The 72,089-nt window shown below is 31.4% G+C and overlaps 2 protein-coding genes across 2 annotated transcripts; one reads left to right on the top strand and one right to left on the bottom strand.

The window, feature by feature from the left end:
• Positions 1 to 20,253: 20,253 nt before the first annotated feature.
• LOC132924340 (homeobox protein six1-like) lies at positions 20,254 to 63,912 on the bottom strand. The gene is made up of 3 exons (XM_060988576.1): positions 62,687 to 63,912; positions 25,533 to 25,716; positions 20,254 to 20,943 (listed from the first exon to the last, which is right to left on the bottom strand). Exons 1-3 carry the CDS (start codon positions 63,436 to 63,438, stop codon positions 20,599 to 20,601), a joined length of 1,281 nt encoding a protein of 426 aa, XP_060844559.1. The 5' UTR covers positions 63,439 to 63,912; the 3' UTR covers positions 20,254 to 20,598.
• A 3,669-nt stretch (positions 63,913 to 67,581) lies between these two features.
• LOC132924163 (testis-specific serine/threonine-protein kinase 1-like) lies at positions 67,582 to 69,814 on the top strand. Its single transcript, XM_060988303.1, is given in 3 exon segments — positions 67,582 to 67,909; positions 69,584 to 69,666; positions 69,668 to 69,814. Coding segments are annotated over 3 exon segments (558 nt in total).
• The last annotated feature ends 2,275 nt before the right edge of the window (positions 69,815 to 72,089 follow it).

Below are 72,089 nucleotides of genomic sequence, written 5' to 3'. Positions count from 1 at the left end.
GATGTCAACGGTATCGCACTTCCGAAATTGTATGACAATAAATTGTTAAAATTGATTTTAGAGGACTTGAGTCTCACTTAAAATAATTATTCTTTCACACACTCATGAACACTTTGTTTTTTTTAGGGCATTATGCATATTGGTATTATACAATTATTTTTCGTATACATTATAATATTATATAGGTTAGATTTGTGTTCACTGATCACCCTTCATATTATACAAGTCTTATATGTGTACAGCCACTGCAGGACAATTTATTTTATTCGTAAATCGATACGTAGACGTTCTTATATACGTGTACTGTACAGTAGTACCTATCTATTATAAGTTATAACTTATAACGTCGTTTTATTTATCAAGAATATCTCATGACTTTATATTAATTATATAAATAATAGGTGCTCACACGTTGTAGTGGTTGTACGTAGACACATTTCATCACTGTGTACTTAATATTTAATCCATTACAGGAATACAACTTGTTTTGTACTAATCCTAGACATCTATAGCGATTATCTTTTTTATTTTTTAATTGTAAGTCATCGCCAGACGTTTCACCGTGCTACTTGCTTAAGTACCTACAACGTACAGCTAACTATAACATAGACGTATTTGAAATATTACATTACACATCACAATTAAAACATATAAAAGTTAATTTGTGATTTTTTTATTGATCACATCGTGATAATATAATAAAATATGTTAGCACTAGGTACATAATTATAGTCTGTAAATCGTTAAAGTGAATATTTATTAGAATATTTAGATTTTAGGTAAATTTTAAACCACCTGTTCATAAAAAAAAAAATAATTTTTTAAGAACTTAAAGTTATATTTTTTTATTTGCCAATGTATACATTTATACCTATTAACTATTATTATACTGTATGGTTGTGAATTGATATTTTAAGCTAATTAACAGCTTAAAGTTAACGTGGAATTACCTCTATTGTTATTTGCAACACACGATATATAATATATACTTAGTATTTAATTGTTTCCAATCGAATGAATAAAGTACAAACATTTCCGATCGTTTGAGTTAATTGTTGGAATTATAGCGATACTTGCAAAATTAACACGACTGAAACATTTCAATTGAACACGACGTGCGTGTAGGTACGTATAGCACATCTAATAATATTTCTTATCGAAATCGTTTTGAAAACGATTACAGTTATATCGTCTTCGTATAGTTGCGTTTCAAAGGCCGATATTATATGCTTATAATACTACCTATGTGTGACAATAAGGGAAATTAAAATTATTTCATTTGATACGGATAAATAACGACGATTTGTCGGAGATACGACGAATGGTACCTACCCGTGACGCTTGAGTTATGGGGTGTTTTTTGATCGAAACGATGGCATGGGAACAACAGACGACAAAGGTACGTACATTGTTGCGGTGGGGTGAGGATTCGGGTTGACGCGCGAGTTTGTAGCACTACTTTGCGCGTCTATTTTTTCGAGTGGAGGAGATTCGTCGCAGATTGTTTGTGGGCACCCTTTGAAATGTCGGTGCGCAGTAACGCGCCGTCGCATAATGATGCTTATCACCGCGGGTGCGCTGCACTCATACGGTGCACATCACTCAGTAGGATCGAATTGATATTTTGTGCGTTAGACCAAATGCCACGATCGTGAATATAGGTCGTGTGACCCTATATTATATCGAGATCGACACCTATTCGGGGCATTTGTGGCGTCAAGGAGGTCCCCGTTGTTGATTTTTTCCGTGCAGTTTCTAGAGTTCGATAAAGACTTCGATATTATTTAGCTACTCACAAGTTTTAAATATTTTTTATACTAGCAAGTCAGGTATTGAAATATTTTAAATAAGACAGTCGACGAAGAATTATTGAAGATGGTCCACACCATGTACTACAGTGTTGGCTATATTTCTGCGAATTTAAACATCGCAAACTATTTAGGTGATTTATCGAAATATCGAAGATGTACGCATATTATCTGTATTAATTGTATATTATGCATCAGGTCGATTTATCAGCAAACCGAGAAATTAGCGAAACAAAATTTATTTTATATAAGTATATACGCCACGATAGATACGCGTGCCATAAGACGCATTATTATTAAATTATTTGTATCGTCTTATATACCGCTGTATATTGAAACGAATTGGAGGTGTAAAGGCTTTCACCAAACCATCGTTTTTATTTCGACAGAGATGAAATAATTTCGTGTGGAAACCCTGTGAGAAGAATAATCATCATATTGCGTGACGAATCTTGTAATTTGTATGTATGTACAGGTACTATTAATAACTAGGTACGACAGCGACACATGCATTTTCCGTAAATTATTTAAAACGTTTCGAACCATAGCGTTTTAACATATAATTACATGTGACGATTTTCAAAGCGTGCTCAAACTGATTGATCCGGTTGGTGGTAAACATATATGAGTATATACAGCCTACAAATAGGTACCTATAATATAATATATAATATATTATGTATGAGTGTTTATATTATTATTTTAACTTCATGAATGGATATGCATGAGCTTCTAGTCAAGAGAGATAATACCGTAGTTAGGAGTGATCGGGGAGACAAGTTGTTCTCAACATTTCCAAAAAAATTGTCTCCAGCTACTATTTTGATATGAGGGAACTGTATTTGAAATTAATCCTCATACAAAAATCATGGTTATATTAAATCATATTTCGATCTATTTTTGGTTAGATTAAAGTTAGGTTAAATATCATTAAAAAAAAAAAACCACAGCGGTTTTCAACAAGTCCTTTCTAACAATAATAATATCTTTATAACACGTAATAGGTCAATAAAAGAATTCTGGTACTTATAAATTGCATTGTCAGATTTGAATATTTGACTGGTTTAAATCTTTGAGATTAAGAACTAAATAATAAACTCTATATACGGTATATTATAACAGAAAAAACCAGTATCTACAGCTATATCTGTCTTATCATCATTAGAAAAAGTATACCTGTTTAATAACATGATATTATTTAATTATTTTTTATTGTAAGTATATTGAATACGTTTAATGGAAAATCTCGGAAGTGAGCGAATAATTTTGCAGGTGGAGTGGTAAAAAAACAATTGTCTACAGGCAATTGTTTATTCTTCATAGTTATTTGTAAGATATTATGAATAATCTAGTTTCATTAGAATTATCCGAAACCGATAATATATTATATGATTCGGGTACAACGAGTAAGTACCTTGTAAATTTCTTTGTGAACAGTTTTATCTAATGCGAGTTAAAATTAACATATACATTAATCTGTAAAAACTACCTAGAACCTAACAATATAAATCGTACACAATCGAGTTATTTCAATAACTGTAAAAGAATTATTTTCTTATTTTAATATTTTCACTTCTAAACGATTTACAATAACCAATATAAATATTAAGTAGGTACATCATAATTAAATTATGTATATATGTGTTTAATAAAATTTTTGTTCTACCGCAGTTAAAAATTGTTTGAACGTAAACAAACTAATCTGATGTCTTAAAAATTATAATAACACGATTTAAATTCGAGAATATTAAGACCCATCATACAATGGATTAAACCAGACCACCTAGAATATAATTGATCACTATACTATATTAAATACGACGTGATTCACGATGAATCGAAAGCGTTAAAATAAGTATTAATAAATGCATCACGGGAAACGTAAATAAGCGTAATACTAATATTTTTGATCTATTGTCAAAAGTAGATCCACTAAAATATGAGCTTTTAAATAAAATATATTATCATAATAGATACACTGTATATGGTTATTTAGTAAATTACCTAAATTTATATTACAATAATATTATAGCTATTGTTTCAGCTATTAAAATGTACGTTTCATGTTCTAAAGTCGTTGTGACCTTCCAATTAAATTAAGATTGTTAAAGTTAATGATAAAAAGTGTGGGTATGAATTTTTTAGAAAATATCTACTTATCTAGTTTTTTATACGGGTAAATCCTTTATAACGAATATATATTTTTTACAAATAGTTCTATTTGTGCCCTTAAATTATCCCCACAGAAATTAGTATCTCTATAAATCAGTGCGCAGACTACATTATACTGATAACCTCTTCAAAGTACGTCCTCATGGTCGTAATAATTATATAATTTCAAACAAAATGCCGAAAAATCCTTAAAGTTATAGCAACGTGTTTTATATTATAATTAAAATTTATCGTACGTTTTCTCCCGGGATAAGTGTTGTGAAAAACATTTTTAATTTGTAATACGCTTGAAGTCTGCGCCGGTAACCAAATAGGTGTATAGGAAGTTAGTAAAAACGAAAACTCTCGCATTGGATACCGGAAATTAATTTTCATCACTAGTCCGTGTAATGCCTATTAATTTAGGTAGTTGCGTTGACTTGCTGAAAATATAAAGGTATAAGGTTAAATTTTATACAACATATACATACATATATATATATATATATATATATATTATGTTAATAATAATAAGAGTAATAATATAATATACAATAATGATAAAAAAAAACAACCGAATAGACCGTAATATGACCGTTGCTTAATGGGGGCGTATGTGGTTCCCCGCACCGGATTTCTACGCCTATTCTGTTCACAGTGTTGTTATTAATACGAGTACAACCGGAAGTTATTTAAAATACCATTACACGGTGTAGACTTTAATTTCTTTTTTAAATAGGTATATTAAAGAACACTTTTTTCATACACCTGAATTGTTATTATACGGTCTTCTAACACACCGTACTATATGTGTATCAAAATGTATATATATAGTAACAAACTTTTGTAATTAATAGCAACATAAAATAACATTAAGTATAATATAATAATATAATAAAATAATAATTGTATACCTATTTGTATGATACACGTAAAATACAATACAGAAAGTATAAATTATAAACTTAATGTACGCACATCAGAACAAAGGATACTTAAACTCTTAAAAGGTGTATGACCTGAATAGAAAAACTATCGATTGAAAGAAATAATATTTTCGTTATAAACGCATAACAGGTACACTGAAATCGAGAAATACGATGGTTTGATTCATCGTAAAATATGAATAAAACAACTATTTTATTTCTACATGAAAAAATATTCCATGTCAGTAGGCATCTGCCTAATGTAATATCGTGAAACATTTCTATAAGAGCGACGTCAAGTCTAAATTTTTAATAAAATATTAGTTATAGGTACCTGCTATAGTATAATGAAAAAATTGTAACATTTTAGTTAACTAATTTTCATTGTAATACCGTTGTTTTTTTTTAAATCGTAATCGTGAACTAATCGAGTCGGTGAATTCATTAAATATACTATTATAGAGGAATGCATAATAATATTATAAAGTCAGATTAAAAATAAAAAGTGTTGTAAAAACGAAATAATTTAATGGTTTTCCGTTGGTCAATTTTTAAAATAATATTTAAAACAAGTTTAAAATGGCTACAGTAAAGTTTGTATTTTGATGCATTTTAACTAAACCGGCAATAAGAAAAACTACAAAAAATATAATTATTTAAAACTGTTTAATGACATTAAATTTGAGAAATAATGTCATTGCGTCGAAACCTTAATAAGTAACATTGAAATACGCGTTCATTTCTAACGGTAGCTCGAAGTGTGCAGTAACTTTAATATTTCTAGTATAATGATGGTTATTGCTCTGTATCTTTATTGTCGTATAATTTTGACACAACGCGTTTATTAGGATTTGTTTAATTTCCACGCACATAGTCGATGTGCACATTCGCCGTCGTTCAAAATAGGGTTCGGCTACGACGAATTCGTTGCGTACAGGTACAATACAACATAATAATAATAATATATGATGGGTAATACTCACGCCAGTGCCATTTTGATTTCACATTCGTTCAGACCGACGTGATACGAAATGGTTGAGCGGCCGAGCCGCGCAATACCTATACCTGTGCATTTTTGTCGGTTTTCGGTTTGTGTTTCGACAATGGGTACCTCGGCATCATCATCATCGTCATCATATACATACAAACATACACACACCGCATTATAAAAGATCTCGATTCCCCCTATTGTTGCTAGTGCAAACGGTTATTTTAGTCTTATCGATTTATCGTCACGGTTTTGTCTCGTGTGCGCGTGTATATAAAACGAAAACTCTAAGAAAAAAAAACAATATATATATATAAACGTAAAAAAATAATATATATAATAAATAATAATAATAATAATAATAAAAAAAAAAAAATCGAAGAGACCAACAAAGTGAAGAGTCCACCTTGGGTGGATTTCCACTCGAACGAGCGGCAAGCGTTCATAGGGTTTGATGTTTGGCAGGCGGTTGCCCGAAAAAAAAATCAACCAGTAAGCACGGTCTGTTGCTCCTGTCTACTAAACCCACAAACAAGCTTATGGTACGCATATACTATATATACTATATATATATATATACGTATACGTATTATGCGTATAACACACGCCGTAGTATAGACTTGATTTCAAACTTGGAGAGTGTTCCTTTTTTTCTACTCATTTTATACTTGTATACACACACACACACACACGCGCGCGCGCGTAAACTCACATTTATATATAAACCTATTTGTGTGTGTGTGTGTGTATACAACAGAAGTAATACCGCTAGATGTAATGCTGTTCATAATTCCCGCAGTTACAATGAACGTTTTTTTCCTCTCTGTAATCCGACGGTACCCAATTCATAAAATAATAATATTTCTCATTAGCACACGCGTTATGCACTCACGTGACGGTCAACGCTACCTACGTCACTGGACATAATAATATACAAACCGCGCGCGTATTATAATAATATTATATAAAATATAATATATAACGTCATGTGGCTGCAGAGTGCAGGTAGTGCTGTTGCCCGTTTCGTACCAAATATTATTCACAGAACAATTCACCAACCATCACGTTCACCCTCATTTCATTCTCGAATTGTGTATTCATCCAAATTTCAAATTTTGGAATTTTTAATTATACACTTTGAGATTATTTATAGACAATTTTAGATTTATTGTGCCATTTAAAGAGCGTCTCGTGATGAATGAAAACAATTTTTTTTCATCAAATTTTAACCACTATTTTTGACTGTAAAAAGTTAAGCTGACAGTTTTTTTTAAAAATGTTTATGACATATTTAAACGATGAGTTGACGCTCGAGATAATTTGGAAGACATGAGGGCTATATTAAAAAACTATTTTAATTGATATTAATCCGAGTTTACAATGTTTACATTTTATAATTTGTATTTGTAAAAGTGTTCTGAATAGAAACCTCATAGTTATATAATTTCTTATCTATTTACCTTTAACGTAAAACCATTATTAAGAACTATTTTTCTTAGTACAGACATGTAAATATCTTACTAATAGTTTTAAATTTTGATTTAGATATACATTAAAATGTTTGAAGAAAGAAAAAATATGTTAATATTTGTTAATTAATAACTTAATTCAAATCGAGTAAATTGTTTTTCGTAAACTTTTCCACTTTTACCTATTGTAATGTATGTCAGTCATGTTCCTAAATATTGTGTTTACAAAATTATATTATATGATATATAATAATATGAAAAATATTGACCCTTAAAAAAAAATCCTAGATGTGCCACTGACGGGAACCTATACCTACCTAATCAAAATTGTATTATATCGTCGAACGGCTTTTCGATTCGACACAAAATATATAGCGTATTCCGTCCCTCGCCGAAAACAATAATAAAAGCGTACAGCATGCAACTATGATAATGCGTATAAATCTATTTTCCATTTCATATTTTTCCTTCTCTCCGGTAGGTACATTATAATAATATAATAAGCGTCATCGGGCCTGTACAATCGCGATGAAATTGATTACGGCGGCGGCAGCGACGACGACGGAGGGGAATGACACAATTAAATTATTATTACACATACATATATAATATATATATATATATATACACACACACACACGACAATGATGATATAATGAATTGAATATATATACATATATATATTGTACCCGAGGGACCGTTTATCCCGCGGGTCTGCCATAAAATGTTAAACAATAATGCGCGCGCTTCGTGCAGATCATTATATTATATCATACGAATCTACGAGCACACATTTATCGTGCTTAAAAAAGGGCGTCCTGAATCGCGATGTATATCACGGTCTCCCCCCCTCCCTCACTCCCTGACACCATTTGAACTACTATATTTTATCGTCATAATAATATTATATTGTGCACTGCTGCAGCAGGACCCGATCGACGAGCGCATAGTTGTCATCTACGGCGCGTCGCACAACTGCACGGCAGACTATACACTATTATACATATTACATATATATAATATTATAATGTATATTATTATTATTATTATATGGTGTATAGGGGTGTGCGCTCATTGTTGGGGCACGTCAAATTGACCGAATTGCCCACATCCTTTCCCTTTATTATTATTATTATTTGTTTTTTTTCGCCGCCGCTCTTCTGCTCGGGGGGGCGACACGCACCGCCGACACTGCGCGTCGTTGCCGCAGTGCCAGCAATAATGGCCGGCGAATCCTCCCCGTGGGTGTCAATTCGACCGAGTCTGTGTGTGCGTGTGGCTGCTACGAATCGAGTTCTAATACAACTTTTTAGAACGAATTGAAGTACGGTGTTGTTTTAGGTGTATATACCTACCCACTAATTGAATACCGTAATATGTAAAGCTCATAATACTAATCGAGCTTATGTTTGAATACTAATTAATGGTCCAGGCTATATTTAAAAACAAAAAATAATACATCTTCGTTCTCATTTTTTGCAAATATTCCTAAGACTGCAATAAAAATGTTACAGAGATGGTTAAAAATGTTTTTTTTTTGCAGGGGACAAAAAGTAGAAAAATTATTTTGAAAGATGCATAAATTATATACGTTACAACGTGAAAAAATTTAAAACAAATAAATTATTCGTTTAGACTTTATAAGGTATAATTATTATCATACACCCATACACATTTTTACCAGTATGTAATAACCACATTTTAATACTATGTTTAGTAATCGTAAAGTTGCAGTAAAACCAATATTAAAAATAAATACAATTATGTTTCCAGTCTCAAGTCTGGAAAATATTGATCTTTCAAAAATATCCTTCAGTATAATTTATGTAGGAATAAAAAATACTAAGGTTACAATTTACATAAATCGAACAATTAAAAATAGCGTGCGTTTTACAGCGATCCTGAATTTTATATATATATACAATTTTTATCCTATAAAAGTTATATACATAATTTAAATTTATATCCTAATGAAAGTAATATAAAAATGATACGAACGTAATCGCCTACATATTATACGTACATGGTATTGATATTAATATTTCACTTTTCTCAAACTCAATTAGATATAGATTTCCCATTTCATTGTGAACACAATTGGTATAATATATTTTTACAATTTCAGTAATGTATTCAGTTTGAGTATTAGGTAGTAGGTACATAATTCTTAGTGTAAAATATATTAAATAAATTATTAAAAAAACAAATAGGCAACTTTATCTCGCATAGAGTTAAAACAAAATTCGTTGCAACTTAACCTAGTCTTGCATATTATATTTTGTGTTATGTATATACGTAACAAAGTGCGACTGTGCGCAGCCAGAGAAATCGTTCGCCTTTACAATACAAAATAATTACACTTATATGTATTATAGACATTTATAATAATATATTGTTTGTAGACGGATACGCGCGATTCCGATGATGACGCACTAAATATACATAATATTTACCTATATATGCACGGGTATATTTGTTAGATCGATAAGGAGATTTTTGTTGGCGTAACTACGGTAAAAATGCGCGTAGGTATATACAATATATGTTCCCCAGAGAAATATTATTATTTTTTTAATCGTTTTGCATGGCTGTCGGTTATGTTTAATTCTAAATCAATACTGCATAAAATGTTATATTGTTGTAAGTAAACATAAGTTAGGTGATCCCTAACCCTTAACCTCGTCTCTATAATAAATTATGTTAATATATGTTTAAATTAATATTTTTAGCTTTTTCTCCTAGATTTTTAATCATACTTACGACTTTGCGTGTATTGTAATACTTGAATACAATCACGAAATCACGACCCCATAGTATACAGCATGTGCTAAACTTGACTACATTGAAAGTCTTAACCGATCAGATTCAAATTGTATATACGCATTAAATGTGTGTACCCATTCATACACATAGTACATATACATATTAAAATACTGTCGTAGAAAGTACGGTCGAAATAAATTTAACATTTAAAAATGAGAATAATGTACAAGTATATTATATTATTGATTTTATAAAAATATATAATATAGTTTAACGTCAAATTCAATTAATGGTAATTATACATTTTAGTTAAACCTACTAATTATTTGATGACTACGTATTTTTATAAATTTTTTTTATTTATTTATTAATATTAAAATGCTTTAGCATATTACATGCTATTACAGGTTTGATTACCTACTAATTGCAAGTTATGAATTACAGTTTTTAATTACAGTTAGTTATTGATCTTCGTCTTTGCTTGATTCTGAAAGAAGGAGATCTTGTGGTTTTAAACGCCGATTTTATGTTTTGCTTCCCAGGTTGAAGAACCATGCGCATTGGATGTACATAGATTTGCGTGAAAGTTTTTGAATTGGATTTTTATCCAGTCTCGAAGTGGGAGGATTCCTGTATAATTATGAATTTGTCTATTCCTCATGAACTACGGGGCTTTTAGACATATTCTCAAAAATTTGTGTTGAAGAATTTGAATTTTGATGATTTTAGTATAGGAGAAGCTGCTGCCCAAATTTGGCAGACATAAGTGATTAATGTCCGGATTATTGATGTGTAGAGTAGGATGGACGATTTAATTTGGAAGGTCGATCTTAAGTTAACTAACAGGTATATATAAATTCTTAGAGTTTTATAAAATATAATTTTGGAAACAAAATTTAAAATAGTAAAATATTGGTCACTGAAATACGACAGTAAAACGAAAATAATTATTTTGTATTCCAAAATAAATATACGAAGAAAAAGTATATTTTAAATATTGAAAATACATAATTTGTCATTATTTTAAAAGTATTTGAAATTGACCCAAAAATGTATTAAAATAGAAATATTCTATAAAGGTATAGATGGTAATACCATTATCATAACGTAGCTATACTATGTATATTTAATATTATACTACTATAATAATAATAATATATTGACTGTGTACTTGTGTCGAGGTTAATTAATTACTTAAACATACATTTATATTATATATATATTTATACGGTTTAAAATATATGTTTAAACGTAAATACATCGATATTGTTGTCGGTTGTCATTTATACCGCTTTCAGATAAGAATAATCTGTTTTGCTTTCAATTTTCATGTTTATCAGCTATTCTTGACAGAGTAGTGTTAAATACTTACTAAAAAGTTTTTGGTACGTTTTGTCGTTTATGAATAGTTATGAGAACGATACACCAGATTTACAGTCTATAATCTAATGTCCCTTTCAACATATCGCATGATTATCAGGTAAAATACTAATTATGAAAAATATAATATCGAACTTAATCTATATAAATTTGATTGTAACTTCGTAAGCCAGTTTTTTTAAATATATATTTTAACTCGTGATTCGCAGACATGATAATTGATATTGTGTAGGTGTACTTTATCAATATACTTAATGTTTATTATTTTATAGTACGTAATACATAACTGCCTACCTATAATACGGTTTGTGCGTTATTAAAAATACATTTTTTAAATTAATACATGTATGTACCTGTATAGATTATTGGTAATAAATTAGTCTGAATCGTGATGTGATGTGATTAGAAAAATAAACTGTACATAATATACCTATACGCATAAAGGTAGTATTCAATATTATGCTAATTTTAAATGCATATCTACATCATCAATTATTGTATAATGACTTAGAAAAAATTAACATGTCTGCGTTATTAAACTGATATCAACTTGTATGAAGTTTACTTGTACCAGGTCAATATTGAAAACATTATTATAAATAAAAAACGTATATACCTTCAGGCTACAATGACCTAACCAGAGTACCTATATGCTATATCTGCTTATGATAAATGTAAAAAATAAAACATAAATAATATTATGAACGCCTTTGAGTATATGCGCATATAAATCGTTTTTATCTTTTATTGAACGGCCATTGTAATTTTCAACTACAGGCGAGCGATTGGATTGTGAATTGTGATCATCCTTGGCGCAAGTTAAAATGCTGCATAACTGCAGTAGGTACCGATATGACAATATACGTGCGTTGTGATTATATAATAATATAATAGATGTATTATAGCGTGTTATAATATTCAACATCAGTGATAGAAAAGAGAGAGAGAGAGACAAAGAGAAGAGGGTCGATGACAGTGGCCCGCTTAAAGGGTGGGGGAAGCGAAAGGGGCCATCGTCCTAGGCGGAAACATTTTATGAGGGGTCGGCGTGTGGGGGGAAGGACGATTTTAAAAACAACAAACTTTTTGCCCCGAGACACGAAATGTGCCACTGGCCGGCAGCGTCGACGTGTAACGACGGTACAACCGTCTGCTGGCTATAGACCCATTCACTATGAACGGAGGACGTTCACTACATTATACTTACCTACGTATTAAGCGTATGGGAGGGAATGGTACTGCCGTCGTCTCATTGGCTGTGACCGTTCTAGTGGAAACTAATGAGGAAAAGAAAAGAACGATTATAACGGATATGTGGTTTATTACATTATGGCAATGCGCGGGTATATATATATTATCATATAGGTACCCAATGCAACTGGTATTGTATAACATTAAGACAAAGACCATGTACTCGACGACGTTATATATTTTATACTTAAACATACATAAATATATGTATATATTGTGGGTATATAGTTGTATATATTATGTAATAATATCTATAATCTGTAACAAGGAATAAAGTTATACATTAATATTATTATAAGTATAAAGTCGTAAGAGCCGCAGTTGATTGTGAAAATCGGAAATTATAAAATAAAACTATCTGCGATAGAAACAATTGTATTATGTAATAGGTATTAATTAGAAAATATATAATACTATTTGATATTACATATTATTATTTAGATGTTTATGTAAATTCGACTATAGTTATCATAGAAGATATTCGGGTATTTACACAAAGGATATTTTATGTAAAATACCTATAGAAAGATTTAATCCCTGCTGCAGGATTCTATAAATATTACGTTAGTCGCGCGACCGTAGTTATTTCGCTCGTTATGATATTATATGAATTAAGCGTTATAATATACCTCGTCTCCGTTCATATAACGTATATAAGGTTGTATAAAAACACTTTTAATATGCCTATACACGTTTTTATTTATCAATTGACAGAATATTCCATACATCAAATATCAATATTCAACTAACGGTATAATATAATATGCGTATTACCGTGTATATGGTGTAGAACTGTAGTTAACGCAGATATATTTCATAAAAAGTGATGAAACCTTGGTAGTAATTTTGTCGAATCTCCAATACTCAATTTCTTTAAATTAATACTTTTTCGCGTTATATCGTTCTATGCGTTAAAATACTTTATGCAACGTGCCTTAAAATGTTGGATTTCTTCAAAATTTCAAACTATTTAGTGTAGCAGTAAAAGCTGAAAATTGTATATTATGTGGTGCAAGAAAATGTTAACTGACAATTAAATGAATTTCAACCAAAATTATCATTGGCAAGTGATTACTTTATCGGGAATTAAAATGATATATTAGTAAATACTCAACAAACCGCTCATTCTCAAATATACTGGTGGTGCACTCACTGTAATATTGCCGAAAATTGTCTACTCGAACCGCTTCTGATGAAACGCATATATTTCATACTGATTGGTAAACTACCTACAGTTCTATCGGTTATTGAAATTTTTTTAATCGCTGAACACATACTAAACACAAATTTAATATTTTTCAATTAAAGCCACACTGCGTACGGTATATTTATATGTATAATATGCAAATAATATAAGGTTCATTAAAATACGTACGCTCCATTGCTCCAATTCCATATAGTTATAGGCTTATTAGTTTAAATGTTTTCTGCAGGGTGTTATATTTTTAATATACGATAGGTAGTATGTGTATAACGATTAATTTAAACGTCATTATAAACTGGATAGTAAACATTGTAAAATATATAACAACAATAATATTTCGAGTGGTTGGTTCGCATTGGTTTGTGTACCCTTCAGCCCTAAAAAAAATAAAATACTCGAACTTAGAAACGGTTCATAACGATTAAATTTGAACAATGAAACGTATATAAGTAGAATAGTAATAATAATACTGTAAGGGTGCGATAAGCCCTTGAATTATTTTAAATATGCAGATATTGCAAATGCGCCGCGTTGCATGTCGTTGCACCGACGCTTTCGTCAGTGCGACGAAGGTGCTATATTTTTTTTTTTTTTTAACAAAACTATAATATTAATAATAAATCGGCATATGATTTCAATCACGCGCATTACAAATACGTTGACGATACAATATAAATTACAATTGCCGATTTAGTGTATTATGTCGTTATGTTATTATGTACCTACTTATTAATAACGTTCAGCTTGTTGCGACTGCCGGACAATGACGAGTAACATACTGTAAAGTCATATATAATAAGCTCATAACTCATAAACTCAAATGTATGTGCAAATAACGAATCTAAAAACGTGTTACGTCCAACGACTTACATCATTGTCAGTAGAATTTCCGGTTGTAGTTTGTTCGCATAATTTTTGCGGTTCAGTTTAATAAAGTTATTTTTTTTCTTTTATCTATAATCTATAATAGTAGTAATAATAACAATATAATAACACGATGAAAAAAAAATGTAAAAAAAAGTGTATACTACTAGCACTAATAATAATAGTAATAATAATAAAGACCCTCTGGTGAGATACAATAAAACGGATTACATCATGTCGTCCGGAACTTCTCATGTTACCATATTCACACAAGGGATGCCAACGATCGCCCACGAAGCTCGTTTATCGTCGACTACATCGGAGCGGACGAAAACAAGTTAAGAGGCTTCTATTTAGAGGGGAAAAAACTAGTTTTTTCACCTCTACCGTAATGAATGGTCTTCGCTTATTAGACTTCGTCTGTTTTTACTTTATTAAATATATACATATCTTTTATTATTATTATTTTTTTTTTGACACAACTTGTCGCGCGACGTTATGGTCGCACTACAGAACAAAAGACCGAACACTATAATACAAGACGAGGACATCACTGGGATTAGTGTGTGTAAGTACATATATGATTATATTCGGTTGACGGATCGGTCGTGTTTCGTGTCGTCGATTATAATGTAGTTATATTATTAGGACTTCGTCTTTTCGACGGCCGTTGCGGGACCGCGCGCGTCACAACGATTAGGCATCTGTTTCTTGCTACAAATCTGCAACATGTGACTGCACGAGTAGGTGCACCTAAATGGCTGTACATAATATTTATACGGCCGAAAGTCTGCGCAGTGGCTTGTGTACGAGATATACGTACACGGCCGGTGGCAGAAAACCTGTACGAAAGACGAAACACACTACCATCGGGCGATTAATATATTATTATGTCTTGTGGTATACGCAGAGGAGAATATTATGACGATATTAATGAAAAGCCGTACAAACGTAATAAGTTTTTGTTTCTTTTATTTATTTTTTTATTTTTAAAATCAACATAATAAATATTAAAACACCATTTTATACATTTACAATCAAGAGATTACTGTCACAATAATAATAATAATAATAATATATATAGAAAACAGTGATGTTCTACCACATAACACTTTGGTTTTAGCTAATAATATTTACAAAGTATATGTACGATAAAATAATAATATAATGTAAAGATATAATTATATCATCTAAAATGTGGTACGTAATCAGCAACTATAATTTTTTATATTTATAATAATAATAATAATAATAATAATAATATACAGTTGAGTAATAACTAATAATAATATAATACAGATAGCGAACGTTTTAATAACTTAAAAAAATATATAGAATCACAGACGTATAGAAATAATATATATTTAATAATAGTACATACGCGTTATAAACGTATAAAATAATGATAATAATAATAATTTTCCGAAATTTATGTCGACAAAGAAAGTTATTACATAATTATACAAACGTGTAATACAAATTACGATATATTATACAAAGAGTAGAAGAAAACGTCAAAAGATTTTTGTGTGCGTTGAAATTATAATAATATTATATTATTCAGTTTGAGTGTAAAAATACGTTTTTTTTTTTGTTTTAAAATATTATATAATATATATATATATATATAAAAGACATAAAACATAATGTGTGAATATAATAATGTATACATATATATATATATATATAGGAACTGTAGAACTGTAGTAAATATATGTTTTCAAATGTCACGCCGTGGATTATCTATAATATTATACCTACGTCACTCGGATCGGCGCTGATCGTCGCTGTAGGTATACCTACACCACGAGTTTGTATTAGCCACATATTTGTGTATATACATATATGTTTATGTCATATTGGTGTTAAGTCTACAGTTGCGTTTCGGGTAGATCGAATAATACATTATAGCCTTATTCGTAAGCATATGGCGCAAAACCTACCACGGCGAATAATATGTAAAATTTCCGGACGCGTGATGACCAAAACGAGAGCGTAAATACATTGTGTTGCACTCTCGCTTGGGACATCGAGGGTTAGGTTTGACTAAATATTATTATTATTTATTGTATTGCTGTATTTAACTATTGGCTTTATAAGCTTTAAATTAATTTATCGCAGCAATAGATTTGTACTGAAATTGATACTTTATGATTTAAGACCAAACGAGCAATACAATAATAATTGTCGGTAAGTACATGAAAAGGTTATTGTGTGTCACTTAATTTATATTTCTCGGGACAGAAAATTTCATCGATTCGCCCCTCGTGACTTTTGATCCGTACAATAAAGCATTAATAAATACAACCGCAGAAACTATTACGAGTATGTGATAAATATTATAATTTATTAGGAATATTTATTTCGTTTGCGGCGAACGAACAACGAGAATAAAGAGAATCACGCCTCCCGTAATTGGCGTAATTGCATGTTATGTGCGTCACACAGTCGTATAATATAGTTAATTATTTTAGTTAATTTGACTACTGTATAAAAATGTTATTTTTTCAAATAATAATTTTAGATTATTTTAGTTTACAGCGATGAAAAACCCCGTTTCCTGTTTTAGGTTCATAGTCCGCGAGTCGTAAAAAATTGAACGTCGAGTGATTATAATAGTGTTTCAATAATAACATAGTAGTTGAAATAATTTAATAATGGAATTCGACGAATTGACAGGTTGTCGGTTTTACTTATTTTTCTTTATATAATGCTAGAACCACTAAACAGGCGCATTAAAGTAAAACTCTTGTATTTTGCTCGAGACGTCGGATAAAAATGAGGTGCTAACGTATTTAATAAAATACATTCGTTTTAGTTGAGATAAAAAAATAATATGATCGCGGAGGTATCGGAGGAGAGTGACAAGTCGATAAGTGATTAAAAATTATTAATTTTAATACGGTGTACCTACTATACACACCGATAATATATGTATTAATATTATTCAGTACATTGTTAAAGAAAACGTGTGGATGTCCTTGGGAGGTTGTGTTTCTGTAAACATGTTTGCCGTAATATATGACACCGAATATCCTGCGCGCTAATTGTCACCAAGGATTTTGCGCGGAATGGACGGAAAAAAAATGAAACGTAGAAACACAAATTATGACAGTTGCGCAGAACAATACTAAACGACGGTGAAAATGTGCCATTTATTTATGTATTATTAAATCTTTCGCTTGTAACGTTCCGGTACTGGTTTTTTTGATGCCATTTTCGAATAGTTTTAAATCTCATTGACAAAATTACAGTACGGAATAACCAGTTTGCCGCGCTCGATCTAGTCTAGACGGAACGGTCACGTCGATGACACCGTACACGAAAAGTCGAAAAGACGGTTTTTTTATATTTTGTATTATCATTTTAATACACCCGATTTGCTTTGGTAATTTTGGGCAAATCCCGATGAACGACTGCTGTGGCGGATTATAGCTTATATCACAGCGTATGCTTTTTGTTTTTAAACGCGACGAATAAATACCGTTTGATTTAATAACTTTCTGTTCTTGGTGTCTTGATCTCTAAAATTGGTTTAGGAAACGCAAAACGAAAAAAAAAAATGGTTTGGTAAACAAATAATTATTGTACATAATATGTACATATACAATGATTTGTATAAAGCAGTATTTCTCTTGTCGTCCCCTCAAAATATATAAAACCGTTTGAACAATTTTAATTCCTTATCGTATTTATTAAAGTTTAATGTGCACTTTATGATAATTAAAAAAAATATCTAATTAATACGGTTTGTTACAAAAATTTGCGTTCAGGATTAAGAATTTAGTTTCTGTTCTTATTTTTTTAGAATTAAAATATTAGGTGAAAATAACTAGAAGTTTATGTCCGAGGAATATATAGTATGATACAGACACTAAGATGCAATCTACTCGTGAATTATAATAGGGTTTATTAGAAATACACGATCAAAAATATCTGCAGAACATGATAGGCTATAAAGCTTGAATATAGGTTTATAAACCTAACTTTTGAAAAATGATGTATAAAACTAGAAAATGTATAATACATATTGGAAAATTGACTAAGTTTTTTCGATAGGCATAAAAATATAAATTACTTTTTATGCGTTCGTAGGTAATACACATAATATGTTGTAAGCCGAACAAGATAATGTGAGGACTATAATCGTACAATTATATTACTATATTAACAACGAATAGTGACTATATGAATACTATATGTATGTAATATGTACTACAAGGCGTAACAGAAATAACTGACAAATTTAATTTTAATCAACTGCGAAATAACATTTATTAATATTAATATAAACGTTTTTATATATAAATATATATATATATATCAGAATAAAAATTATTGCATTGTTAATAGTTAATACTGACATCTGTCGGGTATTTCTATTTCGCCCTGAATTTGATAATTAAGAACATGTGTAGTAAATACGTAATAATAATAATATTTACAAAACAAAGCGTAAATGGGTCGCGAATTAATTGAAATATTATATAATATATTTGCACGGCGCAGTAGGTACACCTCCGATCGGCGGGACAAGAGCGGACTTTCGGGAGCGGACAAATAGTATTTGTATACACACAGTGAAGACCGATAAAGGTGCATATTTTATTGACAACGCCGAGTCGCAAGGAAAACCGACTGAATATTAATGGGTTGGATTAAATGTGAACGATCACTAGACTGTTTATTCAATCACTGGGGAGCTAATATACAATATTATAGTCCCTCAAACACGATTTAACGTCCCGCGATTGGTTTATTAGATTAATCAATTTTTCGTGCGAACCGGCATAAGGTGTAGTGGCTCGCTGTAATAAATCTACGAGTTCAATGAGTATATGGACCATACTCACTACCATATTATAGTGAACGATCAGTTGAAACGATTGTAGCGCGGTTGTTCGCGGCGGGTGTAAATACGGTAATACATCGCATATTAATTATGTATTATATACTATTGTTTTCGGCTAGAGTCGATCAAATTTGAAAAACTATTTCGGCGGAAAGTCGATTTTTCGGGGCGGACTGCATCACGAATGCTCGAATATCGATTATTATAATGTTTTATTATTGCGTAAGATTATAATATAGTTTTGTGCACTGCAGTCGCGGGGCGATACCCCAAACCACCTCCCCCCCCCACACACAAACACACATACGCCCTTATATATAATATTGTACCGCATTCGTGCGGTAGTCGTATTATAATAATATTATATAATTTACTCCACTCGCGCTACACAAATAATATTATTTATTAACATTGTACCTATATAATATGTATATAAAGTCTATCGTAATATTATTTAATAAGTGCGTCCTTTTGTGCCGCGAAGACGTTTTGGATGCCGACGACGCACGAACGCACGCGCAGCAGCACGACCGCGTGTGCGGGCAGTCTTCGGGTATGTATAGTGTTGACGGTTTTTCTTTTTTCTCGTCGTCGTCGTCGTCGTCGTCGTATGTGTTGTATTTTATAAATAATTAATTATTATGATGTGCAAACGAAAAGTGCGAACTCGCTCGCCACCGTGCGAATCCGATCGGATCTCTTCACCCCGCACGGATGGGTTTCGCGCGGCCAACTATGTGTTGTGTACGCACCGCCGGGTGGTGTGCGTTCATGTATATTGTGTTGTGTTTGCGACGCGCGTGTGATGGGTGCCGTGTGGGTGCGAGCGGCGTGCGGGTGCGGGTGATGATGCGTCTCGGTCGCGTGTGTACAATGATAATATATAATGTATAGTATTATACGACATCATTGCTGGCCACCGTTGTAGCCAGACACCCACTGTCATAAGGAATGGTAGTCGTGCAGTAGCGAAGGATCGGCGGGGTGGCCGGCGGCGATCTGCTGCAAGTGGCTGTGGTGGTCGCCGTTGCCGACGCCGCCGACGCCGGTGCCGATCAGCGGGCGACTCCCGATGGGCGACCCGAATCCGCCGACGATGCCGCCGCCGCCGCCGCCTCCTACGCCGCCGCCGCCGATCAGCTGTGTCTGGTGGTGGTACGCCGCGGCCGCGGCCGCCGAGTTGGCCATCATGGACATGCCGCCCGCGCCGACGCCCCCGACGCCGGACATCGACGACTTGAGGTCGCCTCCGCTTCCGAACATCATCTCGTGACTGGACAAATGGTCCTGAAACACGCAATAATTATGGTCGACAACGTTAGATAATTATAATATTATGGCGTATTATTATTTATTAATGTTATTTAGTTATATTTATAATGTTCTATTCAAACCGCGGGACGATCGGACAATGTGCGCGATTATGGAAATGCGGAGGGGAGTGGAGAGTTCGTTACCGTCATTCGGTATAACGATATAAAATGTATTATTGCTACGTCGACGTACACAACATAAATAATATTAGCGAGAGAAAAATGACAAGTAATGACAACAAAAATCAAATTGATTATATTATTTATGTTTTGTTCTATTCAATTTTGCAGATTGATCGACAGTTAAATGTTGAAAAAATATAATTTATTATTTGTTTTCAGTTACGACTTGGGCTGTAGAGAATTCAACGCACTTTTCGTTGTTATCCGAAACCATAGCTAATAGCTATACGCGATGCTCATCCTATAAAATCTTTACATTTTATATATTATATTTGAATCAGATTGACTAGTTTCTATTTTTATTTGTATTTATAAAACTATGTGATAAACTTGTATGCGGAGATTCCACTACATGAGACTTTAAATATTTCCTGCCGATATTTTTGTATTTAATAAAAAATATTTCTTGGTCCATGTGTTAGAAATTAAAAAAAATAATTTAATTTTTTTATTACGGCGTTTTCTATTATGTATTACGACGAACTGAACATATTATATTAATGCTTAAAAAAAATTGTCAATACATTTGTAAAATGCAGGCAAATATAAAAATACGAAGCATATACGACTATACATATATAGGTACTTATTGGTAAAATATTTAAGAAAATGTATTTACTTAAAGGCATTCGATAATAATAGGTGACAAATATGACTATAGGTAAACGTTTTATTTTATTTATAGGGTCATATAAAACGTGCTGATTTTTATTTTGCAGAATTAAGAAATCTGGATTTAATAAAATTTTATGTTTACCTACCTACATAAAAATCTATGACCTAATTATGAGGACCTATTAAACAGATTTGAATTCTCAACTGAATGGTGGAAAAATAAAATGGCGAACTACTGAGACGTTAATAACTGTCAAGGTAATTCGCAAGATTCCGCACGCTATGGACGTTATGCATTAGAACGATAGTAATAATCATAATAATATCATGGTATTGTATCAATATTAAATATTTGTATGCCAAAATGCCGTAAACACGAACAATATTGATACGCCTATGTTGAGCGTTGTGCAAAAGTTGATATAATATGTATAAATGCTTGAAAAAGTTATTTTTAAACAAAAGATTGGTAGTCCCGGGCCTACTAAGCATACCCGTTAGCTGCGCCATTGGCAAACTTTTTTGGGCCGCATGCAACATGTGTTGTCCTCGAAAATGATTCGTAGAAATGCCTTTAAATACCTTTTTTTATTAAAATTTTAAATATTTTTCATTACACAATATGTTCAAATAAGTGAATATGATGAGAGAGAGAGAGAGAGAGAGAGAGAGAGAAAATAATTTTATCGAATTATCATTAATAGTTACAAAAATGCGATTAAAAAACTATTTAACGATTTAAAAACATAAAAAAATACCCTTAATTCTCGTAAGTTATTAATTAATTGAATTATTATTATATTTTTAATAACTAATAATTATAATCAACAGATATTATAATATATACAAAGAAAACTATTATTGTGATTAAACATTAACATTTGTATATAGATACTATTAACTATTATATTTATTTTAAATTATTGATTATTAGGTATCAACTATTAAGTATCTACCTACCATAATATACTACGTATTAAATTTTTTAAATTTGATAATTATTGTTATGATGCTCAAATATTCCTGTTGAAAATATGCATTGAGAAAATTTACATTTGACTATGAAATGATTATTCAAAAAAAAATCTGTTAAAAATATAATTTTAGAAGTACTATTGGAGTGATTTATTTTATTATTTCAAGTAGTAATTTATGAAAAAATATTGGAAACCGTTTGGAAAATATAATATATTATATATTTTATTATATACTTATAGTTCAAATGTATTGTATAATAATTATTATTTATTTAAAAGTATTTCAACCAAGACCAAAATAAGTTGGCAGACACTACTACAGTCTTGTAATGTGGTACCTATTCCGGAAAAAAATTTAACAAGTGAGTTGTTTGATTGCAATCAAATGGGGATTAATACTGAATGAAAGCCAAAGATATGTTTCGTACAACGACGTTACTTACCCATTATAATAATATTGTATACATTTATATACCCTGTAGCACATTTATAGCAAAACTCTTTCGAAATCGAATTGACCTTTAATAATGATTACGCTAGACGACAGATAAATGTACTAAACTTTTGGCTTGATTTTATACGCGCATACTTTCCAGCAGGGATTCATTTAAATGTTTAATTAATTTTATATATAGAACTGCGCGATCGACAAGTGTAAAATATACGATTTTCGGTATAAATTATACGCAAGTTGCAAGTACTTATCTAAACACAACAAGCGAGACATAAGTGCAGTGAGCAATTTATTTAAAACAAAATCATGTACGAGTGCACAGAAATAATTGATGTACAATACAATTAAAATTAACAATTTGAAGTGTATTTTGAATTTTTATCTTTATATGAATTATTTTTAAATACAAAATTAAAAGTTATTTCAACAGACAATTAAATTAGTTCGTAGTTATTGCATAATTAGATATTAATTAATTATCCGGTTAAGTTAAAAATTTGAAAAAAAAATTGGTGGTAATTATGAGAAAGTGCTGACGATTTTAGATCGATGATATTATGTCAGTCGACGCGCGCGTGGGTCATTTACTTTATATAAGTGTGTAGAGTTGCGGAGTTAAGTTCTATTTGATCGAACGGGTATTTTTTTTGCTTTTGTAGTAAAATTCTATCTTTATGAGTCATAAAAATAATTACATATGTGAAATAACAACCGTAAAACGTTCGTATTCGTATTTCGCGTGCATATAATATCAGAATTATACGGGAGCACAATTTTCTTCGGAAATTTGTTTTCCCATTTGGTTCCTATTATAGCAGGTTACAGTTGTACGGTTTAAGTGCGCACAAATAGATTGCGATCGTGAAATTATATTATAGGTACGATTCGCGTCGGCTGCTCCGGAAACATACACGTGGCCAACTATAATAATATAATATTATTATAGAATCATACGCTGTGCCGAGTTTTGATTGTTCGCCGTCTAATAAAATATAATATTATTATGTATTTATTAACGTAATAATAATTATTATCATCATCGTCGTCGTCATTATTATCGTATTGCACGCGCGAGTGTTGTATTGTAGGCCACACGCGACCGATTTGTGTATAATAATTGGCAATCGTTCAAACTGATCAGTATTTGCCAAAAAGGAAACAGCTGCGCAGCGTCCAACACATCGGTTTCCGGTCACGATTTTTTTCTTTTTATTTTACCATCGGCACCGTCATTGCATTATTGTTTTAATCATATTTTATTTTTACGCCGATCCGACACGGCACGGCTGGTGTGTCATTTTCAATATTTACATAGCGATCATTAACATAACAAAATTTATACCGCGAAATAATAATATACCATATAAACATTAAACGCGTGGATTGGTGTATTATTTTTTATCGAGACCGTCACGGCGGCGATACAAGATTTTCCGTAGATTATTAAAATATATTTAAACATTTGAACAATTTACGAAAAGTAATCGCGCACTGTAGTATAATATATAGATATAGTGAATCGCGGGAAAAAATTCCAAGGAAAATAACTCACAGAAAAATGTACCTAGAATTCTTTGAATAATTGATTTTAGTTGAAATTTAGTTGTAGTTTTAGACAATTTTATGGACTACTTAATAAATCAAGATTTTTATTAAATACATTTTTTTATAGGAAACTTTAATTTTAATTTTGTTTTTGTAATCTTTTCAATAAGCAACTATAGTCCTATAGATAAAATAAATGTATAACTAATATAGGTTCCCAGCAATATAAAATACAAAATTAATTGAACTGTTTTAAATTAACTCAAACTATTCCAAATGTCACAATTTTCATCAATAATTAGGTAATAAAATGCAATTTATTGAAATGTATATTCACTAAAACGGGTATTTTAGTATTTAAAAATTAGTACCTATATAGCTATATATTATGTTGCCATGTTGGATTTGAAATTTAAACTTGGTAATATAATATTATTCGACATCAGAAATACTAAAAATGTGTTTTTATTTTTACTTTTTAAATATTTATTTAAATTATCATATTTAATGTTATTTAATTCATTATACATAATGGAGACTATTTATACTATATAGTATAACACACTAAAAATTAAATTTATAAATATTATAACAAGTTCTATTGTCTGCAATCAGTGGCATTTATTTCCGGGGTATTTTTTTTTCTATTCAACTAACTACCACACAATATAATATTATTATATTATTCAGAGCACGACGACGAAGTGTATTATATTAATTATTATACAACACATTTTCTATAATATTATATATATATATTGTTATAATTATGTTGTATATGATTTTTACCTGGCTTGTGATCATCGAGTGCCCGAACGATATCGCGCTGGGTTTGTGCAGCATATGTATGTGCGACTTCATGTTGTCGCCGTCTATAGATTCGGACGAACTGGAGTCTAAGTTAGACGGCGGGCCACCGACCATCTTATCGCATCCGTCACCCATTCCCGTTGGACTCCGGCTGCCGGACATGCTGCGAAAAGAGAAAAAAAAACAAAATCTTAATATGACGCTGATAAGACGTTGCAATGCGATAAATATGTAACTGTGTAAGACGTGTGTTAAACAGTAATTATAATATAAAGTTAAGTTATGTTGCAGCCTTTTCTGGATGCCTATTTAGTATTTATTGACTGGCAGGGAGGGAGTAGAATTTTTAACATTGAAAAATGTGCACATTGAAATACATATAAAACCATAAAGCTTAACAGTTATATTTTTTAATAATATATGTATGTACATTTATCAAAACAGTCGTTCACAAGGGTTTTGTGTTTTTTCAACATTAATTGCACATAATAGTATTTTTAATTGCTGCTTATATCATAATTTAAAATTCATTTAATTATCTAGTCATAAACAATTATTCGTTTTTACAACGAAATGTTATATATGTAATATTTAAATGTTTTCATATAATATTACATATATGTAGTAGCTATTTACAAGTTTGTTAGTTTCAGAGTGAAATAAAAACTATAATTAAATACGCCGAAAACATTGAAAAATGAAACTGAACTATTAATATAATAGAACTAATACGAGTATATATTATATCAAAAAGTAGACGTTTTGTAATTAGGATATTTTTCTGGGTGCTGTAAAAAAAAAAAAAAACCACCAAGGGTAATCGACCAAAATATCTTCCTATTGATATTACGTAATATAATTCAACATTTATTCGATAGTGAATCTGAGGATGGTCATGCGTGGTCTATATTACCTATTATGTAATGAATTCGAAAAAATACTCGCGAAATTTCGTAGTCGCGGATATCGACCGATATATTATATGCCTATACATAATATTATGTTAAATAATACACCGACTCGGAGCGAGTAAAAAACGGTATTGTCTGCACACAACTATATATGTACAGTACACACGCACAGGTATCGGGTATATTATTTTGCATGTGCACGCAATAACCGGTCATTATAACGTGTGTGCATCGTACACGCGGGTGTGTATATGTATATTCATTATCAATATAATAATATTGTTGGTCATATAGTGTGTGTGTGTGTGTGTGTGTGACAAAATCGAAAAAAATTATGAAAAACCAGTTTATTTTTCGTGGATTCAAAACTGAGCAGCACGGACGTATACTGTGCCATTCATTGTTAATTTCCGTGCGGTTCTTAAGTCTTATATAGGCGGTAATGACGAACAACGCACGTCCGCATCATGCGCGTTTATGTACGATCAGCAGGCTAGTATAGGTACTTACTAAGACATTACTATGTTTGTTTGTTTTTTTTCCGCATTTTTAGTGATTTGTACGATCGTTAAACCGTCTGTGATGTATATTGTATATATGTCTATGAAAAAAATAATGAAAATTAAATCGTATGGTCTGCGCGACGTAGTAGAACTGAAAAATTCGTTTAGAGGTAAACATTCGTCTTTATATATTTTTAGCCCGGTCGAACGGTCCAGTTACATTATATATGGTATCGCAGATCGGAATTGTGCAGCTGCTAATAATTACTAGTAAAACGTCAATGTATTATGTTATATATACAATAACAGTGTTTAGCGTACAGCACTTTAATATATTATTGTTATTGTCGATTACGCATACTGTTTTTGCTAAACATTATTCTATTTGGTATAGGCTTGAGATAATGTTTATTTTTCGTTTCGACCGATAGCCGACGTTAAACACTGCAGAGCTGATTGCGTTAACACGTCAAAATTATCTGTAGGTATATCGCTGTACATAGTTTAGGTATACATTACTCTCTCGAAATATATACAAACAATGCATCACTATTGTGTACGCAATAACATGGAAGATTTGATAGCCACAACGGACCGCAATAATCAATATTGTTTCATATCACTGTATATTATTTTTTGGATAAAGTTGTAAGGAATATTTTATACTCAAATGTAAAAACATACGATGGTTTTCCGGAGAGATTTTTTTTTGAAGTTTCGTACTTTTGAATTAAGGTACACAATAAAGGGCGAAATAGTACTTGCAGTTGGGCTGCAGAATTGATGAAAAAACCGCATTAGTAATGTGTTTGCATGTGATGGAAAAAATGTTTAATTTTAGAAATCCAGGCAGTTCGATCTTGCATAAAAACTACTTTGAGCATATTGAGAATTTAAAAAAAAGTCCGCCCATGTGTGTCAACGCAGATTTAATGTACGCACTTTTCATTTGTTCCAGTGGTTCGCATAAAACAGAAAAGTCTAACGAAAATCACGTTTGTATATTATTATAATTATTAATTGTTATGAATTGTAATATATTATGTTTCGCGGACGAGACGAGTGCGATGAACTACAACCTATAGTTCACTGTATATAGTGCATTTTATACCATCTCAAGACGCATTTGGCAACACTATATAATATTATTAATAAACAATTCGCCCTTGCCCTCGAATTCCACTCGACCATATAGTGACCATTGTGTCATAGTTCTAAATGTCGTTGTGTGCAATATGTACAATATTGGTGTATTACACGTTTGGTGCGTTATTGTAATTCGCGATGAGACGACAGCGCGATAATCGTGGTAACTGCATCACCGTGGTTGTGTCACGTTGCATAATAATAATAAAATGTAATGTAATTATATTACATCACTGACCATATTACGTTAATCTCTGACGGTCGAGACTCGTTAGAACATAAATATATTTTTAAAGCGATTACCGTCGAAGATCAACGGTTTTCAATTCTTTCCAGACGAAATATATCAGCGGCAGTCGAAAAACATTAAACTTTAATAATATGTATAATGATGGTTATAATACGTAATTAATAACTGCTGTTACGATAGTGATAAATCACACGTCTCGTGTCTGTACTAGGTATATCTATAGCCCTATAGGTAACTTATTGCCTAATATACTCGGGTTTGACATAATCTATTTCCTTCCCTTTGAGAGGACGCTTTACCCTCGTGCATTTTCTTCATCTTACTAACATACAACATAGTAAAAACCGTTTCACGCGATTAAGAACCACTTAAAAGAATCCACGTAAATGTGACAAACGGTGGCCGTGCAACAGAGACGAATAATTCGAGTCGGTTATCTATGGTTGTCTGCTGTGCAAATAATATTTATTATCAAAATATTATATCAAAGGTCTAGTGCACAGATGTGGTAAGTGGCATTTACCAAATTGTTCAGGACAAGCATTTGAAACACGTACGTTGATAACCCATAGTACATGATCATGGTTGTTCTCTCATATTATGCTTTTGGATCTGCTTGCGCCTAATAATGTTATTATATAGGCGGTACCTCGTACGCGCGGATGACTCGAACTCGCGATGACTTGTCTTCGCGCGCGTTACATATATTACATATAGTAATAGCGCCCGACCGTTAAGTCTAATTCGAGTGCAGTTTATTATGTGTCTAAATACCGCAGGAATACCAGTCGGTCGGTGAAATTTTCTTCGCCTTTGGGGGGGGGGAGTGTCCGTTAAGGAGAGGTTTCAATGTATATAACAATACGTTGTGGCGTTCGTATATCATATGCTTATACACATCGAAACAACAACGCTAACCATTCGACGCGCTTTCTATAATAATATATATTATGTACGTATTTATAATATATTACAATGTCGGTTGATGTTAAGTAAATCGCACAGTAATATTATTATTGTTGTCGCGTACACCGCAGGGGCGTTATGATGACGATATAATAATAATACACGGAAGGGTGTGCGAAATGGGTGGGCGAGGTGGAGTCGTCGCGGTTTTCAATCCCGTGGTGGAGTGAGGAGGGGTGGACTGTGAATATGCGGTCGGCGGACTCGACGTTAATTCGATTGGAAACGCTTCCCCTGCGTCATTAGCCCGTCACTTCCTCCCCGCCCCATCCGCCACCACCACCACAGACACGCACTGGATATAATAATAATAATAATAATAATAATAATAAATACATGCACTGCTCAGCGCACAGTGTGACGCGCGAGAGCGGCGTATTAGTAGTTGCCGTGCTCGTCTTGCTCGTATAGTTTTTCGTCGTCCGGTGTCGCGTTTCTCCGCGCGCTATATATTCTCACTCAGCTCCCGGTCGCGCTCTAGTAAATACGACCTCCGCCGCCGCACACTCACTCGTCGTCATCGTCGTCATCGTCGTCGTCGTCGTCGTCGTCGTCGTCGTCGTCGTCGCCAACAACGACAGCGACAATAATAATATAATGTACGGGACTTTGCGCGAGTACCCGCGGGAGGACATCGCCCTATTCCCGTCGCTGCACTTACGCCCGAGTTCCTGTATATATACCTACCTATATATAATATATGATAATAATGACGATGTGATGCGACGTGCGGCGCAGGATTTGTCACACTCGTGCGCACGACAGAGAGAGAGAGAGAGAGAGAGAGACTCGGTTTCTCCGCGGCGAAAATGTCGTTCGAGTTTATATTATAATAATATTATTGCGCAGTGTCATATATACACTCGTCGCGATGGTGCATTATCATAATATGTTTATCACGCTTTGCGCGCTCGTAACATCGTAAGCTATAAATTAGGCTAAAACATTATACATGTACTTAGTCGCGAGTTCGTGGGATACGCGTATAAGAGCGCGATCTACGTAGACAAATCATATTAAAGCTCACCTCTGCAAACTACATCTCAATTTCGTCTCCTCTGAAGTAGCCGGCTACGTAGGTACTGTTAGTTATCGACCGAAATGTTTACGTTATTTTTTTTAAAAATGTATATACGTGAATCCTTTAAATAGCGAACACTCTTCCCATCGCTGAAATTTAGTACGCTATTCGGGGGGGGGGAGAGTGCTCAATTTGCAGTGTGAGACTTTTTTTTTGTCTCATTATGCCAATCGTCGGGGACAATGTATACAATTTTTTTTAAATACCCGTTACTTAGACTGTTTTGTATTTGATGGTTTACTTATATAGCATAGTGAAAATGTTCTCTTTCCCCACAAAGACGTTACCTATTTTGAAATGACTGATTTTTAAAAGGTGTCCGTAGGGGAGGTGACACTAGATATCTACCATGGTAATAAGTGGACACATCGTTTTTTTTTACCAGTGATATCAAGTGAAATGTTAAAAGTTGTCGTACAACTGCTGACGCCTATAAAATCCTTTTTCTTGTATATTATACAGATAGTTAGGTATATGATGTAGTCACTGCGGAAATGACGCCAAAACAATATTATTGACATAACTGATACTCCGTTGTAATAACTATATTATTATAAGCATCCCGCGGTAACCACCTACACCTATTTACCTCTTTGTGTTACCTAATACGCGCAGTCTTCCGGTTTAGAATTAGTAGACATTTGACAGTAGTTGTAGGTTAACATCGTTTATATAATTATTTGTAGAATCACGTCCAACAGAATTATATTATTATACGATATTATCGTGCACGCATGTCCTATATATTATTCAATTAAAAAAGCTATAGTTTATAAAGTAATACATTTTCGATTAGGTATATCATTTCACTAAATATAAAACTTTAAATTTTATTTTTCGAACAAAATATTCAAATTAAATAATATGCATATGTACTATTTGATTAGTTAAATATATTTTTTTAAATAAAAAATCCTCCTGTAGAACTACAAAAACAGAGATACGTTACACTGCTACTACGTAGTAGTGCTTAATATTGATTCTCTGTGGGTAGCATTTAATAATATCGGTGGACGGATAAATTAATTTTATAATCACATTCTATATTATAAGGTTTCATAGGTGTAAACAGCCTTTAAATCCATCTGGGTGTAATATATCTAATATCTGTCTACATCGAAAAGCGGAAAAGATGGTTATTAATAATATGACGTTAAGTTTTGAATTTCGACGATAAAATGTATTTCGGGGAAACTATATAAGTCGAGTATTATACACGATTATTTGCGACAAAGATACGAGTTTCTATGTATTTTGTTACTGAACAACATAACACAATGTATTGCATATTATAGTACTCGGAGTGATCCGCGTGGAAAACTGTACTTGTGTGTGTCCAATGGCCGTGACAATCGTTGCCGTGGATACCGTTTCAACTGTATATAGGTGGAACTGTAGGGTAAAAATGGTGAAAAGACATCGAAGGGGGATCAGACCTCGTCATCGTCATCATCCACCACTCAATATAAGAATGTATGTGTTATATATATAGGTATTACGCGACGCATACTACCGGTGCGAATAACGAATGATATAAAAGCAACATCTATTGTATTGTATTCGGAGTGTTTTTGCGCATTGCATGTCGCAAGCCTATACTATCCATATCAATAGATAGGTACTAGGTACCTACATTATATAATTAAATATTGTTCGAATCTCGAAATATTCTTGAAATTATAATCTAAAACTCGCGCTCATATCGTACGTGACACAGCGCCAGCTATAGGATTCGTGATCGAAAGCGGGTCGCAATCTATTATAAAATATCATCATCGTAACGTATACCCGGAAAACTTGACGACACGAATACTCGATGTTGCACTATATTACGACTTGTATATAGGTGTAGATGGTAGGAAGGATATTCGGTGGTATAATAAAACGTTATCGATATACTTGTATACCCCGCTTTCACCACAAAAAAAAAACCGTCAACCCTTACGATCAAATCTGTATAACGTTATAATATTTACGCATACAGTTCTAAGGCCTAAATTTGTTGTAATTTCTCTAATATATATTATTATAAATATCATATTAATAATATACAAATTGATATTCAGTTTATGAACATTTTTTTTTTTGTCAATGAATAAGTTAAAATCAGGAAAGATGAGGTACAGATAGCAAGAACTAAATGATTGCGTTTCCTGGGCAGTGTATATTTTAGTTGAGTAATAAACAATTCAAGTATACAAATAAAACATATCAAGTAGAATTATTATTATTATAAAATTAAAAAAAAAAAAAATCATAATATTTAAAAAATACAAATTATATTACGAAAATAGAACACTGTTTGCTCCCTCAAATAATTTCTGCGGACGCACTTGAGTACTATAGCCATACGCATAATATATATTATTATATAATAGTATGCAAGTCGGTCGAAATCGATAATTAATTGTATTTGTCGTACATATACATTTTCACATACTTATGTGTACATTATATACATAATTTATTATGAAGGTGCCTATATATATCATATACGTGTACATTATATAATACATACAAAACGGTTTGGTTTTTTTCCTTTTTATTTCTTTTATTAATCGTAATTTATTTATTTTTATACTGATATATATTATATACACTGGCGCAAGTCAAACTCATATAACGATATACATAATATATATTTGCTAAATACCTTTATAAGGTATATATGTGTACCACACACTATATTTACTCGTGCACTAAGGTAGTACGTATAAATTTAAGTCAGCAGACGACCACGACACGCATACGGAACACACGTGTAGCATATAATATACAGAGTGACTCACCAAGCAAGCTCATCCCCATTTTTCTCTAATAATAAAGTTTATAAAAATAAAATTTTTTTCAATTTTTTAAATAAACTAAAGACAATATTCTCAAATGCTTGAGATTTCTGTTTTTCAAATAACAACTACCTTTTTATACTGTAAATTATTTAGTGGATAATTTTCTGAAAACATTGGGTCAAAACTCTAACAAAAAATTGAATTTTTTACTTTGTGTACTAAGGAAAATACGTCTACGATAATGAGTTCGGAAGATAAAACGAGTGGCTATGGTATTTTGATAATTTTAATAGTAATCTATCAACACGATTCAAGAATATTATAGAAAATAAATCAATATTAATAATTAATATTATAACTACCTATTTTATACTTTAATAATGTAGTTTTTACGACTATTATCCGTAGTATAAACATTAAAACGTTTCAATGACTATTCGATTGAATTTTGAACAAGGTACCTCGTCGTTTCCCAAAAAACGATAAACCCTAAAACTTTACCCTAAAAAATGGGTTTTGATTTGAAGACGGAAAAAGTCTATTTAGCCACAAGACGCCCTTAAAAAGTACAAAAAAAATAAAGCAATCACAATTGCATTACTAAAGAAAAACGGGAGTGAACATTATATGGTTGGCGAATCACCCTGTATGTATACGACAATATCATTATTATTATTATTATTATTATTGTACAATAATAATATTATATAGAATTATATTATGTGTGCGCGCGCGTCAAGATAGGGACTGGAAGAGGCGATGATCGTATACAAGAACGGAGGACGGCGCGCGCGGAGGGGAACAAATAAAACAAACGACGACAACGACGACGACGACGAAACGGAAAAAGAGGAAAATAAAATATAATAATATATAATAAATAAAACGAGAGGATCGCGCGCTGCCGACCGACCGAGAACTCGTTTTTATCTGGCGATAATTTTCGCGTCCGATGTTGTCTTCGGCGGCGGTGGCCGTGTGCCGATTTATTACGCGCGCGCACGTAGCCGCGCGCACACGCACACGCGCGCGCGAATAATCTGCGCAAATAAATCGGCTTATGTACGACGCGACACGAGGCCGCGCGTCTTCGCCGCGGCGGCGGGCGCGCTGCGGCGGCAAAGTCCGTCCGGCGCACACACATTTATCGTACACGTTATAAATCCATCGGACGCGCGCGCGATTCCTGCGGCAATACCGCCGCCGTCACGCGCACTCGCACGCGCGCGCAAGCAGTCGTCGTCGGCTTTAATCCGAACGCAACGCGGTGCACATGCAGCGCACGCCGCCGAGCCACAGCGCAGTATAGGCATATTATTAATAATAATAATAATAGGCTCGTAATACGGTGTTTTTCTTCACACACTCGCGCACTCGTCGCACGACACATTATCTCGGATTACGTTATTGGGTATTAGCGGCGGCGGGTGTTTTGTTTTACGCCAAGACGCGCGTTATAGGCGTGTGACGAATGCCTGTTATACGCGATTAATATTATTGTACGATATATTATATCGTGACATACCGCAAACGAGTTACCACACGACGACCACGGCGGTCACTCGGTTTGTTCGACGTACGAAAGTCATTAGCGTCGAGTCCGCAGCGATGGCGCTCGATGTCGGACGTCCGACGATGACATTGATATGGCGCAGATGGCGTTCTACTGCAGAGAGGTATTATACCACACGGCCCACACGCGTGATAATATATATGCGAAACGAGGACGGCCGAAGGATCAATTTCGATATTCGACGATGCCCAATCCGCCGCAATACCCGCAGCGGCACGCGGCATAATATGTACGCCTACGCTGGTCCAAAAGAAATATATTGTTCACGAGCAAAGTCGAGCAAATTAGTGACCACGCGTGGTATGCGCTCGAGAGATTTCAAGTATTAGACTTGTGGAGTGCGTTCGGTACTGTATAGCTATCTTGAATCGTCCGCGTTATCGTCGTCGTCGTCGTCGTCGTCGAAATATGAGGATATCAGATGACAACGTGATACATATATATATATAAATAAATATAATACTAGTGAATAGGGCACAGAACAACGGACCTTAACGGAGGTTCTTAACTTATCGTCCTTAAATAAGAACCTCATGACGAAACCGAGAGTTTTATTAGTTTTTCAACACTCGCGCGCATGTTCAATAAGTGTATAATAAATAATAATGAGCGCGTACAGAAATTAGGACGTGTCTGGAATCGATCGCCTTCGCTTGATTTTGTGAGTTTTGGATTTTCCTTCGTCGTTATTATAATATGCGATTATTGACGGTATAACAATTGTTAAAACATACGTTTAGTATGGAAACAAAAATAAACTCCAAACTACAACATTTGGACTTATTTTATCATATTTCTCACAAGCGGTATATTTTTAAACACTTCATATAAAAAATATTGTAAAAATATATTATTAGGTAGTGCCTATAAAAACGACGGATGATAGTGTTGTGTAACATAATATTATATCGTATGTACGCACTAATGCATACGGCTACAGTCCTACAGACAACAGTTGAACGATACCTAATATAAGTTTTCCATACGAATGCTTTATGCGCAATGTTCATAGAATGGACTTAACATATAATTAGATGATGTACGAACGCCGTAAAAATGACTATTTTTTTTTAATTTTCTACAATAAATCGTCAATCATTACATCAATAACTCAATCGACAACAACCACTATATTTTAATTCAAGTAAGTATCATTATATATATATACATAATAGTATATACGTTTCGAAATATTTAAATGTATTTAAATATTGTTTGGGGGTGTATGAAAGTACGATGTTTTATCGCGAAAACGTGATTTGTCCGTAGAGATTCATAACATATATGTATACGAGTATAGATATACACAAAGTGGGAGGGTGCAGCTGGTTGCCACCCATTTCGGCAATCCATTAATTTCACAGTGAAAACCCGCTTTTCGCATTTTCGCGCGAGCTATGGGCGGTCTTTTTTTTCTCCTAAACCAAATACAGGAAATAACGATGGCTATACTTTGTATAATATACTGCAATCAATTATTATTGTAAGTTTATGCAATAACAGATTAAAAAAAAAATAAATAACTACCGTTTAAAAAAAATTGATTTTCTACATAATATATAACCGACACCGTAATATTCAACGTGTTAAAAATATTTTAACCACAGATCAGACGAAAAATACACTAAAACAGAGTTAATAATATAATATATTATACCGTGTAAAATATAATGTTTAAGACGATCTACGATTACACACTGGAACACTGCTAGGAATATGGCTGGTTCGTTTCAGCAATTAGGTATGCCGCTACTTAATATTATAAGATGTATAGAAATAATTTATTTTGCTATCAGTGCATAATATGATAAAAGTGTATTATATGGTTAAAATAATAATAACTATATGTAGGTATATAGCGAACTAAACTATAGTCCGAGCACAATATCATACAGATAATATGGGTAACACCTATATTATAATATGCTACATATACCTAATAGTATTATAATAATGTGTTTTTTCATTGATTTTTCACTTCCTTCCTGGCGTAATACAATTATTATTATATATGGAATCACATCATCCACAAGCCAATAACTTGACGACGCAATTATCGACAGACCGTTATTTATCACGACTAAACGATATATTATTATCATAAGCACATATATTATATGTTTACCTGCAGGTATATATACGTCTAATGGATAATACACGATTATATGTGATATATAATATATAATAACACGATGCACATAATATATTAAACACATCACGATGGCGGGCGGGTGAGTGGGTGTGTGTCAAACGGAACACTATTGTAGCGGTTTTTCTTTTTATTGGATGTACCCCGACATTTTGAAATTATAAGCTATTATATATTGTATAGAATTATGTAAATACTGCAAGTACTCATCATAATAATATATTATATATGAGTAGGTTATACGAAGTAGGTTTAATAAATAATAATACAATATTATATACACCTATACGCCGTGATAAATTCAATCGATCTTTTTTAAAACGTGTTATAATATAATATGTTTTATAATAATAATAATAATAATCACATATACCTAATTATTATTAAATCTGTATTGTGACGCATGCGCAGTAACACTATAAATATGTAGGTATAAGACATGTCGGCTGTAATAATGTGGTGGCTTAAATAGAAAACGAACGTCAACAGTTTGCAACGAGTCTAATCAGAATGTTTTAGCTGACAAATGGTGAAAACATAGTGTACGCCATAGTATATACCTATATTATGATAATCGTCCGAGTCGTAGATCTGTCATGTTCCAATAACGCAGGATTTATCTGAATCCATCGAATCCAAACCTGAATATAATAACACAACGGTCTACAATCTGCAGTTCGAATCGAATACTCTTAAAAGAAATTGCGGGACGGAAATAAAAGGTCGGTCGCGAAAACGGCACTTCCGGACACTTTGCACTGCAGTGGGCGCGAACTCCTATACATATATATACCTATATATATATATATATAGGCGAAAGTCGAAAAGGCTTATATTGCGCAGTCACTCGCGCGTCTCTGGCGGCACTATAGGGGTGGCGTAGTGAAGGGGCGTAAATGGCGCACACGTCGCGCATATAATGAACGTGGTCGTACGTGCAGGCGGTTTTAAATGGAACGACGACGACGTGGTGGCTGATTGTTTGTTGACCACGTCGCGTCACGCACGCACACACTCGGCCCCAGCCGGCCAGCCAGCCAGCGATATCGTACGCGCGGGGTGGTCGATCGCGGACCGCGTGGTCGAGGGGTGGACGGAACGCGACGGCGGCGGCGGGGAGAGTGGATCACCGCGGTCAACGCGCGCGCGGTGGCCGCGGTCGACGAGAGGGTTGGGCTCCGGTTAAAAGCCGCCACCGCCGCCGCCGACCACAGTGTATAGTAGCCGCAGTGTCGAGTTACCGTTGCCGCCCGTGCAAACAAATATATATATATGTATATATAAAGGTACTCTCTCTCTCATTCACTCACTTTCTCTCACTTTTTCTCATCCTCAGTGTATCTCTCTTTCTCCGTCACTCTCTTCCGTCGTTCCACTCCTCGAGGCTCGTCGACGGCGCGCGCGTAGAACACCCAACAGCAGCAGCAGCAGCAGCAACATCAGTACTCGTAGTCATCATAAACATTATTATTATTATTATTATTATTATCACCGTCATCGCGTCATCGTCCTTCCCTTCCGACCGTTAATCGGTTTTTACTTTTTTTTTGCTCATCGTTTACCCTTTTACCGCCACCCTCCTGCTGTCAACCACATATATACCAATATTATACACTCTTCATTTTATTCCGTGAGGTTTTTGTTTACCGTTATATTATATACGAGTGCACGAAAAACAATAAACACGTATCACGCGCTACACATCATAATATTATATACTATACGAAATGAGTTCTAAATTGGCTATACTATTATTTCAATAACATATAGCACTGATGATGACAATTTTCAAAAACTAACCCAAAATATTTTACTTTTAAGTAGGTATATAGTGCGTAAATCGTATGTAGAATGTCATGTAATAAAATATACATATATATGGTGCGTTAATTCCGTGATTACACAAACATGCAATACGAACGGTAGTCGAAATGGCTCGAAACGACGAGCAGAGGAATATACTAAACCGTCGTAAATATTGTTTAATATTTATATGTATGTATATAGGTAATAGATGCATTGCATTCCTTAAGATACATTTTACTATGGGTGTAGCACTGCAGCCATCATGTATAAATAGCATGAATTGAAATCGGTATGTATAATATATTGATCAAAATCATTAAAAATTCTCTATGAAATCAAAAATAATATCAAAATCTAAATCGTCTTATACCGGGTCAATAATATATTATTATTCATATTATTCATTATTATCGGTTGGTAAATTCATTTTTATAGGACCTTATCATAGATGCACGTGACGATGATCCTGTGCGAATGGTGCTCATAATATTAATATAGAAATCAAAATTAAAATTGTAAAAATTTAATAACAATATTTTGAATAAAAAAAAAAAAAGAAAAATTATGTTTAAAATCCAATTACAATTTGGAAAAAATTAAATTTATATTGTGCTTCTATATTGAATCATAAAATTATAAAATAAATTTATTGTTTAAAATTGAAATTAGAAAAAAAAATAGTATTGATAATGAAAATAAAATCGATAAATATTTAGATATTTTGATATTTTAAATACATTAGGCAATTTTTTTATTTTATTAAACTAGGTACTAAAACTGTTTCTAAGCAATAATATTTCGAATCACATTTTTATGCGAGAGATAGGGTATTTTGAAAAAAGTATATTGCCAGTATACTATACTAGCTATATAACGTATATTGTCTATAAAGTTATATAGACATCCATGCTAAATACATTTTTATTATTATTTATAAATTGTACTCGTATATGAGGCAAGTTGTACGTTCTTATTTTACACACGAACCCCATCAGACTGTGATCTTTACAACTATAATATAATGCACGTACTATATACAATTTACTATAGTGGCGCCCACCCAGACGATTTGCTCTCTTCCGCGTTTGCATACTTTCGGATGTACCGCAAATCGCATAGATTTATGATTTTTATTTTTCATCGGCTTACAACATATATAATCATTTAATATTATATACGTACTGCTAGTGCAGGAAATCACATTGCTGTACAGCACTGCAGCGGGCACGATCTATTTATGAGATTCGTTATTATCCAACGACCGACAATTAGGTAATATCGTATATTATTATTTGTATAATGTATTAATAATATTAAATATTTAATACATTGTGTAAACAATATTGTTATTCCGTAAGTACCTCAGAGCGAAATAAAAACCCGAAATCGTCGAGAGGTGGCTGCGTGTGTTCGTGTTACAATTTATTTTATAATGTGTTATATTATTTTCCACTATAAAATATTATATTTTTCCGCTGCCCGTTTCTGCAGACGATGTTTAAGCACCATATGTTTCATGTCAACTTGGCGGGTCAAACACCTATATTATATGGTTGCAGCATATACAGATTTATACGTATATAATATATTTTAATATTTACGACGACTTCCTGTATTATAACGTACAATTTGTTGTTCATTGTACTATATACAGTATACGTGTTAATTTAGAAATGTCCAGCCAAAACAAAAACTGTCCACAATATACTTACTCGAGTACCGTGTGAAATCATATTTTGACTTTTTCCTGGGAAACCTAATTATAACATAATTTGAGCAAAACCATAATGTATGGCAACTTAAACCGAACAATGGCGTGTTTAGGTTTTGGCGGTACAAGTCCTGTATCGGTTATAAATATTATAATATATTGATATATATTATAGTGTATATATATAATATTATTAGATTTTTGTCGTAAGCTTACTCAGAGACAAATTAAAGAACACATCGATGCACCCCGTTAACGACTTGGCATTCATGTCCCGGATAACATCAGCTAGACTACAGGGACCCTAAATTTACCGGTAAGTCGGAACGATTTCACAAAAATATGACGCGATTATTAGAATGATGTCTATACTCTATAGAGCCACAATAACAATTACTAACAAGAGGCAACATCGTATATATTAATCTTTCTTTTGTCGAAAATATATCTCTCTCAAATGTACTCTTGTATATTGTATTTGTTTAACTATGTTGTATTTCTCATGTAATTGTTACACTGTTTTAAAAAATTCGAATGAGCAAGTGGCGTTAATTCGTATAGTTTAAGACTTTAGTGGTTTTATTTAATTAATATATTTTTTGATATTATTTGGCGAAAGTCGTGTTCTAAAAAAGTTAATTCAAATTGAATAAAAACTTTTTATCTATAATGCCTATGCCTAGTAGGTATAAGACAACGGTAAAATAAAACATTAAAAAAAAATAACATTTAAAATATTTCATCATCTGTACGCTAACCTTTTCGAATCGCTTCTCAGCGACAATGAGATATATAAATTTATATTCATCGTGTCTTTTATACATCTATATGTGAGAATAACCGGCCGAGCACAATCGAGGAATAAAAATAAATGTATACATACATGATACATATTAGGTTTAGTGACGACCTCATCCGTTTTTTTTCTTCTCTATTTGGCAATCGATGGTCTATTTATTTATACATTACTCGGTAAAAACAGCGGTACATATACTATACCGATTACAATATATAACCACTAATTATCAATTAACTTGCCATTGCGGTGTTATCAGTGCCAAATTCAAATAAATATATACACAGATTTTTGTAATTATATTAAAAATAAACTCAGCTATTTCGTATAATGTAGATATTATGATAATATTGAATATATATGTATATACATACTAAATAAAAATAGTGCTTGAGATGCATATTATCGTAATACGATATTAATTGTATAAATGCGTCTAGTAAAGTTGTATTACTAATAAAGCAATTTCACGTGAATTTATTATTCTATTAAATGGTGCTCTGAGCTGTGTTTTTGGACAAAAATAATAATATCGTATTATGTAACTTAAGATTGACTGGTGTAAATTCAAGAGTAACATATGAAATGCATATCGATTATCGGTATAATATTTTTATTATGTATTATTTATGTTGTGTATTTGTATTTTATTAATAAATATTTAAGATTCCGAATTACCATAGTTTTTAAATTTAATTTATACAAAATTCTATAATTATTTGAATTTATTTATACGATTTGGTGATGGGCAAATAAACCTGCAAAAATTTGTCTAGATACACCTATGTAACACCATATTATACATAGGTGATTAAACTTCTGAATATATATAATATATATATATATGTGTGTGTTTATTTAATGTCACTGATTGATTTAATCTTTTATGTAAGTATGTAACATATCTAATATAATAACGATATATATATACGATTTAGAATCGTAGTGTTAACAATAAAATAATTTTAAAGTAACTAAAAAATACAATATCAATCATGTATATATTCTGTTATAAATTTATAATTAAAAATTTAACTAAAGTCGGTTCACGGTCGCGAGGGTAGTGAATTTGGAGAAAATATAATATTATACATTTATATACAACTATAAAAATAAAAATAAAATATCGAAAATCGTTTTGATATCTATCATATAAATATATAATACCTATCAGCGTATATAATATAAAATAAATACTAATTCGATGAATATTGAAAATTGATATTGCTATATTTTTCACAATTCAATCAATTATTTGTAATCTATTAACGAATTTCGTTTAGAAATAGGTATTGCCGCATAGGTATTATTATGTTTCCATTAGTAGGTAGGTTTGAGGTACCTACATAATATTATAATTACGATCGTGTACAAATTGAGTTTAAATGTTATTATTATTTATTAGGTATTATAAAAATAAAATTGTGAAAGTTGAAACGTTATTCTTTGTGTTATCACACGATTACTTTCCACAAACATTGGTCAGAGTTCAAAGTTTTCATTAGTTAAAGTGAACTGTGCAATTTCAATGTAATACCTATTCGATATACTATGGGAACTTATTCAGATAATTGTAATATGTCTGTTTTACTGTAACGCGGTACACATATTGTGATTAAATTTCACTTAAGTGCATATTACATATAATACACAGAAATTAATACGTCGAGTGTTATGGTCGCGTTTTAATATTCTTTCGAAAATAAACTATTTTCTTAACAGGTTCAATTTATAAAATATAATAAACAGATTAATAATATTATATGTATTTAACGTCTCGTGGATGAACAATTTATTGTGTTTATTCCGCATCTTAACGGAAGTACGGAACGCCACATCCGGGCAGTGTAAATTGAGCTTTAATTGGCTTTTATAGTGACCCTTTGCAAGTTGACTGTGTTCGTATGCGGTCGCAAACGTCAAATTTTGCACCAATTTTTTTATTCTTTTTTTTTTTAATTCAATTTGTGTTCACTCTATCCATTATTAATTATTATGTAATGTATGTAATAGCCACTGTAAAATATATACTCTTAAATATTTGACGTTGAACGTCTGTTAAATTTGTCGTTGACGTTTGTCCCGTAATTTACAGTATTATATTAAACGCAGCTTTAAATTAAATTTAATAATTAACAAATTGCTGTTATATCATCGCCACTGTTCATACACAGGTAGAATTTGATATGTTTTTTTGTAATCATTGTTGCGTGTATATACGGCTGTAGTATATATAGTGTATAACATGTATCGTATGATACACGACAAAGTTTAACGCTGCTGCTGTAAACACGTAGTATAAAACTAGGGAATTTGATTAAATTAACGGTTCTACGGTTGTTTCATGTGCAAATAATTATTTTAAAATGGTATAAAATGTATACATATAGATCTACATAAATAATGCATATATTATATTCATGTATATACTCACACACACACACACACACACACACACACACACTGAGCTCTGATTGAGAGAGAATTTCTGTAAAGTACACCGCCAAGACACGTTAATGCATTTAAAAGTTATTATATGATTCGAAGTTTGTAAACAAGGACATTTTTACTTTTTTTTCACTTTATATTTAACATATATTATATAATCACCTGTTAAAATTGTACGTTTACTCCGTAAAATGTATAACTCACTAACTACCTATACGTAGTTTAGGCATCTCTATACAAAAATAGATTATGTTTTTAGTTTTTATATTAAACATTTTCATGCAAATAACTTATACACAAAAAATAACTCAATGTTAAGAATATGTTATGATGGATTATATAAATTTTTGAGTAACGACAGATAATGATTAAAATATTAAAAAAAAAAATTAACCGTCATCGAAGAAAGTGTGATATGGAGCGTGGGAGAGGAGGAAACAACACAAATAAACATTGTAATATTATTATCACCATAGGCGGTCATCATATCCTCTGCGTTTTATCAAATTCATTCGATCTAGTGTAAATACGATTTTAAAGATTATATACATGACATGGATAATAATAATAATTAATAATATTATATAAACAAAATATATTATATGACATTATGACGTACACTTACAAAATCAGTGGGAGTATCTAAATGGAACAGAATTTAGGTATAAAATATTTTGTATGCATTATAAATATTATGTTTAACGCTCGATAAACACTGGCTAAAAGCGTTGATGAACTGCTGGCAAGACCAATAAAACCATTTTATTTGAATTTACCCATGTCGTTTATGGCCCGCATTATCAAAAAAAAAAACTCAGAATTTAATTGCGCAAACAATTCGGGTTTACTATGATGTTCACGTTATAAAAATAATTTTTTTTTATTTAATCGCATTATCTGAATAATTTTTATATTTTTATTTTAGTAAACACTCATTATCTCCAAAAGCAATAACATTTATAGAAATATTTAGTTTCTTTACATGGGTATAGTTTTAAAACTTCAGCAATAACAAATGATACATTTTTTCGCAAATCGATATTTTATAGTGTAAACGAGTAGGTACCTACCTACAATTAGACGTTTTATTAAAACTCTTAAAAAATTATTGTTAACGTTAGATAAGGTGTCATGTCGTCTAAATTTGTCTTAATGACACTGCAATTCCACAAATTCCTCCCAACTCGTACATATATACTATAATATGTAGTATGCAATAAAATGTATAATTGATTTAAACGCATGCAATTAAAATTGTTTGCTTCGCATTACAATTACATATAGGTACTATTTATACTATAGTAATGATATAATTAAATTATTGCTTGGTCAATATTTTTGAACCAATTTTAATGATACTATTGATATAGCATATTGTATATATTTTAGTATACTGTAAATCTAATCTTTACGGAGGAATATCGTAAGTATTCTGATTTCTGGCCGTATAATATAGCCGGTAACCCGATTTCATACCGACTAAGATTCGTGAATAAAAAAATGCAACAATATGGTTGAATTATTATGAGAGATATTTATACGCGATTGGTAGTTAATGTAATAATATGACAACAATAGAAAATTGCTCCCCTATAAAAGCGCGCGGGTCGGCCCCCGACGGATAAACGACCCGCGTGAAGGGTGTTTAATCCACTGCACGCATAATAATATTATATGTATTATTATGCATTTGCATGGCGGTGGTCTTTCGTTTATAAACGGATTTGGCAGGTCGTCGATGAAAAAAAAATATACATTTATATACATAGTATATACGTGTATGGTATATATAATATACATATATACCTACAGGCTACAAATAAAAATTTACTTAAAAAAAAATTATCATATATTAATAATATTATAACGTAGTTATAAGTGAAAAAATAACCGATCGTAAAAAGGAAAGACAAATATTTATAATCGAAGACGTATATGTTTGGAAAAAAAAAATACATTTGTATTTGTCAATAATAATGCAAATCAACTGCATTATACAAACACACGGTCGAGCGTCATTACAATAATAATAATATTGGTGCCCAATCCGATTTTTTTCTCGGCTGTAGGTATAAGTACTGCAGTCGCGATCGTGTGTGCAGTCGCATAGGTACGGACCTATAATACGTACATAATATATACACATCTATAATAATAATAATCATATTGTATGCGTAATAATATTATATACTATGAGTTATATACGTATAGATGTACCTGCGCGCCCAGTGCTGTTGTGATGGCCGTCGGACACAATTAATGGATATTAGATTTCACCGTATATGTATATACCTAATGTAATAATAATATTATACATTTATATTATATCCGTACACGCACCGACGCCGCCCATATATTATAATATATGTATGTGTGTATAATGTATATATGTATATATTGGAAAGCAATGATCATAGAAATAGAATTATTACGTATATATAATATAATACATGAATGAAAACTCGGGGTCCTTGGATTGCTGTTGTACGCAGAATAAGTAGTAGCTGTAAGCCGCAGCAGTGTGCACGTCAAACATGCAAAAATCTTAAACGTTGCGTCGACGGTTTATTTTTTTTTTTTATTATATATACATCGGAGGCGTGGGCGTATATTATATTATGTGCATAATAATAATAATATAACCATTAATTTATTTATGAAATAATATTATAATACATTGGCGTACTGTATTACGCTCTGCACTGCTGCAGCCCGCATGGATTAGCTGACGAAACACTGTTATTGTGACTACCGACAATAATAATAATTATTGTTATTAAAATAATTATAATAACAATATTCGCCCGTGATAACGCGAAACAATAATTCAACAACAGTCTGCGGTTTGCAATATACGAATGCTATACAATATATATGTATTATCGCGAATATTTGCGCGTTCAATGCGCCCACGGCCCGCGTGACTCGACACGAGCGTAATACCAGACGTTGGACACGCTTTTGCTCTCCAATATACTTATCAAAGGTGGTAGCAGCTGGGCAAGTAAATCGAAAAACCGACTCGAGTTAGTTGAGTTGTGTCAACGTTATAAGAATGTTAATTTTATGTTAACCCCCCCCCCATCTTTTAAGCACTATGTCGAGACACCCGACGCGCATTAAAATAAAGTCGGAGTTTAAAAAAAAAAGTAGTAAACTCTAATGATATTAGTAACTTAATTTTTTTCAAAATTTTTCCTCAACTCAGCTCGGTTCGAATCTGTTGAAAAATGTCTTTAGCTCGTCGGGCCTTGACAAACACGCACACATCACATTCACACACACACGGCCGATAATTTTTATAATAATCTGTTCTTGTTCGTGTACAAACATAAAATATTGTATTATATATATGCCCCGATGTCGTACTGCAGCAGCATTGCACACATGGCGCGGTTGTACCCATGATTTTTCGCCTCGTCCGTGCGACGGGCCGGCGTCGGCGCGCGTTATCGCTTTGCGGGAGACAGAGACGTGCAGCAGGTTTATTTTATATCAAATACACGCACCACTCGTGCACATTAATATATTACAATAATAATAATAATAATAATAATAATAATAATACACGCGTCATTGTGTGTGTGTGTGTGTGTTTGAACAACCCTACGGCGACGGCAGCGGCCCTGCAGTATACATGTTTAAGACCGAAAAGACGAAAACACGTGTGCCGGTCGTCTTGGTCGCACCACGTTTTCAACAAATGTGTGGTGTCGTCGTTATGATGATGTTATTATATATATATATATTATGTGCGTGTGCGGTGCGTATTTGACAAAAAAATAATAATAATAATAATATCCATACGTTCACAATCTCTCGCCTTGTATCGAAAATGTATGTTATATTTGTATGGTATTCTTTTTTTCTTTGCATTTCGCCCCCGTCAATGGAAATCGATGAATAAACCATAAACTGCACTACTGCAATATATAGTAATATGTTGGATGAATGTGATAACATACCAAAGAGACCTAACGCGGACGTTTATATTATTATTATGTATACGTTATATTATTATGGTAAACGACGATGGGAAATAATATTATTATACATTAGCGAAACGTCTGTTTGTCGGATAATATCTGCACTTCGACCGAACGCGAGAGATCGATATAATATGTCTTTATCTCTCTGTTAGGAGAGCCAAAACGAGAAACGATTCTTACGCCTATATGTTGTATATATATACGAGCACGCACCTATACGATAATCGCCATCATCATTATACAAGAAATTTACCTTTAAATTAAATTATATTTCGAAATTGCGCACTGTATGCACTGTATTATATCATATCATATAATGTATTGTGTTGCGTTATAATAATTATTATTTCATCCTTTTATATTATATATTATAACGAAAGCGTACCTATAAGCCGCACGAGATACTTATTCGGGTTGACGAATGGATTCCGCATATGGTTCGATTGCACGCTTCAACACCCATTATAATTATTGTATATATAAATATGCGATATAATACACACGCGTATATTATATTATTATTATATACCTATTAACACAATCTCATCGGATCGGTTCGAATCGGCAGAGACGAGGAAAAAAAAACAGTACCGCGGGCACGGCTGAGCCGATTATCTCTTGCGTTTTACTACGACTCTCCGACCAGTGCGTGCGTGTAATACACGCGTATGGGTGTGCATTGGTTTCCACAGCCGTGTTATATAGCGTTATAATATATAATGTTATGCGCTCTATAGCCGTTATACGAGGAATATTCGCGGGTCGATCGAAATGAATCGAACGAAAACGTTGCCCGACTTATACATTTTTATTGTAAAACAATCGCCAATAATTATTATATTATAATAATATATAATATTAGGCGTAGTAGGTATATTACCCGCAGCAGTATATTATACGAATATACGTAGGAATATGATGACTGAGCGATGCCGCGTGGCCGTTATATAGAATTTATGTCGCCGTACGCGCGTGCGCATGTCCTCGTCGTATAATAATAAAATACATTACGGTAATATATTCGAGAAACAAAGATCGAAGATATATATAATATTATAATAATAAGATTCCGAGGGGCGTGTGTGTGTGTGTAGTACATATTATATACGTATTCCTAAGTCGTCGGATGAGATATTCATCAGCTGTACTTCGCGTGTATACAGCCTATATATAATGATATTTCGTCCGAGACGCGCGTCCAAGCCTCTCCTTGTATACAGAGTCGCATAATATATATTATTGTACGAGCTTGATATTTCGATTTCGCTGTCAACGTATTTCCGTGCCCGCCGTATAGATATTATATAGGTTATACGTCGACTACATCGTCATCGCAATAATAACGATAATATAAATATATATATTGTTTTTATCGCGTTCTGTATATGGTATTATATTATATAGGTAATTGATACGATCGACTCTGCGCGTCACGCAGGCTATCGCGACACTTTTACGTATTTGTCCGGCCGATAGTATTTATTGTTGGTAATTATTTTTTTATTTTATCGATCGATTTTCACTCCCAATATATTCTAATACTTCTATTACACGTGTAGAACATCGCCGTCTAAGACCTACGTTGTACTCTTGGATTGTCGGCCCTGAAGCACATCGATCTGTCTGATATATTATATAATACTCAATCATGTTTACCGTGATGCGATGCCGTCCGTTTTGAAGACTTATTAAAAAATAAAACATTGCAGTGAATGTTAAGTAAAATAATATGCGATGTATGTGACATGTCTAAATGTTACTACACTAAATGTAATGTTTTCCGCGTAAAATATTAAACCCGGACGATGGAAAATATTTGCGATTGGCTATAAAAATATATATCGTGATCGCACTAAAGCAACTTTCCGCAGACATTATATTATATGATAAATACAATTAAGGGTATATTATGAGAATAAATAGCGATAATAATATGGTCGATTGCTCCGATTTTAATGAACATTACGGCCATTTATTTTCACTAATAAGGTTTTAAATTGTATCGTAACGTGCCAGCGAGTATTATATATACTTACTATAAAATCATAAATTATTGTACCCGGTTGCGTCCTAGACACGCCAATAATATGTATGACCATATAATATCGGCATGTGTTTTTAAAACTAGTTAGCTCGCAACTCAAGACTTGCGGAAAGAAGTGCTTGGCGTATAAATTGCACTATTATATTTTTAGGTTCGTACTGTAATACGGCTATGATGGTAATAGCAGTATCGAGTTCGTCGAGTCTCATTCGTATGAGCGGCAAGCAGATTTCTACCGCGATCGAGATAGTACGAGATCGTTATACGTCTTATTAATAATTATATATTATACGCACTGCAGCAGTAATCGACGATATCGATCTATAATACGTAGGAGGTACACGGGCTCATAATATTATATTATTCAAGTAGTCGTAGGTATACTAAATACACTTAATTATGTAAAGTACTTATATCGCGTAATGGTCGCAAAATTTAAATTCTAACTGCGCGTGACGCAAATATCGTAAAAATTTATCACGCTTGTACCTATTATATACGTGTATCATATATTGCCAATGCTGGGCATGGACGAGTTGAGAATGTAAGCTAAAACGGTTAGGTTAATTTTAAATTTTTAACTTGAATTTTTTGTATATCTTATTAACTTAACTTTTAATTTGATTTTTATTATTAACCAGATTAACCTAATAAAAAACGAGTTACTTTCAATCACATAGTCACGTTTATTTATGAATAATTAAATAATAATTAATAAAATAAAAATATTATTAATGGTACGTAATCATGATAAATCAAAAATGTAACTATTAAATGTAGGTATACTTCTATATTGTTGTCATTAGTCAGGATTGCTTAATTAAAAGAACTTATTTTTTATATCACATAGGCATCATCATGTTAAGCTATCTACCGTGATATTTATACACATACAAATGTATGAAAAAATTAACTTTACTTTGATATAGCGTACTGAACATAACCAAATTAAAAAAAAAAAAATAGTTAACTTAGATCGAAAGAAAATACCATTGAGGTGCATATTGTACCTTTAAAAATAATGGTAATATATTTTAGACACTACACGCAGCTACCGAAATACGGACTGTTACAACAGTTCGAGCACGCGCGCGTATGTGTGTTTAAGGACCCGGGCCGGCCAGTCGAGGAGGAGGTGACAGCGGGACGAGCGATCGGAGTGGAGGCTCTCTATAGCCGCACGATAGAACTCTGATGTATACATGTATGTGTGTGTGTGTGTGTGTGTAGAAGATGAGCCAAAACGGTGGGTTCATGTTACTGGCGACTGGCGAGTTGCCCGCGTCGTCCCCTCGTGTTCCCAAAATAACGGCCAGCTCTTTTATACACGGTGTACATTATATCCATCTGGCTCTCGGGCAATTAAATCCTGACCAACAAACAAACAATCGTCTGCGAGTTTTTTGCCCGTTAGGTATTTAACAAAAAAAAAAAATCCATTACAATCTATTATATTTCAATAACATTATTTTAATGTTTTTAATATGTCGTGTCGAATGCGACTGTATAATAATAGTTATGAAGGTAGTTATTCCGATTTTCTCCCGTCTAATTTCTGGTGAGAACTGCGAATACTTTTGTCCGCATTTTGTATACACACAAATATTTTTTTTTATTTTGATAAAATCGACAATCCGTTACCACACAAATGATCCAATTACAACAATAAGATACGAACTGCGATAGAAACCTATAATATGTATATAATATAGCGTGATGGGCGTGGGCGAAGAATGTATACAACGATGTGGCATCGTTCGGCACGCCAAAATTTGAAAGGCAGACGGGACTACATCTGCAATTATATAGGTACCCATCATATATATGTACTAAAATATAATATCATATATATATTTTATATAGCATTACCAAAATATTATATTTCTATAGAGTTTGTTGCGATACAAAGATAATTCTCGTCATAAGACATCAGTCTTCGTGCATAACTGACATACACTTATGATGTATACACGTCATATTAAAAACCGTAGCAATTTAAGGCGAACGAAATTATCGCCAAGACGCATATAATATAATACGTCATATTGTTTTGTCGCAGAAAACGAGTATACGCCTATATCCATCGCAGTCATCATCCCGTTGTACATTTTGGGACGCATACACTCGACTCAGCCGAGTCTTGTGGAAAATAACCTAATTGAGTTGGGAAAAAAATGTCCTTACCACCTTACCCTTTTATCGTTTTATAAACTGAGGACTGTCAGTACACAATATGTCAAAAATTATGGTCTTAGTATTATAATTGCTCAAAAAGTCTGACTCAATTATTGGCTTATTGTCGGTCGGAATTCGGCCATAAATATTATACGATTCTGGACGTGGGACTGAACTCCATACAACCATAATAATTCATATTTTTTTCTTCGGGTAACCAAAGGTATGTGTGTGTGTGTTCGCCCTGGGAATCGATGACGGTGGCGCGCGGGCGAGCGGGTGCTGTCAGTGGTTGAGAGTACAAAAAAAAAAAATCACCAGTGAACTCCACAAATGACGCCACTGTGTTATAAGCTATTATTCACCGTACACGTGTCCCGTCTGTTTATATTATATAGACGGATAATATATCGGTCGCGCGGGCTCGAATGAAAGCGATGCGGCTGCCGTTCGTTCGAAACGTGTCCGAAAATAGTTTTCTGATATTGCAGCATTTTGCACCGTATATATTGTATATATTACAATCGTCGTTGTACCGCGGGCGCGTGCGCGTCACATCACGGACATGCCGATGGATTTTTTTTTTTTTACAAGACCTATCGCATAATAAGTTTGTGCGATATTCGACTGCGGACGAAGAGATTTTTATTTATTTCGAGAGAGACAATGAGAGCCGGCCCCGTGTAATATATATTACGTAGGTACCTATCTATATTGCAGGTGTCGCATGCCCGCGAAAAGCCGTTTATTTATAAAACAACTCGGACCTTCGTATAATGCCTACGACGATACTCGTTCAAATATATACATAGGAGGACGTGTTACACCTATATAATTTATATATATATGTATACGTGTACAAGACAAGATCATGTTTTGAAATTCACACGACGAACACACTATTTTTACACGATGACTGAACAAATTGTATTTTCATTCACCGATTATGGGTTTGATTATTTTCATATTAAAAAAAAAAACACGTATATACGTATAGGTATACGCGATATAATTATTCAGTCGTTTCGGATATTCGTAACGGGTTTTTAAACAATTTCTCTTAATATGAAGTATAATTATTACAATAAATGTATTTATAATATTGTATATACACATACCCTATCTACCTAAATAAACGCATTTGTATTGTACCGTTATGCAGATATACATTATAGGCACAGCAATAGTTAAAGGTATAATACTCCACAAAAAAAATATCGAAATGATTCTAACAAAAATCATAAATATTTTTAGAAATATTTTTTCACCTAACGATTACATATATTTTTTAGTTATATATAAAAAAACGAACATTAAAGCTTTACCTATACACTGCGTCAGAACCAAAAATGCCGTGAGTCAATGTAAAACATTTTTGAAAAAAATGGGTTTTTAAATTCTTAACATCATAATTCATGACATTGAATACAGTAGATGTATGATGTGTGTTTTTCTTTGTGAATTTACCTAAGATATACAATGGAATGAAAATAAATATGATAAAATATTTTTGAATAACATATCTTGCTTTTTACATCAGTATAAAATTATTAATGATATACATGTTTTATCAACTATATTGGTTCATAAAAAACAATATGTCGAAATTAATAACTGCATGTATTCAATTTTATTGATAATTTAAAAATATTTCTAAAAGTAAATTTACGAAATTAGCTAAAATCGACTATAACATTTATGACGTATCTGTTCAATCTGTTCAGTACATTAAATAACTGTCATTTTACCTAATAGATTGTATGGCATTTTTTTCTTAATAGGTACATTCTACTTGTGAATTTTATCATGATTTACGGCTTTTATCTTTTTTTATATTGTCTACATTAAATATTGTTTTTGCTGTGTAATATTTCAGATGTATGGCACTCGCTTAATTTAGGTGAATTTTAAAATTTTATTTGCAGGCTTTACCCCATTTTTAAGTTTGTTTGGACTTACGGTATTTCAGCTTACAGGGTCAATATACTACAATATATAATATTGTATTGAATTATATTATATAACATAATATAGGCACATAATATTATTATATATCCGTCCGTCCGTCCACACATACATACGCGCGCAGGTGTTGATTCAAGCTGTCCTACGCTATAATATAATATTATTATAAATACTATCCCTACCTTGGTTCCAACCACTATATATCGAACCTAAATGTTTGCTACCCCATTAAAATAGGTGTACTTTATATATATATATATATATATATATGAATGGTAAATAATAGCTTTGGGAAAAGCGTCCGCATATACGCGACTTAATGTAGACGCGGTTCGCACAATGGTAAAATGGATAACGTGCCGTTTGTGTACATTTCGAGAGCAAACAATAAGGCGATTGCAAAACGTCAATATGCTTTCGGGACGTGGGTCCCACTACAGCAACCTCGTATAACATGTTTTTCAAATATGCTATGTATTATGTATATGGCATACCCAAGAGTATATAGCGGAAATAAATAATAATGTGCGTTTATTATAAGTATACTTATATATATATCTATGTACAGATGATTTCGTCTCCCAATTAGTGTGTTAAATGTCATCACTATTTCGATAGCATTCGGATGTGTAGCCGCGAAGTTGGGCAAAGTTAATGAAAATAATTAACTCGAATTATTAAGGTAAATAAACACAAGATCGTTAATTATTTAGAAGTTCATAATGGTCAACAAATAATATATTTAACTCGTGGTTAAATAAAATATAGAAAATATAATTAATTAAATTTAATTTGAATACAAATTAAATCTACTTTTTTAATTACCACATTTTGTGCCTATCTATAATATATACAATGTCACTTTATCAAGAAACATAACAGAAATTTTAGTATTATTATTATCATTATAGTATTAGATTATTTTTATTTAACGATATGTATTATGTACAGTAGTTAATATATAAAATCATTAAAACCAAAAATTTTTAATTTCAACTTGATAGATTATTCTTAAATCAACTGAAAAAATTAAGTTATCTTAACAGTCAATTAAATTAGTTGAGATAAAAAATATGAATTTTTTACTTAGACTTAGAATTTTTAAGTACATATTATAGTTAATGCTCATTGCCCACCTTTAATCATGCTCAGGTATAACTGTATAAATGAAATATGGTATTAAATTAATAGCAATAATATTTATCACGTACCTATACCGCCTGAGATTAACGCGTTCCATAGGACAATACACACAACACACACACACACACACACACACATAAATATATATATATATATCATAATATTGAATTTTAGTTAAAAATTTAATATTATATAATATAATAATATACTCGTATTATAGTTTAATGTGCTGCAGAATATCTCCCATCTACAAATCTCATAACACAATCGAACCACAATCGAACTCGAGCGATATCGCGATTCCATGAGTTCACATGTTTGCTATTAAATATTGTTCTGAATAACAATAATAATTATACGGTTGCCCACATCATAAAAGTTATTTTACAGTCGCTAGTCTTATGTTTTTTTCGTTTATCATTATCACGTGTGTGCCAGCACGTGCTCCAAGCGTTTCAAATAACTAAATTTTCGTATCAAATTACTCTCTTTTTTTTCAATGCAATTTATATAGTATTATTGTACCGATTTATAATACGTTTTAGTGAAGAGAAATATTATTGTTTCGCCATTCGTTAACAAACGGATTATTCAAACAATTTATATTGTTAAATGGTTATCCATCCATGCTAAAAAGATGAAGTAAAAATAACTATACACTATTGAATTCTACGTACAAAATAAATTAATATATCCTAAAATGAAGTGTGTGTAAGTATAATATATCATATATTTAATAAGATTTCCAAATTAGAATAAGTATATTTAACATATATTGTATTTTATAGATTCATTAATACGTATTTTGGCACATAATATAATATGACATTTTCAAACGTTTGAATACTTATTATTAAGTTATTAAAGCTATACATAAACATATTATAATCATTGTCGAGCTGTGAGTTTTTTCTTTTTAAATAAAAGATCCTTAAATGTTTAACCCTTCTATATGTATACTGTTATAGTGAGTTGTAACTTTTCAGCACCTTTGTATACTGGAATATAATTTATTTTCCACCTGCATGTTGTAAAGGTATTGATTTGTATTTAGCTTTCCAAAATGTGATTATATTTTTCGCATGTTTTCTCAAATTTATTACGTTTAGTATATTATTTAAATACATGCACAGTACATATAACAGTATATATAGTGTACAACAATATGCATTTAAATGTGCGTGTGTGTGTGCTTAGGTAAAAAAAAAATAAAATCGTTACGGATTTCATCGGATTAAGCATTTCTAATTGTTTATGTTTAACATCACGTAGTCCTTGACACGAAGTTCACGCCATCACCCGTTGTTAGAAATAATAAAAGTTTTAAACATTTTTAGCGTGCACAAAGAATTAGAACACGTTTTAATAAAAAAAAGAATAATAAAACAAAAACAAGTGTAGCACAACGATGTGAGTGGGACACAGGCAAATAGCGAATAATATATAAAGTATATACGCATATTTTACTATTTTAGAGTGATACCTTAATATACACATTAAACACTATATTGTGCGGATAATATTATGTTGTAGGTACCTAAGTAATTTTGATTGAAACATTCCTAAACAGTTATATTATTATAATATTTTTTTTTATCACGTCTAATGTAAAACCTTATCGCTTTGTGCGGGTTCTTGCGTTGTTTAATAGATATAATATTTTACACGAATATATACGCAAACTTTAATATTACATGTAAGTGTCTATATAATTGCACAAAATTGTTGTCAGGGCGGCCGTGGTATAAAGTCGCTCAACATAATGTTATAATATATTTTTAGTAACTATTATGTTCGTATGTCTTTCGGAAAAAATAGGTATAGCCCCCTCATGAGATAGAGCGTAATGTCGTCAAAGTCAATAATATATTATATCGAGAGCAATGTTGTCAAAACAGCAAAAAAACTGTTCTCTCTTTTCGCTGCCTACACACAAATCAATATATTATTATAGGTATACAGTGTATACACTCGAATTTAGTTGAATATATACTGTACAAGTATTACTGCATGTGACAATTTATACCACACACCATATTATACACTTTATATAGAGCTACTTTCAAACGCAGTGCCTATACCTATAGGTGTAAAACACTCGGCGCGTTACTAATATATATAAATATATAGAGTTACGGTTTTCAAGTATTATTTTTTATAAATTTACATTTTCAATAGCTTAAAAAAAAAAATACATGCAGATAAAATTGGTTACATTTATTCGAATGTTTAATATTATATTATTGTGTAAAGGCACACAAATGTGCGTATGGGTAAATCGTACTTCATTTGTGAATAATTTCTCCACGGAACACAATTCTCGCCATTTATACATTCACGTAGGTATATATTGTATATTACGGCAAAATAAAATATCGGATTACATTCGTGAAGACGATGTTCGCTTATATTGTTATCAGCTTATCTCACATTGTTATTTACCGAGATATTAGATCCGTTTCGAGAAAATAAATCAATATTATTATTACGTATTTTTTTATTTTTTTATTTTACTTTAAAGTCTGATATTCATCGTCGACGAAACGCGACGGCGGTGGCGAACAGTGCGAACAGATAAATTGTATTAACACCAATTATATAGGTATAGATATTCTGACGATAATAATAATTATTATATTATATTTTATAGAAATAATTTATGTGAACATTAATAAAATTATATTTTTACCTTTATTAATACATAGGTATTGTATTATTAACAAACAGGTTTATGTATATAATATCTATTATATATATATATATATTAATGTAGAAACATATTGTATACTATAGAAGGCACGATGGAGATTTGAAGTATACACAATAGTTGTAAAGTATAACGATTTAACAATGTCCATAACTCGCTTAAGAATATAATTATTTTGAGAACATAGTCAACATTCTTTAAATTATTCTTCAATTTAAATTTTTAATAATTTAAATTAAAATTGTTCATATTGATAATGTCTATAAAGTATAATTCACTGAAATGATCTAAGTGACAACACAAAATTGATTTTGTTTGTAACGCAAATTTACTACGGTGTTTACTTGTTTAGGTGGATATAGGTGGATATAACCACGCGTGTAGTGACGTATTTGCGTTATTTTTTAAACAAGTATTTAATAATAAACTACGTATGAGACAAAAGACGTAAAAAAATTCTATCGTATCTCTCGTATCTTATTAGTGGGGCACACACGTTAAATGTGTTTTTGACATAACTCTTATTGTTGATGAAATAAAATATTTGATTCGTCTCCAATAACTATATGTATGTATAGTATATGTAATAATATATAATATTAATGTAGGTATACATTTATTGCAAAACAGTAGGTAGTTACCAAAAAGTGTAATAATAAAAAAAAGTATTATATTTACAGTTATACAGAATAAAAAATAAAAATTATAAAGAATTTAGGTAAAATTTTTTAATTTGTTTAAATCTATTAAAAGCTTTAGAAAATCAGAAAATCTGTTATTTTTAAACTTTATAAAAGATAATATAGATAATACATTAAAAACAATTAATTACGATATCAATGACTACTATGATGCATATATTAATTATATTAAGATAGGTATGTGCAATAATATTATACTCAACCAACATTTTAAATAACTAAAAGAACTATTCAATTATGTCGCTCTATTCATGTATATACATGTATAATAAAATGTACATTGTATGTATTATATTTATAAACACAGGCTACACTCAACGTATCTACTGAAACTATATAGAAATTCTTTACATTATTGGTTTGCTATTTGTTTTATATGGTTTTGGGCATCTGGGCATCCTAAACAAACACATTTCTCGACTACGCGATAGTGAGAATACTACGATGGGAATTCACTGTCTATAGTATTGTCTTGGGTACGTATGTTTGCAAAATTCAATAATAAACATTTTCATATCGTCCCGTATTTTCAAGCAGACAAGCACTATATAAACATAAACAAAAATATACGAAATAGACTGGTATGTCATAGGTCAAGAAACAAAAATGTAGTTTGAAAATAATCAATACTTTTTTTTTAGTCTTAAATGTGATAAAATTAAAACCACATGGAAGATCAAAGATATGCACAATCGTTTAAGAATTAATAAAATATGTACAATAATACAATTTTAATGAAAATGATAAATAATTTTTTTTATGTCATTTGTAAAACTCAATCAAAAATAAATCGTCTGTTGACAAATATATAGGTACCTACTGTACTTAATCATTAATCATCACAAGCATAAATAAAATTAATTAAATCATTACAATGAAAATAAGTAAATTATTACCATTAAAGCTTTTGAAATATTTTAAAACACAGAATGAGTTTAATTTTAATGATGACATATTTTTTTTAAGTACCAAAGTAAAAATATAAGACTATTTTATGTCAGTATTTATTACTTGGCAAAGTTACAAAGTTGTATCTTTTATCGTATTAATTCTGGATGTTTTTTGGCTCTACCTAAAATGCAGGGTTTTAAATGTTTATTACTCCTTGAAAATATTTAATAATAAAATAGATATTTAAATAAATTTCATAATTTACCTAATTATGTACTGTAAACAATTTAATTATATTTTGTGAATTTGAATCATTTATAGTAATTAATTATAAATTTAGTAAAAAATGTACCGTTTATATTATAATATACACAACGGTACACAATATAGTATAGTTACATGTAACTTTGTGCACAAAGTCTAATAAATTACATTCTAAAAGTATTTGTAAAAATCATATTTTATACGTCATGTATTTTGTTATTTTTTACATTGAAGTGTATCATTTATTAAATAGATAATAAGGTAATATACTATTATAGTCAACAAGAATTGTTTATCATAACAATAGTAAATTGTTAATACCTATAAGAACCTATCACTATATTATAAAACGTACATTTTTAATTAGACCACTAATAATATATAATATTTATGGATTATAATTTATATTATATTGCCGATATTTTAAAATCACAAAAAAAAAATAAATATACATTTTAGGACATTATCTTTATCAACCTGACTTGCTATATTTTACTAGGGAGAGCTAATTTCAGTTAAAATTCTTTTTCGTCGATTTAAATACTGCTTTGATATTTTATATTTATCTCAAAAAGGAGTCCCATATGTGAAATTTAAATGAAAAATATAATATAATAGATAATGACATCTCGTAAAATATGTGTGTCCGAAACTGCCGATATCATCTGGAGAACATGTATGACGCGAAAAACTTATTACGAGCATACCCCGTTGAGTTCGGAACATATGATAAATATGATTTATCGAACTAATTCCCGTGATTCGGCCCCTTGAGAGAATAACGAGAGGGTAGTTCTGCACCCAGTGGGGTGCTTTAAGACGGCATTGTGTGTAATTTATATAATATAATATACCATAACCACACATGCAGAATATAAAGTGATAATCCAACATGTGTAATGTATAATCGTTTCATTCACTTTTATGTACTTAAACGATCAACATCCGTATTAATGAAATTCGTTATCATCCGGAGGTCGTTGTAGCCCGCTTGGCTTACGCCTTGTTTACAATATTAAGTTATCGCTTTGTCGCGGCTATATTTTTTCGTTATTATCGGCAAATTAACGTCTGCAGTCTACATAAACCTATAGTACCTGTTTATGATACTTCACAGAGAGCTCTATTGTGACGGGTTGTGATTTTTTTTTTATTATTATTTCATTTTGATTAGGGTCATTCTGTAATCATTTTTTTCTCAGGGCCAACTACAATACGCTTCCGGTCACCAGTATGAGATTTTACAGAATTTAGTTCTCTAAGACAGTAAATGATGAGGTCAACGTGACCTTATCAATATAATAACAATACATTTTTTATATAATCTAGTATGATAAAATGTATTACGTTTATCATATTTTAAATTCATTAAATTTTAAAGTGTGTATCAGTGTGGATATAGATAAGCAAAATTCAGAAAAAAAAAATTAAATCTTCTAACAGTTTTAACTTCAAACTTCTAATTATTAATATATTATCATTATTTTATACAGATAAATTAATAATTACAAGCTATATAAATTATATGAGATTAATTTAACTTGTCGCTTATTTCAAAATAGTATTTATTTATATATTTTATTACTTGACCTTAATGTGTCGCAATTGTAGTAGGTATATTTATTATTTACATTACGATATTTCAATATTTGTTAAACTATATTTTATTTTAAAAACTATGTTTTGTCATGGCAAGATATTAAAATTATAAATATTATGCTTTTATTTTTTAATTTAAGTGGTTTTCAATGTTTTGTAAATTTAATACTAATATTACTTACATGTAAATACAAATTACAATTATATAAAAATAATGATTTTATTTCCTGTATTTCTTTAGCTTTATAGGATAACTTTTAAATATCTCCAAAATGTAAATACAATATTTAATTTTTTTTAGACTGATGTTTTGGAAAAAATTTTGAAGTACCTAACTATAAATTATGTGTAGTTATAGACTCATTAACCAAATGGGCATTATTATTTTTATAGTCCTTTGCAAATCGTAGGTCCAATTAAAATATTAATTAATTTTTTAATACATCCAATATTAAATAGTATAATATTTGTTTTATTTACATTTTTGTTTATAAATAAAAGAGTACTTTTTTTCTGTAAAATAAACAGAAACGTATACAAATCAAAAGTAGTTTATTTTATTTGTATAAATGCCTATACATTGTTTTTACTTCATATCAAGTTTTTTTTTTTTTAAATAATATCTATTTTTACAATTTATTATTAAATTTTTTTCTGTCCCATTAATCGTATAAACATTGAACTATTCTAGTTTCTGAGAATCAAATTATAATAACCATAGGTGGTTACTTACCAATAATACTAATAAAATAATCGTCAAAAAGCATTTTATTTTTTATTCATTATTCAATATATTTGCTAGGTATAGTTTTGGTTTGAAATCAAGCATTTTTATATCATGGGTTAGGTTTAAACTAGATAACATCTAATTAGTATTATATAAATATAGCTTACACATCATATACGAGTAATCATATTTTTAATAAAAATTTGCTATTTTAAACAAAACTATTTATAAAACACGTGTCTAATGTATGAGCGAATTTATCGAAACAGTGTAAAATATATAATAAGTAGGTAGTAATTGTATATACACCAATTTTGATTACATTATTTAGAAAAAAAATTGTGAATTTATTTAAAGCTCCTTTTTTGAGTAGCCATTATCCATTACAATACTTAGAAAACGATTTAATTAATTTTTTTTTTTTTTAATCACATATACGTATACATAATAAGTTATTTGGAGATGATGAAAATATTTTGTTACAATAGTTTATATGTATCAAACTCTTTAGGAAGTGTTTCGCGGTTGCGTTCAGGGAGCATTACCGGGCCGAGTTAATTTTCCAGTAACACTCGTCTTCCGGGTGCGCTCGTCACACAATATTGTTACATGGTAATTTAAACATTGTCACAAGAAGAGCTGATAAACAGTTGCAGTGAGTCAAAAACATTCGAGGCTTGTAACGGAATAGGTTTAATAATAACATTATTATTATTATTTATTATAGAGTTATACGCAAGAAGGGTGATATAATATCATATTAATGTATGTAATGATTAGTACAACGAACACCACTCACCCATCTTTCTGTTCGGCCGCCCGGTCTCTTTGCCTGCGGTTTTTGAACCAGTTGGACACCTGGGTCGTAGTCAATCCAGTGGCCTCGGCCAATTCCCTTTTCTCCCTGGGACTCGGATACGGATTACTGGCGTACCATTCGCGTAACACCATCCGGGACTTTTCCTTAAAACAGTAGCTGGTCTCCTCGCCGTCCCATATGGTCCGAGGCAACGGAAACTTGCGGCGGACCCGGTACTTTCCGACAGCACCCAGCGGACGACCCCTGAGCTTTTCGGCTTCCACGTAGTGCGCCTTGAGCCAGAGCGCCTGCAGCTTGGGGTGGTTGTGTGCGGAGAACTGGTTGCTCTCCAGCAGACGGTACAGCTCTTTGAAGTTACCCCGGTGAAACGCCACGATGGCCTTTGCCTTGAGTACGCTCTCGTGCTTGTGAAGCTTGTCGCAACTGGGCAGCGACCACAGGAACCTGCCCAGCCGCTCGATGTTTCCGGATTGCTGGAGCACCTCGCACACGCAGGCCACCTGTTCCTGGGTGAACCCGAACGACGGCAAAAGTGGCGTCATGGCGCTACCTCCTCCGGCACTGCCGCTGCCGCCGCCGCCCGACGACGAGCCCGGCGAATGTTGTTGGGGCTGGCTGGCGGTGCTCGCGTGGTGAGGCGACCCTTGTAGACCGCTGATGATGCTGGGCCCGCCCGGATGGTCCACGTTGAAACTCCCGAAGCTGCCTGCTGTACCGCTGCCGATCAACATCACTGCTGTGCATTCACTCGACTCAACGACACGACGGCATGGCACGACTGGACGCGTAGTAAAGGGTATATGTATTGTACAGACAGCCGATTATCAGCGAGGTGCGATGCGGTTGTGTGAAAATATATTTATGTATATCGACAGCGAACGACGGCAAAATTTGAAATCGGACGTCGAACACCGTAGTGAGTAGATTAATTGCAGAGCGAAATATATTAATAATATAAAATATTACCGATTCATTTATACGAAACCGAACGGACAGAACGACGGAGACACAATAGACGCGAGTCGATTCGCGCGAAACAATCGTGTGCTATAATAATAATATTATGTTTGTATTATAACAAAACTCTATTATTATTACTATTATCACTTTTAATATATTTTTTTCTCCCGACGATCGCGCGATCTGCTGTGCGTGTATACAACGTATAGGCTTTGCGGCCGACTAACGCGACGACTACGACTCCCGGGCCAGCCAGCCAGACGACTCGACACACACGTACCCCACCACCGATATCGTCATAGCCGTGGCTCGGTTACCGTGGTAACCACTGCCGTTCGCGATCACATTAGCCAAACGGGTAGGCGGTCTCCCCGATGGGCGCGGTCTCTGGGAGGTGGTGCGCGTTTAGTGTTGCCGCTGCCACCGCTGGTGGACGTACGCATCTTCGCACGGGCCGAAGACTAGTGGTTCATAGGTAGTAGATGCCTACTATGTATTTTAATGTTCAAATGTTATTATTTTTTCGACCAAATTGATCGTGAGAATGTGGGATGGAACGACAACGCAATATACCTACACATAATATACGTTTACATAATATATAACTTTACCATACAATTATAGGTATTTAACGAAAACAAAAATCGTGTGAAATGGTACTTCCTCTTCTTTTTTTTTAAATTTCCGTAGCCAAATTAATAGATAGGTATAAATATAAACGGGCAAAATAATAGGTTCTATATATATTATAATATATAATGTATATATTTATATATACTCGTAGGTATTATATGACACATATATGTTTTTATGCCTATGTCAATTAACAGTTTGATTTGATGAAATTCTGATTTTAACGCGGTGAAATGCAAAAAAAAAAAATAAATAGAATTTTCGTCTGTTATACATTTTTAATAACGTGTTCAACAATTTCGACATGTCCAAAATTTCGATTAGTCAAATTTCTCGTTTCAAGTACCTATTAGCCTTATATTTATTAGACGATTAGTCTTATTATATAAAGTTGCTTATTATCGTGTAGCATAGGTATACCTATTACATCAACAAACTCAAAATTGACATATAAATTTAAAGTCTTTGGTATACTTTATCACGACTTAAAAAAAGGTAAACACAGACACTTTGTGTACTGTCTATTGTTTGATGTGCATAACTTGAATACTTTGTACGATGGAAATAATCAAATAAACCTACCTGTAAAAAATGTATAAATTATGTATAGATTTTTAATAAATGTAATCACGTGTCTATCATACACATTTTATTACCACATGAAATACTGCATACATATCGCACTTTTAATTTTTTCTGTGGTTGTATAAAGTGTCCAACAACCTTAAAAACCCATACACTGCAGATCCTAATATCGGCCACCACCATCTTCCTCTAATAATGAATTAAGAGTATTATAATAAATATATTTTAAAGTCACATTATAATAACAAAAAAAAATAAAATGAAATGAAAAAATAATTATACTTATAAATTATAAAAAATTATAATTTGTTTATAGTTATAATTTATAGAACATTTCAGCAACAAATAAATACCACATTTAAAGAAATGAAATAAAGAAAGATGAAAAATTATTTTAATTTTTGCAATTTCCTAGAAATTTCTTCATTTAACCACGGATTTGCGACTGATAAAACTCATATAATATACATAATCCTAGCCTTATCTTCCCTTTATAATTTGGTTTACAATTCTACAACACTGGTGTTAGTTTTAAATATTTTAATATTTGGAGGAAAATGGATATAATTTTAGTCTACAATAATATTTGGAGGGACCATTTCTAACTAATTCTGGAGGTAAAGAAAATTAACCTTTTGAGTGGTGGAAAATAGGTAAACGGTTTCTCATTATTAGAGAAAAATGGATCCGCCCCAAATATCAATGAGAAACTATTTGAAAATAATTATATTCAGATAAGTTTTGAATTTTAATATTACAATTTTTAACTATTTGTCCTGCGACCGGAAATACCAAGGTTCACCCGTTTGGCTTCAGATTATACGAGTAGTACGTATAAGTGTTATTTTATTTCGTCTATAACTAATTTCGTAGCACCTATAACATTTTCAAGTATGTAAACATATAATATATTGTCTTAAATCTTGTTATTTTTTGTATGGGACTATGTGAATTACAGATAACTATATTGGCTATATATGAGATTACATATATATTTTAGATACAATTATTGATATTCTACATTTAAATTATACTGGTAACTTATTAAACTATTATTTTTCATTTAAATAACTAGAACAATTAATGTATGTCTTGAATTAATATATATTTTTAGTGAAAACTAATTTAAATAGCTACTTATTGTTTATGAGAAATTATGAAAAAAGTACTATTTTGTGTATAATACTTGAATATAATATTATATGCATAACTTCAAAATTGTAGGTAAAATTCACTTTTTTAAAAGGTAAAATTTCTAATTGTAAAAAATATTTCTATAAAATGATTAAAATTAAATATGTGATGTAAAGTTGTAATAGTTATTTTTAATGATGAATTTCGTATGAAATTGAAGTTTTTGATAGAAAGAAAAATGTATTTTTGTTGAATTGAAAATCACGATAAATCAAATTAATAAAAATAATTCTTTAAACTACGTACAATGCTGATTTATTCGTACACGCTTAGTTGGTCAGTCAATCGCATAACCGTTAATTATAACTTTTTTTTCATATTAAATCTATAATAAAGGGTATAATATATTCATAGATTATTTAAAATAACTTGACATTATATACTTACGAATCGATTCACGACACTGCTTTGATAGTATTAAACCATTAAAAACAATTACTATTTAGACTATAAAGATGACACTAAGAAAATGAAAATGGATAGGAGAGCGGTAACTAGCAATTTTCGTTATGGTTACCGGGATTGCTGGTGTTTCCATTAAATCGTATATTGTAAATACGTCATTTTCACGCCACATTTGGTTTAGTTTTTTGATTTGTTTTTATCTGAAGTCACGTCACGTTAACAATTCATGAATTGTCGTTTTAAAAAAAATACATCGTAATGGAAACGGCCACTATAAAACAAAATAGAACAACTACGGCGTATAATTCTCAGATAAAGGTGTATTTTAAAAACACCATCGGAAAAGGCACATTTGGGCAAGTCAAATATTGTGTGGCAAAGGTAAATAATGAAACTATTGGTTTTGCAGTAAAAATCATCGACAAAAAATCTTCAGTTTTTCAATACAACAAATCTTTGATAAAACGTGAAATTATGATTTCAAAAAAAGTTGATCATCCAAACCTAATAAAGTTCATTAAAATTATCATACATCGTCATTACGTCTACATGTACATGGAATACTGCAAGTATACCATCTTACTGCTCTCTCACTAGTTAAGTGGTTGTGATAAACAACAATGACCTAAAAGATATTTTTAATATTTTATACGCTTATATTATAAATACTATTTATTTTAATTTATATACAATAGGTATTATACTCGTAGTAAATCTATAATCATCCATTATTAAAAAAACACATTTCCTATGTATATATATATATATAATTGTAAAAAATGTTCATACAATATATATATATATATAGGTATATATTATGAATAACTTTTTATTTATTCATTATATGTAATTATAGCATTAGGTTCTTACTTCTTACAATAATTAATAATAATTTTGTATTGCTCAAAAAAATTGAAGTAATATAATAAACAATCTTAATATTTGAAAATAATAAAATAACATTTTGGTACTTATTAATTATTTTTATAGTCCTTAAACAATGTAGGCTATTAATACACGCCTATAAGTTCGTAAGGTTTCAAAATATTGAAAAAATGCATCAAGTAAATTCTTATTTCACGTTTAGAAATGGTGATATGTGTAAAGTTGTTAAAAAGTACGGTCCTTACGTGGAATATGATGCATGTTTTCTATTTTCTCAAATCGTCGCAGCAATCGAGTACCTTCATAGCCTGGACATAGCGCATAGAGACCTTAAGCCAGAAAACATATTACTGAACCATCGAAATGAAGTAAAAGTAGCCGATTTTGGGTTGTCAAATTTTTGCAGAGAATCGTTCAGCAATAAACGAACATTGTCGCTAACTCGCTGCGGTACAAGGATGTTTATGCCACCGGAAGTACTAATGAATTACAGTCATAACGGATATAACGCTAAATTCTTCGATATTTGGTCAATGGGTGAGACATAGCATGTATTTAAAATAACTGAATTTTAGTTAAAGATTATATTGGATCATGCATTTGTTGTTAGTTTCTCCGTACTATTTTGGAAATCGAAAATAAGCGAAAATATAAAATTAATTTTCCAAATATATCATATTAATATATACAATCATTACGGCATAACATTACATTTCTAAATCAATATTTTATCCGCAGGAAATGTGTACTTCTCATTTTAAATTGAATACATATTACTGGCTTTATTTCTAATCTAAAATGTGTAACGATTAACGACCAAACCTAGTGCAATGATTTCATTGTGTTGTAAATGCAAACGAGTTGAACTTATGCTGAAACGATTAAATATCACAATGATTACACTGCAATGTCCTATACAAATCGCGAGAAAAAAAAATAGGGTTTTGATTGTATCACAAATTTTAGAATACTTTTCATTTGATTTAAAAATATAATATACATTAATAAATTAATATAGTCGATTGACTTAAGTTTTATATACTATGTAGGTACTTTAATAAAATGTAGGTATACATTTTTTTTCAGATCAGTTACAATAATAATTTAATATTTATTTTCATCAAATAGAGTAGGTAAGTTTTATAATAATATATTATGCAGTTATTCTGTATATGTATTATTATATTATATACCTATAAAGATACTCAATATTTACAGTCACATGACAAGCAACCGTTTCGTATAAAATTGTTTTTTAAAAATTTCAAAACGTAGTCTTCGTTTATGAGTTTATGACATACTATGAGTAGATATATACTTCTTATTACTCTTATGAAATATACCAATCATTCACTACGATATTTATATATTTGCAAAGGAATACAAATTAATGAAATATTAATTAACTCATAAAATTAAGTTAAGCGAACACAACTATGTACATACTTTCTTTAAGTTAGATTACAAATAATACATTTAACACGCTAAATTTAAAATTGATATAGAAAAAAAATATTAATTTATATTAATTATTAGTTAATTCAGATTATAAAAGTTGATTTTCTCTTTTAATTAATATTATTATCACATAGACTATTCTGTGATATATTATTATTTTATCAAGAAACATAAGAGAAACTTTTATACAATTATTATTATAGCTATTAGGTACTCTTTACATTTATTGTAGGTATTCGAATATTTGTGTTTAAGACCACGTATACAGTAATCAGTAATTAATTTATAACTAATCATTAAAACCAAACATTTTAAAAACATAATATACGATGATTTTAACATCATTTTGCAATCATTGTGCAATGATATATTTTATTTATTGTGCAATCAACATCATTTTGACTGCAAAGAAACAATGTTGATTAAAAATTACCTAACTAACTAGTTAAGTTAAAAATAATATGCTTTTTAACTAGCCCGTCTGGGTTTATGTATGCACTCACAACGGTGTCTAAAGTATAATATAATGTATATGAGGCTTAGTTTCACGCCGTGTTTTTCGTGCGTATTTCCCGGTTAAAACCAACTACCCGAACCATGTACGCACTTTGCGAAACTGTTATAATATACACAATATTCATATGTAATAATAATACTACGTGCCGACTTACCTACATAATATAATACTACTTACAGTCCCCTGGCCACGCTATTAAGACCAGAGGACTACGAGATGTGTACTACTACGTTACAGGAGCGTGCTGCATTATATGTTAACCGGCCAGGTGCCGTTTGACGACGGCCGTACTAAACAGATTGTCGCGCAACAGGTGTCGGGCGGACATTGTTCTCCTCCGACCGATGTACAAGCGAACGGTTTCCTCGCCGGCCAAACGGCTTGTACGGCACATGCTCGAACCAGACGTACTAAAACGGGCACGCATCGCTGTCATCAAACGATCAAAATGGATGACGATGATGGCTTGAGTTTGTCATTACTCATAGCTGTACGGCGGTTATTGTCAGATTTTAAAATACTGGAAGTAGTTATAACCAACTCATTTTTTTAAATATCCAAATCAAATATCAAATATCAAATATCTACCTTCCTATTATTTTTTGTTTTCAAACAAATAAAGTTTTAAAAAGTTTAAAATTAGAGTACTTTACCGAGGAAAAATAGTATATTATATTTTGCTTTAACTGTTCAATCCATCCACATTTAGTATAAAATTCTTAGTACTGCAAACGATTTAATATAAGTTATAAGTAAAAAAATCGTTTACTTTATCGATTAGATTAAAATTCCATCATGCTATTCCCTATTATTTATGCATAACTTTTTAACATAAAAAAATCAAACCAACTATCAATTGCAGACAAATACTATTTAATATTATTGAAACATGTTAGTATCAACAACAACGATAAATAATATTTAGTTAAGGCTTATATATATATAAAAAATAGAATTCATAATGATATTGCTATATACACTCTCCATATTATACATATTTTATAGCAAATAATTCTGAAATCATAATTTATTGCGTTCCAATGTGCAGTGAAATATGTTAAGTGAATATCATTATTTTACACTTTCAAAACTATATCGGACAACTTGACTCCATATGCCAAACCTGTTTAAAAATAACGGAGGCACCCTTTATTATAGATAGAGTTAATACCACTCGGTAGCGGAATATTCTTTCGGTCAATATAATAATGATTGCAACAAAGAAAGATCTTTACATCGTCTACCTGGAAATCAAAACAAGTTCTTTGATAAAATGACACATAAACATTGTGACTGTAGTAATTGTATTAAATATGCATATAATGAGTGTATATTAAACTGGAAAAAATATGTCGTAAAAGTAAATAATTGTTCATTTGTACGTAATTATACAACGACTGTGGTTACATTGGTGTATTTTAAATCTTTTTATAATTCATTCGTGAGTCATAAAATAATATAATAATGCATCGTTGCCTGAGTAAAATGCAACCTTGTATAGTTGTATTCATAAAAAATTGTATATAAGTAGTAGATAAATTAACTGTGTATAAATAAACCGGTACCTACACGTTGAAAATGTAACAATTTTTAACGTTCCATTATTATAGAGTTATAGTAGAGTATAGAAAAACTAACGAAAATAGAATTAAAATTTGAAACTGAAGCATAATTACTTATAATTCATTATCAGATAAACCAAGTTCAGTGACATATCATTAATGAAAAATTATATGAATAAAAATGACCATTTGTGTAAAAAAAATAGACCATACATAAAAAGAACAATGATAAATTAATCAACATTCAGTACCCTCCCGTGCGGTACTAGCGAAAAATATTTTTACTAAAATATCTAAGTTAAAGTGTCTTGAAACAAAATATCCAACGGTTTTGGATTTTTAATCCAAATTTAAAAACTAATTAAAAATAAACCGTTTAAAACATTATATAATAATAATAATAATATAGTTATTTGTATTAATTATTAATAATATTGAAAATTAAATTAAATTATTCAAGTTAAAAAATAATTTACATAAACAAAGATTTAGTTTTTCAATTGTTGCCAAGTGCTAACAATAATTATAAAAATAATATATATATTAGGAACAATTCTTCATAAAATAATTTATTATTATTTTTTAAACAATCAATTTTCGTATTTATTTAAATTATATATCTTGTTCTATCCTTTTATTTTTAACACTAACTTCTTTTATCTATTCAATATTTTTACCAAGATTCCCTTTGAGCGACCTGCCCAATCATAACCTACCATAGCTGTAGTGTGCATGAGTTATTGGAAAAAAAAATTAAGTTATACTACACAAAAATGAATATATTTGATAAAAACATTAATAATATAATAATTGATAACCATTTCATAATTGTGCCTATCCTATATTTGTTTATTGATATTCTATTACCTATACTTTTTATCCTTAAAAAGTAGTATTATACTTTTGGTAATAGAAGAAAAAATTCTCTAATTAATATATCGTTTTGTATATTAACAATTTCGATTTTATTAATTATAATAGTATTAATAATAATTAATATTAAAGTGTTGACGAAAATACATTTTCGTCAAAAAAATATATGCAATATCATTAATATCCGGTGCAAGATCATTATTATTTAGAAAATACTTTTTTAATTTTTTCTGAACCAATAATAAACAAAATGATTAATAATCCAAAACGATGAGATATCTATCTAATACCAATCGACAAAAAAAAAAAT

The sequence above is a fragment of the Rhopalosiphum padi genome, chromosome 3 (assembly GCF_020882245.1).
Source record: "Rhopalosiphum padi isolate XX-2018 chromosome 3, ASM2088224v1, whole genome shotgun sequence".
Classification (NCBI taxonomy): Eukaryota; Metazoa; Arthropoda; class Insecta; order Hemiptera; family Aphididae; genus Rhopalosiphum; species Rhopalosiphum padi.
The sequence above is the reverse complement of the archived record's forward strand: the minus strand, read 5'-3'. Positions and strand labels throughout refer to the sequence as shown.

Excerpts from the sequence above, each read along its gene's own strand:
- LOC132924340 (XM_060988576.1), bottom strand. The coding sequence starts at position 63,438 with ATGTTGATCGGCAGCGGTACAGCAGGCAGCTTCGGGAGTTTCAACGTG. Across the intron at positions 25,717-62,686 it reads GCGGCCGAACAGAAAGATGG|CATGTCCGGCAGCCGGAGTC; the intron begins GTGAGTGGTGTT and ends CTCTTTTCGCAG. Across the intron at positions 20,944-25,532 it reads ACTCGATGATCACAAGCCAG|GACCATTTGTCCAGTCACGA; the intron begins GTAAAAATCATA and ends TGCGTGTTTCAG.